This window comes from Rutilus rutilus, assembly GCF_951802725.1.
Source record: "Rutilus rutilus genome assembly, chromosome: 17".
Lineage (NCBI taxonomy): Eukaryota > Metazoa > Chordata > Actinopteri > Cypriniformes > Leuciscidae > Rutilus > Rutilus rutilus.
In genome coordinates, this window is record NC_140230.1 from 5,587,458 (window position 1) to 5,659,546 (window position 72,089).

At 38.2% G+C, this 72,089-nt stretch overlaps 2 protein-coding genes across 4 annotated transcripts; both read left to right on the plus strand.

Annotated features, from left to right (window-relative positions):
• Positions 1 to 22,911: 22,911 nt before the first annotated feature.
• On the plus strand, positions 22,912 to 33,395 carry ttc29 (tetratricopeptide repeat domain 29; the record flags this gene model as incomplete). Of its 2 annotated transcripts, none has more annotated exons than XM_084386224.1 (10): positions 22,912 to 23,005; positions 23,102 to 23,185; positions 24,730 to 24,905; positions 28,162 to 28,347; positions 28,819 to 29,031; positions 29,281 to 29,366; positions 29,450 to 29,541; positions 32,586 to 32,709; positions 32,928 to 33,156; positions 33,271 to 33,395. In XM_084386224.1, coding segments are annotated over 10 exons (1,281 nt in total). In that variant the 3' UTR covers positions 33,273 to 33,395. The 2 variants fall into 2 exon arrangements, with proteins under 2 accessions (XP_084242350.1, XP_084242351.1); XM_084386225.1 differs by having other exon boundaries at positions 22,917 to 23,005; positions 24,736 to 24,905.
• Positions 33,396 to 40,532: 7,137 nt separating this feature from the next.
• cyp4t8 (cytochrome P450, family 4, subfamily T, polypeptide 8) lies at positions 40,533 to 56,870 on the plus strand. 2 transcript variants are annotated; one of them, XM_084385843.1, is made up of 12 exons: positions 40,536 to 40,782; positions 42,908 to 43,052; positions 43,151 to 43,195; positions 44,967 to 45,094; positions 45,961 to 46,085; positions 46,164 to 46,318; positions 47,372 to 47,478; positions 47,614 to 47,804; positions 50,161 to 50,294; positions 51,091 to 51,155; positions 52,382 to 52,464; positions 56,557 to 56,870. In XM_084385843.1, the coding sequence occupies exons 1-12, from the start codon at positions 40,597 to 40,599 to the stop codon at positions 56,732 to 56,734; spliced, it is 1,542 nt and encodes a 513-aa protein (XP_084241969.1). In that variant the 5' UTR covers positions 40,536 to 40,596; the 3' UTR covers positions 56,735 to 56,870. The 2 variants fall into 2 exon arrangements, with proteins under 2 accessions (XP_084241970.1, XP_084241969.1); XM_084385844.1 differs by lacking the exons at positions 51,091 to 51,155; positions 52,382 to 52,464; positions 56,557 to 56,870 and adding an exon at positions 50,450 to 50,596 and having other exon boundaries at positions 40,533 to 40,782; positions 50,161 to 50,342.
• Positions 56,871 to 72,089: the final 15,219 nt, after the last annotated feature.

The following is a 72,089-nucleotide window of genomic DNA, read 5'->3' on the forward strand; positions in this document are numbered from 1 at the left end:
TAATTTACCAATAATTTACCAGTATAAGACTGTATGTGTTAAACATGTTGTCTTAGATAACATTATAATAATTAAATAAAGAACTCAACGCGTATATCATTCTTAAGTATGACATTTTTACTCACCCTCTCCACATAGCCACCAACGGTGACATATCCATTTGTGAATATGTCACTGTCATCCCCACTTTTAAATGTTGATGATGGGCAAAGAGCCTCCTCTGCTCTTGCCCTTGCGTCTTCTGGCAGATTAATTGGTGCCGTTTTGAATTTGCTTGACGCCGAACCCAAGAAAATGCACTCATGGCCGAACTTGAGTGAGAGCGAGTAATTTTTTATTACAAATGTCCCACCCTGCTCAAATTCGGCCTCTTCTCCACTTTTGGGTGCTAAATACACTTTAGCACCTCCAGTGCTGAGTGCACTTGTAGTCGTTGTCTTTGTGGCTGTGATCATTACTTTGCCACCTTCCTGCTGGGCAAAGGCTGTACCCCTGTGGACAGTCCTGTTTGCCACACAGATGCACCTCATTGGTGCGGGCCGGCTGTAAGGGCTATTAGTTTGAGTCATCTGTGGGTAAAATAATAATACTTATGAATGTTGTTCATTTTATTTTCACAAAACATGCAAAACTAAATATCACATCAATAGCACACTGAATATTTATAACAATCACAACAGGTTTTATTTTCGCTAACAAATATTAGGCTCTTTTCCTCCATCAGACTCAAATGATTAGTGTTGCTAAACCTGTAGCTGATTACTAGTCCAGATTTAGATTTTTAACAAATGAATTCAGCATCTCGCTCATTAAAATAGTGTAAAAGAGGCTCTTGTCAAATGAACTATCAATTAGCTTGTCATGACTTTATTAAACTCAGATTTAAGTTTGTAAAATAAATAGCCTTGCTACCTGTTATAGTGTTACACTTCCTATACTGTTGAAAAATGAACTTTTCTAACAGGAAGGTAAAATCCTGTCAGAAGTGGCCCTCTCGTTACTTTGAGTGATAACATGATACTTATTGATGTCAGCTACCGGTATATAGATATAAATTACACATTTCACTAGTGAATATATTATCATGTTGTAAGGATTAACTTTTTTTTTTTTTTACTTTTATTGACAACAGTCAACGTAAATACAAACAATAACAACAGTCCTGAGATTGGGCCCGAGCTCTCAAATAAAGATATATATGGTTACAATAAAGATCTGAGGAAAAGTGTAAGGATTAACTTTAAAGTAAAAGTCTGCACTTATGGCATATGAGTGTCAGGTATCATGAAAATCATTTTATTTTAGCTTGGCATCAGGGAATATTTAGATATGCACTTATTTGAATTTTTCCTCCTTTTGTCACAGGTGTGTCATTGGTAGTTGGCAGCAGTATGTGCTGACACTCCAGAGAGTAAGAAAGGATAAGGTAAAGAAATTACTTCTGACAGGAAAGTGTATTTTCTAAAACACTCCTTAGACCAGTGTTCTTCAACCCTGCTCCTGAAGGACCCCCAACACTGCATGTTTTCTTTGTCTCCCTAATCAAACACACCTGATTCAATTCATCAGCTCATTATCACATGGGTTAATGAGCTGATGAGTTGAGTCAGGTGTGTTTGATTAGGGAGACAAAGAAAACATGCAGTGTTGGGGGTCCTTCAGGAGCAGGGTTGAAGAACACTGCCTTAGACTAAATGCAAATCGAGGCACCAATCAAAAACGCTGAGGTGATTTACAAAGGGAATGGGCTGTGAATAAACCTCCCCCACTCTGTTACAACTGAGAAGGGTCTGGTGTCAACCAGGCTATTATATTACTGTCATTTCTTAATAAATTATTTCACATTACACTTGTAATGTAAAAAAAGTTAAATTACTTCAGAAAATACACTTTCTTGTCAGGAACACAGACTAAATCCTGTCAAAATGTTTTTTATTACTGTCATTTCTATATAACCAACTGATGCTGCTCAAATGCAATTGGATAGACCTAAAACCAATCAGAGCGATCGTCATCGTGTTGTCACGATGACTATCGCTCTGATTGGTTTTAGGTCTATCCAATTGCATTTGAGCGGCATCCGTTGGTGACGCCCCTTTGGAAATGGGCTGTGAATAAACCTTCCCCCACTCTGTTACAACTGAGAAGGGTTTGGTGTCAACCAGGCTATTATATTACTGTCATTTCTTCATAACTTATTTCAAATTACACTCGTAATGTAAAAAAAGTTAAAAAATTACTTCAGAAAATACACTTTCCTGTCAGAAACACAGACTAAATCCTGTCAAAATGTTTTTTATTACTGTCATTTCTTCATAACTTATTTCAAATTCCACTTGTAATGTAAAAAAAGTTAAAAAAATACTTCAGAAAATACACTTTCCTGTCAGGAACACAGACTAAATCCTGTCAAAATGTTTTTTATTACTGTCATTTCTATATAACCAACTGATGCTGCTCAAATGCAATTGGATAGACCTAAAACCAATCAGAGCGATCGTCATCGTGTTGTCACGATGACTATCGCTCTGATTGGTTTTAGGTCTATCCAATTGCATTTGAGCGGCATCCGTTGGTGACGCCCCTTTGGAAATGGGCTGTGAATAAACCTTCCCCCACTCTGTTACAACTGAGAAGGGTTTGGTGTCAACCAGGCTATTATATTACTGTCATTTCTTCATAACTTATTTCAAATTACACTCGTAATGTAAAAAAAGTTAAAAAATTACTTCAGAAAATACACTTTCCTGTCAGAAACACAGACTAAATCCTGTCAAAATGTTTTTTATTACTGTCATTTCTTCATAACTTATTTCAAATTCCACTTGTAATGTAAAAAAAGTTAAAAAAATACTTCAGAAAATACACTTTCCTGTCAGGAACACAGACTAAATCCTGTCAAAATGTTTTTTATTACTGTCATTTCTATATAACCAACTGATGCTGCTCAAATGCAATTGGATAGACCTAAAACCAATCAGAGCGATCGTCATCGTGTTGTCACGATGACTATCGCTCTGATTGGTTTTAGGTCTATCCAATTGCATTTGAGCGGCATCCGTTGGTGACGCCCCTTTGGAAATGGGCTGTGAATAAACCTTCCCCCACTCTGTTACAACTGAGAAGGGTTTGGTGTCAACCAGGCTATTATATTACTGTCATTTCTTCATAACTTATTTCAAATTACACTCGTAATGTAAAAAAAAGTTAAAAAATTACTTCAGAAAATACACTTTCCTGTCAGAAACACAGACTAAATCCTGTCAAAATGTATTTTTATTACTGTCATTTCTATATAACCTATTTCAAATTCCACTTGTAATGTAAAAAAAGTTAAAAAAATACTTCAGAAAATACACTTTCCTGTCAGGAACACAGACTAAATCCTGTCAAAATGTGTATTACTGTAATTTCTATATAACCTATTTCAAATTACACTCGTAATGTAAAAAAAGTAAAAAAAAAAAAAAAAATACTTAAGAAAATACACTTTCCTGTCAGGAACACAGACTAAATCCTGTCAAAATGTTTTTTATTACTGTCATTTCTATATAACCTATTTCAAATTACACTCGTAATGTAAAAAAAGTTTAAAAAATACTTCAGAAAATACACTTTCCTGTCAGGAACACAGACTAAATCCTGTCAAAATGTTTTTTATTACTGTCATTTCTATATAACCTATGTCAAATTACACTCTTAATGTAAAAAAAAGTTTAAAAAATACTTCAGAAAATACACTTTCCTGTCAGGAACACAGACTAAATCCTGTCAAAATGTGTATTACTGTCATTTCTATATAACCTATGTCAAATTACACTCGTAATGTAAAAAAAGTTAACAAAATACTTCAGAAAATACACTTTCCTGTCAGGAACACAGTAATAAAAAACATTTTGACAGGATTTTGTTTGTCATTTCTATATAACCTATTTCAAATTACACTCGTAATGTAAAAAAAGTAAAAACAAAAATACTTAAGAAAATACAATTTCCTGTCAGGAACACCTAAGACTAAATCCTCATTAATGGTAAAAAAAAATACACAACCTCTGTTCTCTGTTCTGCCTGTCTTGACAGTTTAAATAGAAGTAAAAAGCGACTCACCTTAGAAACTTGTTGCCGAGTTGTGAAGTATAGAGGGGGTCCGGGGGTCTTATACTTGGCAGCAGTCCAATCAAAATGTATCGCCATGCCACATGATGACAAAGCAGATTTTTTTGTGTGTGTAGACATGCATTTGTGCAACACATGAGATTGTGTGTGTGAGAACACCATTAGAGGATCGGGACACCCTTCGGTCTTGCACCCCTTAGCGGAAACGTGCATTGAGGGGGACGGGCAGAAGTGCGGATATTGGGACAGGGACAGAGAGAGAGGGACAGTGAGTGTGTAATTGGCTAGTTGCACATGGCTGCCATGTTGGAGTTCCAAAATCTCCAAAATGGCCAAATGCTCTCCCTAATATAGTGAAATATGACAAACAACTATTGAGGACATTGTAGTGGTCCTCATAAGTTGAAAATTCTTATAAATGGGTGTTTATTGCTTATGTTTGGTAGGTTAAGTAATAAGAGTTTCATTTGACTGTTATATCACGTTAATTATATTTTCTATGAATATAGTGAAAAAAGCTGTCGGGACACCCTTCGGTCTTGCACCCCTTAGCGGAAACGTGCATTGAGGGGGACGGGCAGAAGTGCGGATATTGGGACAGGGACAGAGAGAGAGGGACAGTGAGTGTGTAATTGGCTAGTTGCACATGGCTGCCATGTTGGAGTTCCAAAATCTCCAAAATGGCCAAATGCTCTCCCTAATATAGTGAAATATGACAAACAACTATTGAGGACATTGTAGTGGTCCTCATAAGTTGAAAATTCTTATAAATGGGTGTTTATTGCTTATGTTTGGTAGGTTAAGTAATAAGAGTTTCATTTGACTGTTATATCACGTTAATTATATTTTCTATGAATATAGTGAAAAAAGCTGTCGGGACACCCTTCGGTCTTGCACCCCTTAGCAGAAACGTGAATTGAGGGGGACGAGCAGAAGTGCGGATATTGGGACAGGGACAGAGAGAGAGGGACAGTGAGTGTGTAATTGGCTAGTTGCACATGGCTGCCATGTTGGAGTTCCAAAATCTCCAAAATGGCCAAATGCTCTCCCTAATATAGTGAAATATGACAAACAACTAGTGAGGACATTGTAGTGGTCCTCATTAGTTGAAAATTCTTATAGATGGGTGTTTATTGCTTATGTTTGGTAGGTTAAGTAATAAGAGTTTCATTTGACTGTTATATCACGTTAATTATATTTTCTATGAATATAGTGAAAAAGCTGACTGTGGACACATTGTATTGCCATCTTACCAAACAGACAAAGCATGTGAAAAAAAGGTAGAAGTATTAGAATTCATTGTACATTGCTATCTTGATTAACAAGATCATGCAGCTAACAAAGCGAATTTGTCTTGGTGTTTTTCTACAGTACATGGGATTGCCTAATGGAATGATTTTTATTTGTATTAATTTGTTGCACTTTTTTTAATGAATTGTACTTATAATGTATTTAATAAAATAATTGTATTTATTATGTTTTGAACTTGTTTTTAATCAACCAGTTATGTTAATGCATATGATTTCATTAACATTCATTCATCATATGCTAGTATGAAGTGTATTTATTTTAATGGATGTGTAAGGCTCACACTAGTTCAGCCCAAGGTGGGCATCCGACTAGCGAGGAAGGTCATCACGTGTTCAGTGTTTTCTCATGGCAAAGTATTTTGGGTTAAATGCAATACATTTTCTCATATATATATATATTTATATTTATATATATCTCTTTATTTCATCTGACTCCATAAATGTAAAGGTTTTGAGGATATCTGTGCATCACTAAATGTGAGCGAATGTTGGACTATTTTAACTCTTAAATGAACATAATGTCAAAGTCAGTTAGAATAATCAAGGTCATTAGGTGAGACTTTCATCTCAGTGCAAGAAATTAATTTCTTAGCAAGGTTGTTTTATCGAGCAGTGGTCACTCTTCAACCAGTTTTTTATATCTTACAGATGAATTGAAGTTAACTTTGTTTTTCAGTAAAATAATTATTGTTTTAAATAATTGAATGATTAATATACTCACTTGATTATAATTGTTTAGTTATGTTATATCTATTTAAATGTTTATAAAAAGAGGGGGTAAGTTAATGGACAAACAAATGCTCAGTAATGTAATTTTAAAACTTAAATTAAATGACCGTTATCAGCTCTTCAGCACGTGATTAATTATAACCAATGAGACTGCTGGAACTTCGCAGCTAACAACCTGTCACTCATTCAACTGAAATCATCTGTTTCTGTCAACAGTCAATCAACAGCTGTCATCTTCCGTCAGGTAAGCGTTTGGAATTTGATAAATATCTCACAATTGTCTTTTAAAATGCGTAATAAAAATAGTGGTGAATTAATTTATTTTATTGTTTTAAAAATACACCCATTTTAGCCTGATTATGAGCATTACTCGTTGCTGTTAAAAGCAACCGGCCAAAAAGCCCCTTATCCTCTGAGGAAATTTATCTTTTTAAATTTTAAATCTAATACCTAACCAACCTACAAACATTCATATCTCATTACGTATGAATAATGAATGGTGGAGGGCCGTCCATATTGATAGTTAAAAGTTAGGCCCCGATCACACAGAACGTGCTGTGAGCTTCGTTTATGTTGCTAGGCAACCACCGAAACAGCTGTCATGTCAGTCAAGTCAACATCAAATCAGCCTTTTATTAACTTTATTTACTCTGTTAACATTGTGGTAGTTGCGGTTCGTGAAGTCGTTAAGCCTGCCATTGTTGTTATAGAGCTAAACAGTGACCCACAAATTGATTTTATAGAGAGTTTTAAGTCTGGGACCAAGCCAACAAAACGTTTTTAAAACGGCCAAGGCGGCAAAACATTCTCTGAAAGTATCAAAATATCAAGCTCGCTCTAGCCGTTCGCCAGTAAGGTAAACGTTTCTATGGTAACAGCGAGTTGGACTAATCAGAGACGTTGCTGCTCCGCTTAGGATTGTGGGTAGTGTAGTTTCCCCCCATAAGATCGCGGATAAAACATGTTTTTCTTAAAACAAGGTTGATTTCATTCGAACTAATAGCTTCTACAGGAGCAAAAACATTAGTTTCACAACCTCATAGCTCGTGGTCAGTCTACCTCGAATGGTTTAGACATTATGACTGATAATCTAAATCCTTAGATAATCCTAAATACCCTAGAAAATATTTTTCTTTATAATATATATAATTCATCTGCACATTGATGTTTTCTTCTTCCTTTTACACTTCTGAAAACAGGTCATTTTCAACCTTTTTATTTGCCCTTACATTGCATTCCTTAGCTATGTAAGTATTATTTTTGATAAACACTTTACAAATTCTCACACACCAATGTAATATTATATATTTTAGATGATTTTTCGTGATTATTTCATCTTTATGGTAATACTTTCTTTTTCTTCCTTTTTTTTTTTTTCTCTGAACAGCAGCCGACATCCAGGCTGTGCTGCTGCAGAGAAAAAGAAAAAAACATAAGCCATATAAGTGCAACTAAAGGCTCTTTTAAGAGCCATCATCATTGTATGACAGGTGTGTGTGTGTACATACATTTTTTGTTTCATGTTACATTTTATTTGGAGTCATTCAAATGTTTTGATTGTATGATGTTTGGTACCATGTACTACTACTGTTTGGTGGCCAAAGCCAATAATCTGAGTTAAAAGGTAAAGGAATAGTTTAGGGCTATAACTATAATTTATCTATTAGTATTAATTATTTTTCCTTGATTGATGTATAGAGTAATTCTGGGAAACATGCTTAGTTTCATTAATTTCTGATGCAGAGTTGAAGGCTGTAATAGTAGTGTCCACCAGAGGGGCCACAGGATCATATATTGTTTAAGCCTAATCTTTTCTTCTGTCATTTTACATCAGTTTAACGGACAAATAAATGCATATAATCAGTTCATTTTTAAAATTTTTTCTATTTTAGTGCATAGCTGATAATCCAGGCTGTGTTCCTGTCCAACTCGCTCTCTCTGGTGAAGCTCACCTTGTAAGTGCTAGAATAATGTTACGGCAATTTGTTTGCCCATTTCCACTGCATGTATTTGATTTTACTTAATTAGGTTGAAAACTTGATTGGTAGAAAGAAAATAACTGCATTGCACTGTTAATGCATTATTATTGGATGGACATAATATATCTTGAAGGACAATATATAACAATGTCAACTTTTTTGTTAAATGTGATCTTGCAGGCTTTGTTCGAGCTGTGAACAAATCTACTTTGTCTTTTCTGTTGTTGTCTAAAGTAGATTGGACATCTTGTCCATCTAGGTAAGTTACATTGTTTAACATTTCAGATTTAATACATGGTGTTTTTTGCAATATCTTTATAGTGAAAGTAAGGAAAAGTTAGGAATGATGATTAAGATAAAAAAAAAGAAAATATTTTTTTTTCAAGAATTAACCCTTAAGGCTGGATTAAGCAAAGAGAATAGAAATACTAGGTAGCACTTAAACACAATTCATGATTAATATGATGGCAATGTAGTACAGTTCTTATTTAGCCTACATTTAATGATTCAATTATTCTTGTACTAGGCATGTTTGTGTTCAGAATGTAACTAACTTGTTTTTTTCTTCTTGTGTTTGTGTGTGTTGTCTATCCTGTCCTATCCTATCAATACCTTTATATCTATTTTCACTCAAACCTTTATCATGCTTATTTGCTTAAACCTTTGCCATTCTCCACTTTTTCTTCACAAACTGATAAAATAAATGGCCTTTCATTACAAACGCCGCTGCTCTGCTTGCTTGCTTGCTTGCACCCAAACGCAACCTCTCTGCAATCTGCCCATGCAAAACAAAACAAACGCACATAAGCAGCTTGCTAACGCACCTAAAAAAAAAAGAGCCAGAAACCCAAACTTGGAACCAAAAAACCCAAACTTTTGAACCAAAAAACCCAGACTTTTGAACCAAAAAACCCAAACTTGGAACCAAATAACCAACCCCAAACTTGGAACCAAATAACCAAACCCAAACTTGGAACCAAATAACCAAACCCAAACTTTGAACCCAATAACCAAACCCAAAAACCAGACCAAATTTATTTGCAGTGACAGAAAGCCTGAAAGAAGGACCAGCTACAGCTCCAGTCTGCTCTGCTGCCTTCTTGATCGCCATCACTGATCCGAGGACTACATTGGAAAATAAACATCATAAAAACACAGTCATTTGTTTGATTTTAAAGATTACATAGTGTTAAGTTTCTATAGTGTTATTTATAAGGTATTTAACTTTTGCAAAAATTAACTTATTAATTGGCTCTTATCATTAAGTCCTGTTTCTGTTCAGTAAGTTCGGTCTTGTAGCATTTATCTATATTGTATGATTGATTTCACAAGCGACACATTTTGTGTGACCTTATGCAACAGTCTAATATTTTTAGATACAGAGAGAGAAAATTGTCGGAATTGATGTCGGAATATCAACTAATTGTTTAATCACCTTCACATTATTTAATTAATTGTTGTCTTTTTGTATAACCTTTTTGTGTATCAAGTTACATAAAAGGCATTATCTTTGTGTTCTACTTCAAGTATCAGTAAATATAAACATTTTTATCCACTCCTAAAACATATTTGCTTGATTGCCAGTGCTCAAACATCACCATGCCAAGAAAAGGAAAGAGGAGTCAATCTCAGAAACAGCGCAAAAACCTAGGCACCAGTAGCGCTACCAACTCTGTATCAGAAATGAATGATGAAAACGCATATTATGTTCTGTCTGTTACAGCATCCCACTGTCAAAGCGATTCTAGGTACAAGCTTTACTCCAGAGGCCGTCAGTGTACTTGCAATGCCTTAATGTTCCTAGCTGTCCATAATGAATGTAATGAGTTGCGCAGTTTCGATTTAGACCGTATTTTACAGAGAGGTAATGCAGTTTACACTAGTGTCAAACGAACACTGCAGAGCAAATGGCAATTTGTGGCAAATTTTTTAAACTTTGATGAGCTGCCAAACACAGTTAAGACCAACTCAAACTGCTACAACATCCTGAAACATCCTCAGAGAGTTGGATTTCTGAAAGATTCACCTGCCCTTGGCGAGTATGAAAACCTAGAGAATACTCTGCAATGTCTCCGAGCTGATGTGAGTGACGCGTTGCTGCTGTGTGGAACCACATGTATCGCCGTATTCAGAGATCGCTCAGGGAGGTTTGGTTATTTTGATTCTCACTGCAGATCAGCATATGGAATGCCTGAGGAAGATGAAAGCACAGGTACAGCCGTGATGTTGACCTTCTTCCGTTTAGAAGACATGATCGAGAGGCTGATGCTATTGTTTCAATGGTGTTTCGATATGAGAGACCAGCAACAATTTGATCTGCTACCTGTATCGTTCATTAACCGGATAACTGAAAGCAGTGTACGTACTGAAGTCTCCCTGAACTGCTGTGAGCTTGAACGTGATGTGCAACCATCCACCTCTTTTGAGAACGAAGCTCTGTCAAACAATGAGCAATGCAGGTCTGCTGATATCTCACAACAGTGTGTCCAAGAGCCGGTTCAACAACCATCTGAGACTACTGTAAATGGAGCCACATCAATTAATGATCAAGCCCACTTGCTTTGTCAAGATAAAATGGACGTTATAACTTCTGTCACTCAGAATCAAGACAGTAATAAAAATGTGTCATTCAGTGAACTTTCTCATGGCATGCTGCCACAGGATCAATTATCGTTGTCGTCTCCTAATCAACAATATTCACAATCAACAATTAAGCAGACAGAAAAACTGAACAAGACTCGGGAACGAAAGGCTTATTATCATAAAAGGAACAAAGAAATGGTTCAGAGGCAAGGTGTTTATGACAAAAAACAGGCTGTACGTAAAGTCTATGATTATAAAAAAAGTAGTGAATACAGGCAAAGACATAACCAAGCCATGAAGAACAAGTATTGGAATAGTATGATTTACAGAGAAGAACACAAACAAGCAATGAAAAACAATTATAAGAATATTAATGAATACAGAGAGCAAAAAAAGGCTTATGTAATAAACAAGTACAGAAATATTGAACAATTCAGGGAGAAACAAAAGAATTATATAATTAAAAATTACAGGAATGATGCACAATTCAGGGAGAAACAAAAGAATTATATAATTAAAAATTACAGGAATGATGCACAATTCAGGGAGAAACAAAAGAATTATATAATTAAAAATTACAGGAATGATGCACAATTCAGGGAGAAACAGAAGAATTATATAATTAAAAATTACAGGAATGATGCACAATTCAGGGAGAAACAGAAGAATTATATATTGAGAAATTATAGGAACAATGTTAAATATAAGGAGCAGCATAGGCAATACCTTGTTGATAGATATGTAAAGGATCCAATTTTTAGGCAAAGGCAAATAGACCATTACACAAACCGATGCAAAAATGATCCTAACTTCTATGAAAAAAGGAAGAACAACTTTAAACAACGGTATCACAGTGATGCACATTTTAGGGCTCGTCAGAAAGAATATAATTTATTCAAATCTAAAAACAAAATATCTGCACTCAAGGCACTTCACACAGTACAGTGTGCACAAAACATACAGCACAAATACAAAAACATGAATCTGATGCGCCAGCAGAGAGACATGCTACAAAATAACCAGCCTGACGTAGTACAAGATCCGACTGTGTTAAGAGCCTTAAATGTTTTCAGAGACGTTATAAAACAGGGGCCAACTTATGTCTGCACATGCTGTGCCAGGGCGCTCTTCTCAAATCAAGTAAAATCATGTGATCGTGAGCGCTATCAGAAGAATCCAACAGTTGCTTCAGTTTGCCTGACTGGAAACTATGTTCACGTCTGCTCCGACTGCCCTGATCAATGTGCCTTGGAGAACAGGAAAACAGAGTGGATCTGTCACTGCTGCCATAACACACTATTGAGAGGTCTGATGCCAGACATTGCTTTAGCCAATAAACTTCAGTTTGCTCCCATTCCTCCAGAACTCTGCGATTTGAATGTTCTTGAAAGACACGTTATTGCAAAGTACATTCCTTTTGCTAAGATTGTTACACTACCGAAAGGCCAGCAAAGAGCTATTAAAGGTGCCGTGATTTCTGTTGCATCAGAAGTAGAAACAACAGTGAATTCTTTACCCAGACCAAGAAGTGAATCACAACTGCTTACAGTTAAACTCAAAAGACGTCTGTGTTACCAAGGTCACTATCAGTTTCAGACTTTGAACATGCAAAAGGTTTTGTCTGCTTTAAGAAAGCTAAAAAACATACATTCAGAATATAAAGATATCTTCATTAATGCAGAACTCTCTGAAGAAGAAATGTTTAATGAGCATGAAGAGTGTGCAAATGACATCAATGCTTCTGAAGAAGAAATGTTTAATGAGCATGAAGAGTGTGCAAATGACATCAATGCTCCTGATGAGGAAATGGATATTGAGAACAGTAGACAAAGTGAGAACACTGAAGAACAGAGCAATGATAATGAACACAATGATGCAAATTATGACAGCGCAGAAGAGCAATCGAGAGGCCTTGCCTTGGACACATGTCTTCAGCCCCCAGATCTCGGCCAGCAGCTGTTGTCTTATGATGATGGGATATTTTGCATTGCCCCAGCAGAGAGAAACACTCCTGTAAACACTTTCAAAATTCCTAAACTTGAGTCTATGGCGTTTCCAGTGCAGTTTCCAGATGGCACGAACACATTTGATGAGCCTGGTAGAGCAAAACATGTTTCCCCCAGCAGATACTTTAACTCTAGACTATTCTCTATTGACAATCGTTGTGCGAAGGATACCAACTATATCTTCTTTGCGCAGTTTGTAACTGAAATAAACATGGCTACATCAAGTATGTCTATCCAACTACGAAAAGGAAAACCCATGACCCGTGATGGACGCAGAATAAACTGTTCAATGCTGCAGGACAAACAGGAGTTAGAAAAGCTTATAATAAATAAGGAAGCCACACGATTCATGCAACCATTAAGAGGGACTCCAGCATACTGGGAGAAATCTCTCCGTGATTTGTTTGCTATGCTAAGACAGCTGGGCACTCCTACATTTTTCTGTACGTTTAGTGCTGCTGAGATGAGATGGCCTGATGTGATTAATGCTATTAAAGCACAACAAGGTGAAACTGTGAACTTTGCTGAATTAGACTGGTCCGAAAAATGTGAAATCCTCAGAAGTAACCCTGTGACAGCTATGAGAATTTTTGAAAAGCGAGTTGAAGCCTTGATGAGAGATTTGATCAATTCACCTGCTCGACCTATCGGTGAGGTAATTGACTTTTTTTACAGAGTAGAGTTCCAGCTACGTGGCTCTCCGCACATTCACTGCTTATTTTGGGTTAAAGATGCTCCAGAGTTTGAAAAAGATCAAGATCAGGATGTGTGTGATTTCATTGATAAATACATTTCATGCAAATTACCAAACCCAGACAAAGACCCAGAACTACATAAAATTGTAAGTGAAGTACAGATGCACAGTCGTAACCACTCAAAATCCTGTAGAAAAAACAAGAAGCACTGCCGGTTTGGATTTCCTAAACCACCCATTAAAAGAACCATGATATCACGCCCCAGGCCTCCTCCTGCAGATCAGTCTGATGAAGGTAATGAAGCAGAGGAAAGAAATTATGCCAGTTTCGCAAAAGAACAGCTACAGAAGGTGTGGGATCTACTGAATGACTCAACTCAGAGTTTTGATACCATTACACAGCTTCTTCATAAAGCAAACATGACTTATGAAGAGTACGAGAAACATATTGATACTATTTCTACATCAAGTTCAATATTCATGGAGAGACGACCACAGGACTGCTGGGTTAATGGCTATAATCCAATGTTGTTAAGAGCCTGGGATGCAAACATGGACATACAGTTCATTCTGAACCCCTACAGCTGCATCATGTATATTGTCTCGTACATTTCAAAAGCTGAGCATGAGATGAGTGATTACCTTAAGAAAGTGATAAAAGACTCGAGCCATGATAACCTGTCTGAGCGTGAGTGCATGAAGCAGGTCATGAATGCCTATTCAAAGAACAGAGAAGTCAGTGCTCAGGAGGCAGTCGCTCGCACATGCAGTCTGAAATTAAAATCATCATCACGTGCTGTCATATTCATACCTACTGATGACAACGCTGTAAAGATGAGTTTACCGATGAGCTGCTTGCAGACCATGGATGATGACATAGAGAATGTGTGGATGACAGGATTGCCAGAAAAGTACAAAGCCAGACCTAACAGACCTGAATTTGAGAACATGTGCATGGCTGAATTTGCAAGTGAATATCGCATTGTTTATGCAGGACAGAAAAAAGGTAAAAATGTTTTGCCACTTCAAAAAAACTTGGGACACATACAGAAAAGAACGAGGGGAAAACCTGCTGTCATCAGATTTGCCCGTTTCTCACAGCAGAAAAACCCAGAAAAATTCTATGGAACTTTTCTAAAACTTTACTTGCCATATCGCTCAGATGAGCAGCTGAAGTCGGCCAGATTCCAGACATACGAATCATTTTTTGCATTTGCTTCTGTAAAACTACCAGGAACTGATGAGCTGCAGCGTGTGTGCAATATTGTAAACGAAAACCGTGAGAAATATGAAAAACATAACGAGGCTATTGAAAAGGCAATTGAGGATTTTGAACAGAATGGTCCAGTTGAAGATGCATGGACTACATTGGCTCCAGCAAATGAACTGATCCGTTTGGAGAGCATATCGGAACGTGAACCCACTGATCCTAATGATGTGAACGAGCAGGAAGATATTCCTGAATACACAGCATCTACCTCTGTCAGTAACACAGCTATGCCACTTGTGGAAGCTACCCAACAAAATCATGCACAGATTCGCAAAATGTACCAAAGCTTGAATCAAACACAAGCTTCCATATTTTATGCAGTCCGAGACTGGTGCAAAAGATGTGTCTCTGGTGAAAACCCACAACAATTTCTGTATTTTTTGAATGGAGGAGCAGGAGTTGGTAAATCACACGTTATCAAATCTATTTATGCAGAAGCAACCAAGATTTTGCGCAGGCTTCCATGCATACGAGAGCATACTGACATTTCCAAGCCAACCGTTCTTTTAACAGCATTCACAGGAACCGCAGCCTTTAACATCTCAGGAAAAACACTGCACTGTCTTCTGAAACTCCCGAGAAGCTTGAAGCCTCCATACCAAGGCCTGGGAAACAGCTTGGATGAAATCAGGGCAGACCTTTCTAATGCACACATTTTAATTATTGACGAAATATCAATGGTGTCAAAACAGTTGTTTGCCTATGTAAACTGGAGACTGCAACAGATTAAAGGAAACCAGAAACCTTTTGGTGGCTTATCTGTATTAGCTGTGGGAGATTATTATCAATTACCACCTGTGGGAAGAGCAAAACCACTCTGTGTGTATGAGGACCATGTGCTGGACTTCTGGGCAGATCATTTTCAAATGATAACTATGACACAGATCATGAGACAGAGAGATGATCTTGCATATGCTGAGCTGCTCAACAGACTGAGAGTAAAAAAGAAGCACGAGAAGCTAACTGATGCAGACAGGTGCATGTTAGAAACCGTCATAAGATCCTCCCCTGAAGATTGTCCAGCTGATGCATTGCACATCTATGCAACCAATAAAGAAGTAGACAATCACAACAGTGAAGCCATATCCTCCCGCTTTTCAAATGTCATTACCATAAATGCACATGATTACAAAAAAGATCCCAGAACAGGAGAAATGAAAAGACAAGCGGCACCATTTAAAGGAGACAATCGTGACCTTATTGACACACTACAGATTGCTATTGGTGCACGAGTGATGCTAACCAGAAATATTGATGTGGAAGATGGACTGGTTAATGGCACTTTTGGCAAGGTTGCAAAAATAACAACTCAGACCCGAGATGGATTGGTTCAATTAATTGGTCTTCATTTAGATAATGTGACTGCTGGACAAAAACATCGCAACAAAGCACCTGATGGAGATGACAACATTGTCTATATTGAGAGGTCAGAGGAACCACTGAAAAGAAAAGGAACAATTCGAAGACAATTTCCCATGAAGCTTGCTTTCGCATGTACCATCCATAAAGTGCAAGGAATGACGACTGATCGCGCTGTTGTATCTCTGAAGCACATATTCGAATCAGGCATGGCATACGTTGCACTCAGCAGAACAACATCACTCAGTGGACTGCACATTAATGACTTTGATGAAAAGAAAGTCTTCTGTAATCCAGAAATAAGTGACTCCTTGGAGAACATGCCAAAAGCCGATTTTGACAGTATTCAGCCCATCCTACATATTGTACAGAATTCCAACCTGAATTCATCTCTAAAAATCATTCATCATAACACAGAGGGACTGGAGTGTCATATGGAGGATTTAAAATGCCACCATGAGCTTCTCTTGGCTGATGTTCTGTGCCTCACTGAAACACACCTGTCAGGCTCAGCTGTTCCTGCACATCTACATCTGGATGGATACTCCATGTACAAACGCAACAGGCATGCATCCTACACAAACTATGCACATTTGGCAAACAAGAATGGTGGTGGAGTAGCCATTTATGTTAAAAACAACTTTCAAGTTTCTCCTCTGATGTATATACAGAATGTTACTGACTTGGAATATTTGGTTTTGAAGATAGAAGCCCCCAAACAAGCACTTCTCGCTGTAATCTACAGACCACCAAGTTATAATTTGGCAGAGTTTTTGGCACACCTGAACGCCCTCTTGACATCTCTGGAGATAATCGATTTGAGGCCTCTAATCGTCTGTGGCGACTTCAATGAAGATCAGCTTTCTCGTTGCAACAAACCTATTCTGAATTTGTTTGAAGATAAAGGATACACACAGCTAATCAGCACCGGGACAACAGAAAAAAACACTCTTCTAGATCCTGTGTTCATAAGCGGCGCACACTCAAGCGTCAGAGCAGGAGTTCTACAGACATATTACAGCTATCATGATCCTGTGTATTGTGTTTTAGAGTAGAAACATCAAATATATTATCACTAATCTGCATCACACATTCAACCCTGCTGTAAGATAACATCTTTATTTCAAGAAAAAAATACTAATACAAATAAATGTATACTACAAAACTGTTCACATTGTCTACTTCTTGTGTGCATGTGTGTGTGAATGTGTTACATATAGACTGTGTTTGTTTGTTTGTTAGATAAGGAATGGATGGAGAGTGAATGTCCTTTTCCATGGATCGCCACCTTGACGTGGTGGAAAGGCTTGTGTGTTCCAGTGATCCTAAGAGTGAGTAATTCTGGAGCTTTTTACTCCAGTTTGACTTACTTACGGGTGAGGTTCCAGACTAAGTGCGATCCAAATGGGCATTAACTAAATAAAATAATTTTTTAAGCATAATTACTTGATTTTGTCTTTCTTGATCCACACACACATTCAGACACACTCACTCACTTGCACACACACACACACAGACACACTCACTAACACACACACAAATTTAAATTAAGTAGTAATTAGTATTAGTGTTGCTAAGCAGTTGCTAAGGTATTTTGGGTGGTTGCTAGGGTGTTGCTAGGTGGTTGCTAGAGTATTCTGGTTGGATGCTAGGGTGTTCTGGATGGTTGCTAGGCGGTTGCTAGGGAGTTCTGGGTGGTGATTAAGAAAGAAAGTAAGAAAAAGAAATAAAGAGAAAGATTACCGGTAGTTAGAAAGAATGAAGGAAAGATTAGTAAGAAAGAAAGAAAGATAGGTTAGAAAGATAAAAAGGTTAGAAAGAAAGAAAGAAAGAAAGAAAGAAAGAAAGAAAGAAAGAAAGAACAAAAGAAAGAAAGATGGATTAGTTAGAAAGAAAGATAGATTAATTAGAAAGAAAGAAAGATGGATAAGTTAGAAAGAAAGAAAGAAAGAAAGAAAGAAAGAAAGAAAGAACAAAAGAAAGAAAGATGGATTAGTTAGAAAGAAAGATAGATTAATTAGAAAGAAAGAAAGATGGATAAGTTAGAAAGAAAGAAAGAAAGAAAGAAAGAAAGAAAGAAAGAAAGAGAAAGAAAAAGAGTAGTAAGAAAGAAAGAAAGAAAGAAAGAAAGATCAGTTAGAAAAGAATGAAGGAAAGATTAGTTAGAAAGAAAGAAAGAAAGATAGGTTAGAAAGATAAAAAGGTTAGAAAGAAAGATTAGTTAGAAAGAAAGAAAGAAAGAAAGAGAGTAGTTAGAAAGAAAGAAAGAAAGAAAGAAAGAAAGAAAGAAAGAAAGAAAGAAAGATAGATTAGTTAGAAAGAATGAAGGAAATATTAGTTAGTTAGTTAGAAAGAAAGAAAGAAAGAAAGAAAGAAAGAAAGAAAGAAAGAAAGAAAGAAAGAAAGATGGATTAGTTAGAGAGAAAGATAGATTAATTAGAGAGAAAGAAAGATGAATAAGTTAGAAAGAAAGATAGATAGATTAGAAAGAAAGAAAGAAAGAAAGAAAGAAAGAAAGATGGATTAGTTAGAAAGAAAGATAGATTAATTAGAAAGAAAGATGGATAAGTTAGAAAGAAAGATGGATTAGTTAAAAAGAGATAGATAGATAGTTTAAAGTTTAAAGTAGTTTGAAGTAGATAGATGGATGAGTTTATTTGTTTAAATGAGTCTCAATGGCTCATATAGTATATAGAACGGCAGTTTGGTTTAGTCTTCAAGGTGTTTAGATTTAAATTTTTGTCGGTTTGAATTTTTTAGAACTCCCCAATGTAAGTCAATGGGAGTTTTTGAATGAGTTTTTTCGAGTTTTGATCGTCATTTTTAGGAAAACCGTAAGTCCGATCAGTCTGAAAATAGATAGCACACTTAGTCAGAAAAGTTTGAGTGTCTGAGCCGAGTTTGGAGTATGTAGAGTTAAAGCTCTAGGAGGAGTTACATATAGACATTTTTAGTCTCAGAAGAATAATAATAATAATAATAACTAGATTAAAAAGTTCGTCGAGACAAACTTTAAGTTGGCTTGAGAAAGTTTGGACCGGAAAGTTTGAAGTTTAAAGTAGTTTGAAGATTAAAGTAGTTTGAAGTTTAATTTAGTTTAAAGTTTAAAGAAGTTTGAAATTTAATTTAGTTTAAAGTTTAAAGTAGTTTAAAGTTTAAAGTAGTTTTAAGTTTAAAGTAGTTTTAAGTTTAAAGTAGTTTTAAGTTTAAAGTAGTTGTAAGTAGTTTGAAGTTTAAAGTACTTCGACGTTTAAAGTAGTTTGAAGTTCAAAGTAGTTTAAAATTTAAATTAGTTTGAAGTTTAAAGCAGTTTAAAGTTTCAAGTAGTTTAAAGTTAAAAAGTTGCTAGGCTGTTGCTAGGGTGTTCTGGGTCGTTGCTATGTTGTTGCTAGGCAGTTGCTAGGGTATTATGGGTGGTTGCTATTGTGTTGCTAGGTGGTTGCTAGGGTATTCTGGTTGGTTGCTAGGCGGTTGCTATGGTGTTGCTAGGGTATTCTGGGTGGTTGCTAGGCGGTTGCTAGGGTGTTCTGGGTGGTTGCTATTGTGTTGCTAGGTGGTTTCTAGGGTGTTCTGGGTGGTTGCTAGGCGGTTGCTAGGGTATTTTGGGTGGTTGCTAGGCTGTTTTGGGTGGTTGCTAGGCTGTTTTGGGTGGTTGCTAGGCGGTTGCCAGGGTCTTTTGTGTGGTTGCTAGGCGGTTGCTAGGGTCTTTTGTGTGGTTGCTAGGCGGTTGCTAGGTGGTTGCTAGGGTGTTCTGGGTGGTTGCTAGGATATTTTTGGTGGTTGCTAGGGTCTTTTGGGTGGTTGCTAGGCGGTTGCTAGGGTCTTTTGGGTGGTTGCTAGGCGGTTGCTAGGGTGTTTTGGGTGGTTGCTAGGGTCTTTTGGGTGGTTGCTAGGGTATTTTGGGTGGTTACTAGGGTGTTCTGGGTGGTTGCTAGGCAGTTGCTAGGGTGTTATGGGTGGTTGCTAGGGTGTTTTGGGTGGTTGCTAAGATATTTTGGGTGGTTGCTAGGGTCTTTTGGGTGGTTGCTAGGCGGTTGCTAGGGTGTTTTGGGTGGTTGCTAGGGTGTTCTGGGTGGTTGCTAGGCTGTTTTGGGTGGTTGCTAGGGTGGTCTGGGTGGTTGCTAGGCAGTTGCTAGGGTATTTTGGGTGGTTGCTAGAGTGTTCTGGGTGGTTGTTAGGCAGTTGCTACGGTGTTCTGAGTGGTTGCTATGGTGTTGCTAGGGTGTCCTAAGGTATTTTGGGTGGTTGCTAGGGTGTTCTGGGTGGTTGCTATGGTGTTGCTAGGGTGTTCTAAGGTATTTTGGGTGGTTGCTAGGGTGTTCTGGGTGGTTGCTATGGTGTAGCTAGGGTGTTCTAAGGTATTTTGGGTGGTTGCTAGGGTGTTCTGAGTGGTTGCTATGGTGTTGCTAGGGTGTTCTAAGGTATTTTGGGTGGTTGCTAGTGTGTTCTGGGTGGTTGTTAGGCAGTTGCTACGGTTTTCTGAGTGGTTGCTATGGTGTTGCTAGGGTGTTCTAAGGTATTTTGGGTGGTTGCTAGGGTGTTCTGGGTGGTTGTTAGGCAGTTGCTAGGGTGTTCTGAGTGGTTGCTATGGTGTTGCTAGGGTGTCCTAAGGTATTTTGGGTGGTTGCTAGGGTGTTCTGAGTGGTTGCTATGGTGTTGCTATGGTGTTCTAAGGTATTTTGGGTGGTTGCTAGGGTGTTCTGGGTGGTTGCTATGGTGTTGCTAGGGTGTTCTAAGGTATTTTGGGTGGTTGCTAGGGTGTTCTGGGTGGTTGTTAGGCAGTTGCTAGGGTGTTCTGAGTGGTTGCTATGGTGTTGCTAGGGTGTTCTAAGGTATTTTGGGTGGTTGCTAGGGTGTTCTGAGTGGTTGCTATGGTGTTGCTAGGGTGTTCTAAGGTATTTTGGGTGGTTGCTAGGGTGTTCTGGGTGGTTGCTAGGCGGTTGCTAGGGTGTTCTGGGTGGTTGCTATGGTATTCAGGGCGTTTGATATGGTGTTACTAGGTGGTTGGTAGTTGTCACAGATGGTTACTATGGAGTTTTTATTTATTATTTTTTTTAGAGTTTATAAGTGTACAAGTTTTTGAGTTTAGAGTTTATAAGTTTAAATGAGTTTAGAGTTCAGAATTTATTAATTTATGAGTTTAAGAGTTCATAAGTCTATGAATTCATGAGTTTATTAGTTAATTAGTTATTAAATTTAAGTTAATTAGTTTATAAGTGTATGAGATTAGAGTTTATTAGTTTAAATGAGTTTCATTGGCTAATATATATAGAATGGCAGTTTGAATTAGTTTTCAAGGGATTTAGATTTAAATTTTTGTCGGTTGGTGAGTTTGAATTTTTTTAGAATGCCCAATGTTAAGTCAATGGGAGTTTTTCCGAGTTTTGATCGTCATTTTTAGGAAAACCGTAAGTCCGATCAGTCTGAAAATAGATAGCACACTTAGTCAGAAAAGTTTGAGTGTCTGAGCCGAGTTTGGAGTACGTAGAGTTAAAGCTCTAGGACGAGTTTCATATAGAAATTTTAGTCTCAGAATAATAATAATAATAATAATAATAATAAGTTTAAATAGGATTTCAATATGTTGGCTCTCTCAAGCCAACTTAATAAGTTTAAGTACAATATCAGTAAGTTGGCTTTCTCAAGCCAACTTAATAACACCACGTTTTAGGTGGCACCACCTTAAGAGCAAGAATTGTTAGTCTTGTTGACTCAAAAATTAGCAAGCCAATTAGCCTGTTAATGGCACCATTATAATACTAATTAAAAAAAAAACATATATGTATGTAGGCTAGTAATTTAAACATATATGATGACACTATTAACTATTAATCATTCATATATGTGTGTTTGTGTACTCCCTCTACCTGAATAAGCAGAAATAAACATGAGGTCAATTCTGAGGTAAATATTCCAGTCGGTCTCCTGCGCGCCACAAGAGTAAATACATCCGGTGCCAGCGAGGATGTAGTAATATATAATTACTATGGCATGTTAATTAATATAATTATACATTATCACTATTAATGATATATTACTGAGACATACAGTAACAACGACGAAAAATGTATATATATTTTTTTATTATTAAAAGTTGAATAAACATACACGCATTACTGAGTATACAGCGACCCCGTGTGGTAACGTTAGCCAGGGCAAGTTCCAAAATTGTTAATGTGGCTCATGAAATCTATAAATGTGCACTTCTAATCTATAAAAACAGAAGTCTCAATATTTATGGATACAAAGTTGAGCCCGGTTATGGTTATGAAATAATATACTGAAGCCTATACATTATGTGTTTACTCTTACATTTAAAAGACCACAAATCATTCCATCTTTTGTAAACATTTATTTAGTGTTTTTCTGGAATTTTTTAGAACTATAGGCTATATTATTTCACATTTAGTTATTATTTAAGTGTATTATGTAATTTTAATAAGAAGAATAAATAATTATTTTCAGGATTCTTATGCTCATGATGAACCTGGAAATCAATGTCAGGGAATAATAAAGTACATTGTGGTTTCTAGACCTACAACGTACAAAATCGGCGCAAGTCAATAGATTGTTCTAATTATGCTTAGTCCTAAATTTTTCCTCACAAAATAAAAATGATAGACAGACAGTTGAGCGGAAGTAGTCAGTTTGGTCGCCATGGCAACGGAACTCCTTTATCTTAACGTTAACAAGTTAGCTACAGAAGTCACAAATCTGACAAAGAGGTAAATCGGAGCTAACTTTTCGTAGTGAACTTACTCGTGTCTATTTAAATAATTTGTTGTCACAGAATTGTTGTTAACTGCCATTAGCGGAATGTAAGTAACTTAATTATAACGTGTTTTCACATGTGTAATAGTAACCCGCAGCATGTCTTCAGCAGTGGCTCGCGGCTCGAGGACTCCTCTCCTCCCAGACATTCATAATCCACATAAACACAGGAAAACACCAACATCCAAGTAACGTTAAGCTCTGATTATAAACTCAGAAACTTCACTGACTTGACACGTTTTGACTTCCAACGAGATGCAGACTTTTTATTTTATTAAGTTTAGGTCCTTCCGGGAATGGATGAAGGAGAATCCCATCGATCCTGCTGAAGAGAAAACACAGATCCTCACCGAGCACGAGATTGCGCAGTAAGAAGTCATGCTTTTTTCTTCTTCATCTTTTAATTTTTTTTATTCAAACAACATAGGCCTACATTTTGTACAAATACAAGTATTAAACCTTATGCATACAATACAAAATATAAAAAAGAAAAGAAAAAGAAAAGGGTGCCATGGGATAATAATATAAACATCAGAATAAAGCTGCATTCGGGTAAGTTATACAAATATCAAATAAATATTTTGTAAAGCTCACAGATTTTTAAAGTCTTCACAGCTTTCTTATTCAGATACTCTCTAATACTGTTTACATACAGCCTTACTTCAGTCAACAAACTCATAAAATTGGGTTTCTGATTGGTAAACTTGCATTTATCAATATATGTATAATTTGGTCAAAAGTATAAGTTAATTAATAAAATTAAATAATTTTTCATCTTCTTCAGGCTAATCCGTGAAACCAAAGAGTGCATTTTCCCATAAGAGAGAGACTGGGTTTGAACACTGAATATATTAATTAATAAAGTTCTGTTCCTTACACCACAGTATAACAGAAAAAGTACAATGCCAAAATAAATGCAAGGTGATTCTGTGATAATTATTTCAGAAAGTACAGTTTAAATTGATATCTTTTTTAAATTTTTTGTAAATAATGATTAGCTGGATAAAATCGGTGAATGCGTTTAAAAGATATTTCTTTACCTTATTTCTGATATGAAGTAAGAAGTCATGTGTGTTATAGAAGCCCATTTCCGCCACATACATTTTTTTTATAATAATTTATTAAATCGAAATTATGACATACTAAGTTATATTTATGAGACGAAAAGTCGAAATTATGACAATTCACAATTTCACAATTAAGACGTATTCACAATTAAGACATAAAAAAGTACTGAAAATGTAATAATTATAACATTAAATTGTCTAAATGATTACATAAAATGTCGGAACCTAACAAAGTCTTATGACATAAAAAGTCATATGACATAGAAAGTCATAATTTCGACTTAGTATGTCATTATTAGGCTATGACTTTTTGTCATAATTTTGACTTTTATTTCATAGTCATAATTATGGCTATTTATCACGTCATAACTGTATGTTCTCTCTCTCTCTCTCTCTCTCTCTCTCTCTCTCTCTCTCTCTCTCTCTCTCTCTCTCTCTCTCTCTCTCTAATTTTATAAATATCGTAATTTTTAACACCAACCAAACTTTTACATTTAGCACCAAACAACCCTTCACCCTATATTCATATATCCCAATGCAATCAGTATTATTATAACCCACACTCACAATCCTTTTAATAAAGTGTTTTTATATAACTTTTTAAACTGTTTAATGTTTGTACGTTTTAACACCTGCTCCAAACCATTCCACAACCTCACCCCACAAAACATGATGCACATACTTTTTAGAGTTGTTCTTATTTTAAGCTTTTTAAAGTTTAATTCTTCTCTCAAGCTATACCCACCCTGCAACCTTTCAAGTTTCAATAAAACATTTTTTGTAAATTTCCCTCATTTTTTGTAAACATTCATTCATGATTTCACGTTTGCTGCCTATCTCTTGAGATTCAGGAAGCCTTTGCGTCAGAATGTGTGTGTGGTGGTGCTGCGCGAGGGCTTTCACCGCTCGTTTGCGGAGCTGTTTGCGCTTCTGCAGCGCTGGAAGGAAGCGGAGGAACATCCACACAAACTACAGACAATACAACACCACCTCATCCGGGCTGAGACCGCAGAAAGAGCCGGTAATTACGGATCATTAGGTTGAGTTGTTGCTGTTTTGTAATATAGATTTCTAAATTTAATAATAAAAAATGGAAACATCTTTGCAAACATAACATATATTTGAGTGGTCATTCTGAATTTATATTTATTGTCAATATTTTGAAATGGAGCCTGTTTCTTTGATTATGTGATTTGATTGTTCAAGTTTCAAGTTTACTTTATTTATAAAGCACATTTAAATAAAACCTTGGTTGACCAAAGTGCTGTACAAGATATATCTAGATCCATTCCAAAAAATTTTAATCACAAGACATCACTAAAATCACTTTCACAAGACATTAAACGCACAAGAGTACAAATAGGTTTTTAAAAGACTTCTAAACTCAGACACTGTGGACGCTGTTTTGATGTGTAATGGCAATTTGTTCCATAGCCTGGGGCCAGCTATCGCAATGGCTCTGTCACCCCTGCATTTCAATCTGGATCTGGGTACTCGTAACAGATAATTGGTCTGTGATCTGAGCAATATGACTGGTTTGTGTTCCATAACCAACTCAGTAAGGTATTGAGGAGCGAGATTGTTTAATGCTTTATACACAAACAACAAGACTTTAAATTCAATACGATACTGAACAGGTAGCCAGTGCAGTGAAGTAGGCGTGATGTGATCCCGTTTGTGAATGCCTGTAAGCAGACGGGCAGCTGCATTTTGGACCAGTTGAAGCCGATGGATAGATGAAGCAGGTAGCCCTTGATATAGCGAATTACAGTAATCAAGCCGTGATGAAATAAAAGCATGAATTACAATCTCAAAACTATTCCTGCTTAGGAATGGTCTAACTTTCGCTAGTCTCCGGAGGTGGTAAAAACTGGAACTGACAACTGTATTAAGGCAAATAGGGCGAACAGGTGAATAGGGTAAAAATTTTAACTAGCAGATCTCACCATGAAACTTTCCCAGTTGATTACCTACATTAAGATGAGAAAATTAGGCAATATCTAATTAAATATGCGCTAATTTGCATATATATATATATATAAAAAAAACAACGAAATTTGAGTATTGGATAAAGCCAGGTTACAAATAACTTTTTATTGTGTTTACATATTAGATGGGGAAAAAATTACAAAGGGATTTATGGATATCTACTTTTGTTATCCTATGATTTTCGCCATGTTTTTTGGAATAAAATGTTACATAAATCAGGCTAGGAATAATATATCTACAAATCCCTCTGTAAATGTCTTCAGAATATAACTGGAAAGTTTGGTGTATAGGTGCTACTGAAGTGGAGATTTTGGACTTGGAGTTTGAGAGAAAAGTCATTTTGAGAAAACGGGCTTTAAAGTTTTATCATCAGCCAATGAGATTGCGTATTCAGGCCTTTTACTTTCACGATTGGTTGCTGATAAAAAGGAAATGACCATATTTGGATCTGACAGCATTGTACAGGAGAGAGAGAGCTTTCCAGTGGTGCATGTGATGTCAGGGAGCAGACAGTGATCGCAGAGCAGCATGTTGATTAAGAACGCCAACTTTTGTTGAATTTATGAGAAATCTACAGACGCAAACAGACAAAGTGTGGTAAAATAAAGACCTAAATGTGTATTTCGGACTTTTTTTCAACACAAGTCTGAAAGAAGACATGTTACTGAAGACAAATATCCAAAAATCTCAAAATTGACCAGTAAAAAACAAACAATGTTTTTGCCTGCCGTGTCTCGCCTTAATTTGTTTGTTAAATTTTAGTCCACTATCCAATATAAAACCCAGATTCTTTGCAGCAAACAAACGATATGAAGTGAGAGAACCCAAGTCAACATTGCTCAAATCACTGTTTTCGGTTGGCCCAAACAGGACTAAATGACAAGGGAGACAATAAAAACATGACATGTAACACAGAGAGTAGACGACCTGCCACACACACCGGAGCCATCTTTCTCCTGTCAAGAAGTGAAGTAACAAAACATCAAAATATCAGTTCAGTTCAGTCACTGAAATTCATTTAAAGGGGTCATATAATGCCATTTTTGTACAAGCTAATATGATTCTTTAGGGTCTAAATTAAAAGTTTGTAATATACTTTAATAAAAAATTCTCATTAGTATTGTAAGAAAACACTCATTTTACCTGGTCAAAAACAGCTCTGTTTTCAGCACGCCATTTAAGAGCATGTGTCTTTAAATGATAATGAGCTTTGCTCACCCCGCCCCTCTGTTCTGTGCGTACACCGTTTGTAACACAATAACACAATAACCATAACGCGTTGTTCATTATAAATGTGGGATTATGAATTATATTGAGAACGTCGTACATAGAAAACATGCCGTAATGTACCCTGAGTGTAAACAGCCGCATTCATCGTGAAGCGTGCAGCAAGCGATTTGCAAAGATTAATATAAAGATTAATATAAAGGTTAATAAAACGTTACACTCACTTCTTCTTCTGGAGGTGCAGCAGGAACACGAATAGTTGGTACCGATCCTTTTTTCAGGAGCAGCTTCTTAGCAAAACCAGCTTTATACTGACCTCGTTTGTAAAGCAGTCTGGTGAGAAATGATTCGCGCAAACATGAAAGCATTGACGTTGATTGTGGGGAATATTCCCTTCGAAAACAAAACTCAGCCACTGCGTCTTCAGCGGTTCGGATTTAGGAACATCAAAATGATGCTGTGTTCCTTATTACACCCAAGAACAGAACACCACAATCACTTAGACACCATTCTGCTCATAGACAGTGCTCCAGCGTATCAACAATGACGCGCGGACTATGATTGACAGCTCGCTCACGAGCGAGGGCGGGTCTGTGTTGAAACGCTGCTGTCAATCAACAATCGTGGGAGGAGCGTCTGACCGTGTGACGTCACACGGTCGAACGGCTTGATTTGAGACGGGAAAACATATAAGAAGATTTAAAAAAAAACACTGGATGGATTTTTATCATTTTATGATGGTTGTGTACAGGCACTGCCAACACACATTTCAGTACAATCAACTTGTAAAAGTGCATGTACCATTATATGACCCCTTTAATGTACAAATTAATGTGATGCATAATTTTTAAGAGGCATTTGATTTAGGGGTAATAAATTACATTAAAGGCTTATTCAATCAGATGTAGGCCTACTTTATATAGGCCTATTCTATTCTAGATATCATCTTGAGCATGCTTATATCTAAATATATATAATCAGTAAATGTACATTGGCTCTCTTCCCCTATAAAAGATGGATATTTTATGAAATCATCTGCATCTCTGTCTTTCCTGCTCTAGGACAGTATGCAGAGGAGTATGAGGACCACTTGTTTTTGGCCAGGTTTTTCACTGAGCCGGAGGACGAATGGCTGAAGCATCATTTCTTTCAGCTGGCCCTCCATTCAGCTCGCAAATTCAAAATGGACTCTGGCAAAAGAGAGGCTGAGGCCAACTTACACATGGGCCAAGTGTATTTAGAGAAGGGTAACACACAACAGTCCTTCAATATATGGCAGTCAAGTCACCTTTATTTATATAGCGCTTTTTGCAATGCAGCTTGTTTCAAAGCAGCTTTACAGTGATAACAGGAAATTAATGCAACAAAGATTGTTTTGGCTGTACAGCAGCTCTAGAAGAAAGTGATTGTCCAAAAATCATTACTTGTTAATTTAGGGGCCGTTTTTTAACTGAAAACAGAAAACTTTTAATGCTTTCTGGCTGTTCATTTACACGACAAAGGCGTTTTTAAGGCCTTAGAATGCAAACTTAAAAAAAATATTCAAAGTGCAAGTTCTATCTATTTATCTAGTTTCTTATGTCTTACTTTTGATTGTGGAGAGAAAAATTCACCCAAACAGAAGAAAAAGAGAGGAAATGCTAGGCATAAAAAAATTACTGACGATTCTCAAATGCTTTACTGATGAACTGTAGCAATGCTGTGCATGTGTATTGCAGGTCAGCTTGAGCCGGCACGAGAGCATTATGAGGCCTTTTACCACCTGACCATGGGCCGGGCATGGCAGGACACCAGCGGGCGCAAGCATCACTCACGCGCATGTGAGGAGCTCCAGAGGGTGTATACACTGCTGGCACAGACACTGCTTCAGGACCAACACTATGCAGACACCATTAAAATGTTCAACAAGGCCTATGAGATGGCTAAAGAGTGTATGCACACCCACTTCACTCCTCCTTCTGAATGTTCATAATTAGTGATTCCTTATAAAATTAGAATGACGTGTTTTATATCAAAAGTTTGGCCAGTTGTGCAGTCCAGAATAACGTTGGGGCAGCAGCAATAATTTCCACTTCAACCAACAATACAGTCACTTCAGAACTCCAGCAATAAAAGCACATGTCCCTTAAAGCACAGTTGACTCACTCACACCCTTTGTTTCGATTCCTGCTGACTTCTAGCGGGAGACCGAGGATCAGAAGGAGAGGCAGCCTATCGACTGGGCCTGGCCTATCAGAGCGCAGGAGACCAGAAGACTGCTAAACAGGTCTGTATAGACTACAGCACTCACAAACTCTGTTTGTTCATTCTGAATTATTTGATCTTTGAGGTTTTTGTTGCTTGTGTCAGATTTTTAGCGTGTGTATTGAGATCTCCACAGCACTTGAAAATACAGACAGCCTGGGAAGAGCATATGAAGCCATTGCCAAATCTCTGGAGAGGTAGATGCACACACTTTCATATATAGTCGTATATACACAGTCGCACAATGCAAGTACTGTATACATAGAATGGGATTAAATTTGCAGTGGATAAAAGTCGAATGCAGAAATGTAAATGGTATAATGTGAAACTTCCTAAATGAGGAATGTGATAGAGCAGACAATTAGATATGTGGACTTTTGTGATTATATTTCATGACCGGGCCTCATTTACACTGCAGGTCTTGATGCCCAATTCCGATTAGTTGACTAACCAGCTTACATCTTCTTTTAAAAGTAACTCAACTCTGATATCTGCATTTACACTATACAACAACCCAAGGTAGATGCACCGACCCGGAAAAGCTTAGGCTGAAAAGGAAGTAAAAATGGCATGATTTGCAATGGATGTAGATAAAATGATAATACAAGCTTTTGCTTTCCGCACCATCTTTAAAGGTCAGCAAAACATTGGGTTGAGACTTTGTCCTCCAGTGTGTTTTTCGCCACCGTTGCTTTTTCAATGATGTACGACTCGCATTGACAGAGGAATATCCGAGCTTATGCTGAGTACACACCAAAAGATTTTTTACATCTTATAAGATTTTCAAAATGTGATAGACCACAAACATGAGGACAAAAATCCTATAAAAGTTTTGCTCCTATAGTGTGTGGTGTGCCATGATGTGACAAAGACAGCACACCACATACAAACAGATTTTCAACCAGAGTCTCGACTGTGAACACAGGAAATCTTGCGAGACTCCAGATTAAGCATTTGTCCTCGGAGTTCCCCCCACACATCAGGATTTCTGATCGTAAATATTAAACATGTTGATTATTTACAATTCGCGATCGGGGCGGCTCCGACGTTCTTCCGAGCAGGTTCGGACACTCTTAACACACCTCACACCAAGGGAAAATCTGATAAGATAATCTGTTGAACCATCAAGATAATCGGGACATAGCTAGGATTGTCGGAAGGGGGGAAATCGGCCCAAAATCAGCCCGTTATCTTTTGGTTTGTACCCATCATTACATGCCAGACGCATGTGTCCGATTCATATCAGATTTAGTTCCACATATGAATGAAAATCTGAATTGTGTCACTTGAACCATGTAATGAAAAACCGGCCTTCCAACGTGTCCTAAATACACGCAACACCGCGACGCGCGATAAAATGTATCTTTTCCATGTTAATCAGAATTTTTGTCGTAACCAGCCGCGACGGCAACACGCGACGATTCTATTTTAGAAATGATTTCTATTTCTGCGACATCGCGGAGAACAGAAAGTATGATAATCTCAGGTAGGCTACTGTTTATATGCTTTATTTAATGTTAAAAGCGTCTGTGTGAGTTTTAATATAATTTTTTGTGTCTTTTATAGCCGTACTGAAAGCAACAATTCACCTCTGATCTTCAAAATAAATAAAAGTTAACAAGAACGTTCAAACTGTCAACTCATTGTTAACAGACAAGTGTATTCTGACAACGATTGTTTCAGTAACTCAGTATTTATTTTTAATAGTGTTAAAATGATGTAATATTCATGAATTTGATTATGTACTTCTCCATTTTGTTGAGAGTGCCTCGTCCAGACACGCATGTAGTTAGGTGTTATATCCAGATTCACTGGTGCATGCCCCAGTCAACATCTTATCCAAAATAATGTCCATCATATTATATTTAATTAAATAAATATTATTAACTACTAATTTTTGCCTTTGCAACTAATAGTTTTTTTGCCTGATTTAACTGGCCAGTGAATTGTTCTGGTAGTGCTGTTTTTATTTTATTTTTTTATTCATAACAGTCTTAACATTCTCTAAACTATAAGTGCAATTGTCACAACTATTTGCTTGAACATCGCAATGTCTATTTGCACGCTGTTGTTGTTTCGTTCAAACTTTATGGACCATGGCAAGCAGACTTTGGATAAAAAAAGGAGAACTAAAACGAGAATCAATATCAGCGCGGTGTTTTCGAGATGCCTAGAGCTCCCATAGACAGTAACGTTATATAAACGAGAGCTCCACGTCCGAGACTTCGACCGCTTCTACATGTACTTTATTAAACAGGTGAGCACATTTACATAAAACTAATCAATGTTATATAGTTCAACAATGATAAAATGTTAGAATATGATCTGTATGTTATTCTAATGTTGATCTAGCTTACTGCTAGTCTCATACAGACAAACTAACACATAAATTTCAACACATTCAAATTCAGTTTAGTGTGCTAGTGTAATGTTAGACTAAGTGAAACAGCGCTGCGTTACCTCACAAGTTTAATTTGTCTAATAAACTGACCTGTGAGTTGTAATTCTGCACTCGCGTGTAGTTCGGTAGAATGAAATGTCCTTATTCCTTTTATATCCGAGGGACTTGCGTCGCGTGTGGAGCTAATAGCTGTCTCTTAGCAATCCCGAACTGCTTCATATCACAGTCATGATAAAAGCATCGATGTATTCAGTCATCCATAAATATTATTAGATCGGTCGGCTTGACGTTGACGACAAGATCCATAATTCTTAGCAAATGTTGCGTCATCAAACTACGCCTTTGTTATTGCAAAGAGGCTAGCGACGAAAAATTCCATACTGTACGTTTAAGAAGAGAGGAGAAGGTTTTGAAAAGCATGTGAGAATCAGAGGAATTGTTCATTTTGTTGTGGTAGTAAGTCATTTTAGCAGTAGAGACATTAGCAGAGAAGGAACAGAGGAGGGATTGAAAGCAGAATTTAGAATGAGAAAGTGCCTATGCTTTTGACTGCTAGTATATATAAGGAATGGACTTTAGCCAGAAGGTGGCAGTATAACAGTGATAAACAGTGATAAACCTGTATGTAACTGCATGGTGAATGTAAATACGTGGGTTTAATTGATTGACTTGTTAGTCACTGGTATTTAGTCAATTAAAAACGGTTAATGGTACTTGGACCCTAATAATTGCTGCTTGCAGCTATATGTTCTTGCTTGCTGAATGTATATATCTACAAATCTACAATGACTAATCGGCCCCCTTTTCTTTCTATGACTTAAGTGTGTTTGTATGTTCCAGTGAAGGCAAACTAACAGAAGCAACAGAATATTTGGAGAAGTTTGCTGAGATTTCTCTAAACAGCAAACAGGACAGAAACCTTGAGAAAGCCTGCATGTGTCTAGGAACCATCCTCAACTCTAGAGTAAGACAGAAACTTGTCCTGATAACTTCAACTAAGAATTTTGCAATTGCTTAAATCTACATATGAGTTAAGAAGTCATAAACACTGCTCTAAAACCTAGTTAGCTGCCTATCTAGACAGATGTACAGGGCCTTTGTGCACATTAGAAGTGTTTGTAGTGTGTCGAGATCTTAGTATTCTTATAACAAGTGTGTGTCTGTGCTTATTTGTTTACATAGAAGCAATATGATGGAGCTTGTGTACATTTTGAACGTGCATATAAGATTGCATGTAATCTGGCATCAGTGCCCAGGCTGCAGAAGGCTCAGGTGTGTGCGGGCAGTGCCCGTGCACTCGGCATGATGCAGATGTATCACATGATCATGGAGAATCCTGGACGCCAGAACATCCGGAAAATCATCAGCTGGAAGGAGAGAAGAGAGGATAACTTCAGTGCTGCTTCATCATGTGAGTGGACGGTCAACTGAACGGTTCAGCTGAATTCTTTGCCATATTGGAGGTTTCTGAATTGCTTTCGTGTGTCAGATAATGCACAAACTCACACTCTTCTTTTCTTAACAGAGAGCAAGAATTGACGACGGTGAGCAGTGGACAGACAAGATGGAGGGGAAATGTTTATTTGAAGGCTGAATAAAGAATTGTTATCTGTTTTCAATCTGTCTTTTAAAGAAGTACACTTCAAGAGACTTTTAAAAATAGTATTTATTACTGAAAAAATATAATTATAATCATAATTACTTCTATTGTTTGTGGGTAAAGTGTACTGACGAATGTACTGACGACAATCATTTATGGTAAACTAAAATATACTTTAAAGTCATTTCTGTTGAAACGTGTATGTGTCACACTGTAAAGAAATGACGGAGATGATTCAGTAGCAAGTACAAAGATTAAAGAGAGCAGGTGGGAGACGATGAGAGTGGTGAAGGATAATGTCCAGGGATGAAAAGCACTTGTCAGCACAGGGACGCTGAGGACAGCCCAGACCTCCAATGAAGAATGAAGGTGATGGTGGTGATGAAACTGTAACCGGGAACCAGGAAGTAGGTAGCGCGGGTGACTGAAGTGCTGGACGGCGACGAACACACAGGCACTGGCGACAGGCGGGAACACACGGGAAACAGGCAGGAACACACGGGAACATCCAACAACGCTCTGACAAAGACAAGGTGACAACAGAGAGACTAAATAGGGTGCGCTGATCAGCTGGTGAGCTGATCAGCAGCCGTGATCAGCGGCTCCGCCCACACGCACATACACTCAACAACAAGACGAGAGAGGAGACAGCGAATATATAAACCGTGGCAGTACCCCTCCCCCTAGGAGGACTTACCCATTGATTGTAATCATCAATAAGGGAGTGATCCAGAATGTCCCTAGCAGGAACCCAACTTCTCTCCTCCAGACCATAACCCTCCCAGTCCACCAGGTACTGGAAACCGCGTCCCCTCCGTCTCGAGTCCAGAATACGATTGACCGAATACGTAGGTTCCCCGTCTACGAGTCGCGGCGGTGGGAGAACCAGGGCCGGCGGATTAAGGTGAGAACGAAAAACAGGCTTCAATTTGGAGACATGAAAGGCTGGGTGAATTCTCCTGTACGCCGGAGGAAGTTTGAGGCGGACTGTCACCGGACTAATGATCTTGGTGACAGTGAACGGGCTGATGAATTTGGGAGCTGGCTTATTAGACACGGAGCGGAGCAGAATGTTCTTGGTAGAAAGCCACACTTTTTGACCCACGACGTATACGGGAGGCCTTGACCGGTGGCGATCGGCCTTAGCCTTAGTGCGCTCCCCCACCTGGAGCAGAGTCTCATGGGCTCTGGTCCATGTGCGGTGGCACCTCTGGACGAAGGCGTGAGCGGAGGGGACCGCGACTTCGGAATCCAGACTCGGAAAAATACACTCAAACGGAGAGAGGCCCGTGGATGACACTGGTAACGAGTTATGTGCATACTCAACTATAGAAAGTTGTTGGCTCCAGGATGAAGGATTCTTGGACACCAAACATTGCAACACTCTCTCCAAATATTGGTTGGCTCGCTCAGCCTGACCATTGCTCTGAGGATGGTAACTCGAAGACAGACTGACTTTAGCCCCTAGTAATCTACAGAACTCTTTCCAGAATTTGAACACAAATTGGGACCCCCTGTCGGAGACCACGTCCATCGGGAGGCCATGTGAACGAAAGACGTGGTCTACAACAGTCACCGCTGTCTCCCTGGCTGAAGGTAATTTGGGCAAGGGGATGAAATGTGCCGCCCTCGAGAACCGGTCCACTACGGTTAAAACAACCGTCATGCCACTAGAGGGCGGGAGGGCGGTGACAAAATCTAGCGCTATGTGGGACCAGGGTCTCGAATGGACAGACAGCGGATGGAGTAACCCATCAGGAAGTCGGTTAGACGTCTTACCAATGGCACAAACTGAGCAAGCCAAAACAAAACTGCGAATGTCGCGAGCCATTAATGGCCACCAGAATCGTTGCCTTACTAAACAGCTAGTCCGGTTTACTCCTGGATGACAAGCAATGTTGGAGCAATGACCCCATCGAATGACTTCGGACCGTAACTCCTCCGGTACAAACAATCAACTCGGTGGGCAACCGGGTGGAGGCGTTACCCCTTCTAAGGCCGACCTGACCTTCGATTCGACCTCCCATGTGAGTGTGGAGATAACTATCTTCTCGGGCAAAATGCACTCGGGAGTAACCGGGCGTTCGGATGGATCAAAAATGCGAGATAAGGAATCGGGTTTGATGTTCTTGGACCCGGGGCGGTACGAGAGAGAAAAGTCAAAACGTCCGAAAAAAAGTGCCCATCGAGCCTGCCTGGAGTTGAGTCTTTTAGCAGATCTAATATATTCAAGGTTCTTATGATCGGTCCAAACGATAAAAGGTACCCCCGACCCTTCTAACCAATGACGCCACTCCTCCAATGCTAACTTGATGGCCAACAACTCTCTGTCACCAATGTCATAATTACGTTCGGCAGGTGATAAACGGTGGGACAAAAACGCGCAAGGGTGCATCTTGTCGTCTGAGGAAGAACGTTGGGATAGAACTGCACCTACCCCCACCTCTGATGCGTCTCCACCACGAACTGACATGAGGAATCAGGGGCGACTAAGATGGGAGCCGAAACAATGCGACTTTTGAGGTTGGAGAATACAGCCTCGGCTGTATCGGACCACCTGAACGTCGTTCTGGGGGAGGTCAAGGCAGTCAGAGGTGTGGCTAGTTGGCTGAAGTTGCGATTGAACCGCCGATAAAAGTTGGCGAACCCCAGAAACCTCTGTAGGGCCTTACGGGAATCTGGACTTGGCCAATCTACCACAGCCTTAACCTTGTCAGGATCCATATGCACTCCCTCAGAAGAGACGATGTAACCTAGGAAAGGAACAGACTGTGCATGAAAAGCGCATTTCTCCGCCTTGACAAAAAGCCCATTCTCTAGCAACCTCTGAAGCACTCATCTGACGTGTTGAACGTGTTCCTGGAGAGACGAAGAAAAAATCAATATGTCATCCAGGTAGACATATATGAACTGATCTACCATGCCTCTCAACACATCATTGACGAGTGCTTGGAAAACCGCTGGGGAGTTGGATAGCCCGAACGGCATAACCAAGTATTCAAAATGGCCCCTTGGGGTGTTGAACGCAGTTTTCCACTCATCCCCCTTCCTGATGCGAACCAAATGTTAGGCGTTACGTAAATCCAATTTTGTGAAGACGGATGCTCCCTGCAACCTCTCGAAAGCTGAAGACATCAGCGGCAAAGGATAAGTATTCTTTACCGTGATGTTGTTCAGCTCTCAGTAATCAATACAAGGTCGCAGAGAACCATCCTTCTTCCCCTCAAAAAAGAACCCCGCCCCCGCTGGAGAAGAGGAAGGGCGGATGAATCCGGAGGCTAGAGAATCAGAAATATATTTCTCCATGGCCTCCCTTTCCGGAACAGAAAGTGAGTAAAGTTTGCCCCTAGGCGGAGACTTACCTGGGCGTAAATCTATAGCACAGTCATAGGGATGATGCGGAGGGAGAGAAGCAGCACGGGACTTACTGAACACTTCCTTCAGGTCGAGGTACTCTGAGGGCACGTTAGATAAATTCACCGCCTCCTTCTGAAAAACAGAACAAGACACAGACGAACAGGCAGACACAAGACATGACATTGAGTGCTCCAAGACGAAACAGAATTGTGTCCCCAGTCAACCCTTGGGCTATGCTGGGCCAGCCAGGGGTGACCGAGGACGATGGGAGCCAGGGGTGAGTCCAGGAGCAGAAATTAAATTTGTTCTGTGTGATTGCCAGATGTGATGAGTGTCAGAGGATTGGTGGTAGGAGTGATGGCTGAGTGTTCCTGACCGTTGAGTGCACTGACAGAAATGCTGTCCTTAAGTGGAGTGATGGGTATTCTGAGTGTCTGAGCCAGTGACAAGTCCATAAAGTTACCTTCTGCCCCTGAATCCAGAAGTGCTTGACAGATGTGGGATCGGGCTGCCCACAGCAGTCTTACCGGGAGGGGAGTAGAGGATGAGGTCTTATCCACGAAGATCCCTCCCGACAGTAGCCTCCTGTTTACTGCCGGGCCCGGTCTTTTACTGGACAGTTGTTCAGGAAGTGTCCAGCTCCGCCACAGTAGAGGCAAAGACCCCGGGATCTTTGTCTCTCTCTCTCCTCCCGGGAAAGCCGAGCTCGACCCACCTGCATGGGCTCGGGATCGAAGACAGGGCTGACCGCATCACTGCCGCTGTCCTGAGAGCATTCGACGCTCCCGGGATGAGGAACCATCCTGGATCGTTGTTCCAGACGGCTAAGGCGAGTGTCCACCCTCAAAGCCAGCTCAATCAGTCCGTTGAGTTTACCGGGCAGGTCCAGGGTAAAAATCTCCTTCTGGATGCGGTCAGCCAGCCCATGCAGGAACATGTCCCACTGCGCTTCCTCGTTCCAGTGGCCCTCGGCGGCCAAGGTTCGGAAGTCGATAGAGTAAAGTAATCAGAGACAGAGCGATTACCTTGACGGAGATCGGCGAGTTGGCGAGCTGCCTCCCTTCCTGCCACCGCCCGGTCGAAAATGCGTCTCATTTCCTCCGAGAGTGCCTGGAACGAGGAACAGCAGAGATGTTGGTTTTCCCACACCGCCAATCAATCTGTCTTCAATCTTTCTCATAATAACAATGACTGCAATGAAATTAAGACCATTTTACCAATCGCACTGAGACATTTAAAATGATACCAAACATAGAAGGAAAAACAATAGATTCACAAGATACATCATATATGTGATATATAGACAATCTCAGTGAACTTTTAGTGACTTGAGGAGGGAGAGGGGGATGCAGAGATAAGGAAGGAGAAAAGTTTGGACAAGAAAATGTCCTGTGCTCTTTCTTTGCGATCTTCTGTCCAGGGTGCGTTTTATTGCTTTATTGTAGGGTGAGTTTTATCTCAGTTTTTGTCTTAGAAGGAAAATCAATTCTTACAATATCAATATTATTAAAATTATAGTCAAGTACTTTAAATATTTTTAGTATGTTAGTCAACACATCAAAATAAGTGTCATTTGTAAAACATGACAAAAGAAACATAATGGGTCTCATTCATGAAACATTCGTAAATATACGAGTAAATGTGTGAGTGATTAGCGCGTAAAGAGACCTTCCCGAAAACTCTTCTCCTGATTCACAAATACTTTGTAAACGTCAGATGTGATAGTGAAATGTGTGTGTGTGTTAATGAATTCCAATCAGTTGTAAATGGGACGCACGAGCATGCTCATTCTCAATTACCATAAATCCCGCCCATTAAATCCGACTGACAACTATATATGGGCATCATATTATGACACCAAACGAAGGATTTCAACATGTCTTCTCAAAAGCGAATGAAAAAGAAATTTCTCAGATGCAGAAATTGAAGTTTTATTATCAGAAGTTCATTCAAAACGCCACATTTTATTTTCAAGCGTACATAGTGGCGTATCAGGTCCTAAAAAAAAGGAAGCTTGGCAGCATATTACAGATGCAGTTAATGGAGTTTCATCTGTTAATTCGAACAGTCCCAGAAGTAAAAAGAAAACCCGTATGTAATTACTATATATAATATTTTTTCAAAATGCTGTGTAAATATGTACCCGATTAAGGTGAATTAAAATGCAGCCTTATTAATGAGCAAAACGTTCGGATGTTAAACGCACTATTTACGCGTGGCTGGGAGCAGGTGTAGATTTCTTTCGTACCAGCTAACATTTGGAAAATACGAACATTTTAAAGAATCCGAAAATTTACGCCAGAACCACTTTACACACGATTTACACAAAAATTAGTTCTGCTCGTGTTTAATGAATGAGACCCAATGACTTGAAATTTACTTTAAAGTTTAGCATGTGTTCGATGATGATGCATCAGCCAATGTGTTATTTTAGGAAATAAATGGACTAATTTAGTTGTTATAGCACAAAATGCTAAATATTAAAATATATTAAAAAAATATTTTTTAAATATACTTTTAACATTTTAATTACAAATGCACATTCAAGTGTCGTTTAAAACATGACTTTCTCTTATAGACCACAAAATGAGATGTTCAGGTATGTACACTCATATTTGTGTATAAAACCTGTGCACAAAAGTTTTCATGCATAAATGATGATTTATCAGGTATTTAAAATATTACACATTTACAGAAAATGTTTGAACCTGCTGAAACACACCACTGACTCCTAGTGGCCTTTTTATAAGCCGAAATGTTTAATATCATATTACTCTTTGCACCGCTGTTAAACTTTTTATCTTTATCTTCTGTCCACTGCATGAACTAACTAAACAACCTGCCAATTCATTCTGATAACACTTTGCCTTTTTAATCAGTAGTATTAACAAACGTTATAAAATTGTATAATGTGTAACACCCAGATAAAATATCTTTAAATTTGATTATATAAGAAGGTCTGATCTGAGAAGCTGTAATGATTTATGTCTGTGTTCCTCTGTCCTGTCCCGTGTTCAGCAGTTCCCCGTTATGTTGATTAGTCTCCCCAGGTGTTTCTGATTAGCCACGCCCCCTTGTTATCTTGTTTAGCTTGTATGTCTATTATTAATTTAGCTGAACTAAATTACATTTATGGACTAGTTATGATCTGTTAATTATTATTAATCACTTTTTGAGCATATATAGACCTGAAAATGAAATTTTCAACTTAAACTGTCATAAATCTTGAATGCTTTGGAGCACAGATTTAAGTTTGGTCTCTTTTAAAAACAACACTTGCCAGATTGCTATAAAGTAAAAAAATAAATAAAATAAATATAGAAGTTGAATTTTATTATTGTGAAAAATGCACAAAAATACTATTTGTATATTAAATATATATTTTCTTAAATGTTATTCTAAAACTGTGACAAAATCAAAGCCATAAATCTAAACAAGCTGTGTTCCAAATTTGAGCATGCTATCTCAAAAAATGAGCTTTCTGTGAGATTTTGTTTGGGCGCAGTACCAAAAGTTTCCACTAGATAAAATTCGCTTCCCATTCGTTTCCAATGCACACATTCTATCTTGACCGCAAACAGTGAAAGTGTGTTTTTCGGGACCATTTAACCTTTTCTGATCATGAACCGTTTAACTGTTACAACACTAACACACTTTTTTGTTTGTATGTTTGGGTGTGTTATTTATTTATTTTTTACCTGATTTTTTTTTCCACAGTGTAACAACACCTAGCTATCAGAAAACCTGATGAAATTGTTGATTTGTGTATAAAAGGTTGTTTGTTATGTCCTGTAGCAGAAAGTCCGTCCCTCTCTCCTCATCACTTCCTCTTTCCCACATCAAGTTCAATGACCACAGAAGAGCCAGAGCGAGACTGACAGCTCAGCTCATGTCATGCAGCTCTACTGGATTTTCCCGTTGAATTTGGAAGTTCTCTCAATGAATCATGTCTTTGCACTCGCATTGCTTGTGTGTCTGGTGATAGTGGTTAGATTATTGTTAATGAAGAGGAGGGGGATGCGAACTATGGAGCATTTTCCAGGACCACCTGCACACTGGCTCTTCGGACACGTCAAGGAGGTAAACAACTAATATATCTCATCAACTACCCAGCTAACAAAAATATGTTCTAAGGTTTTTCTAAGATATGAAATCTTGGGAACTCTTTAGAATACTGTTCCGTCATTAATGAATACACATGAACAAATGAGTAACGCAATATTAACACTCTAGTAACTACTATTAACTCTGATTAACGAATTAGTAATAGTGCTTAGTCGAATGAGGTAGTTCACTATTAGCTAATCAATAACAAAAATTATTATTTTTTTTTTATTATTTTTTTTTCATACCTGCCAGAGGACTACTAAGCACTACAGGTTAATTATTATTAATGTGAATAAAGCACAATGTGTACAGTAATTCATTCTAATGTGAAGATCATAGTAGCCTAGCCTATAGACTCAAGTTAGTGTTACCAAATTCTTCAGAAGGAATAACTAATGATTTGGAACGGTATTCTAAAGTGATTGTAAGCTTTTGAGTAAATTGAGTAAAATAAACTTAAATAATCTTTAAAATATATTTAAAATGAAATGACCTACATACGTGTTTCACATTCTTTTTGTGACAAGAAAACATCCCTACAACTTCTGAAAGTGAACATCAGTGTTTTAGTGTAGTAAATAAGTGTTATTTTAACATCAGTGTAAACCACGGGGTTTAGGGTTTCAGGTTATCCTACATTAGGTTTATTTAACAACAGAAACTGAATAATCAAATGTAAAAATAAAACACTGCTTAGTTTTCACTGTATGAATTAAATAAATACTGATTCTTAGTAAAGCTACAAAAGTTATTCAGCCAAGAGCAGTGAGTGATTTTCTCTTTGTCTTTTGTTCATGACCCCAGTTATTGCAAGCTCTTGCGATATGCATATCGCGATATATACATTTGCGATATTTCGATATATTGTGCAGCCCTACTTTTGAGGTTTTTGTAATGTTTTGGATAGTTATTCCTTCTGATGGATTTGGTAAGGCTTGAGTCATTAGTAGTGGGTTACCATGATCTTCACTTTAGAATACTGATCTAAATCATTAGTAATTCCTTTATAAGGATGTAGGAACACTTGAGTCATTACTATCCCAAACCTTACAAAAAGCTTACAATGACTTCAGTCAATATTAGGGATTTATCATGCTGTTCACTTTAGAATACTGTTCCAAATCATTAGTAATTCCTTCTTGAGTCATTACTAGTGGGTTACCATGATCTTTAATTTAGAATTAATTATGCATTATTCACATTAATTATGAACCTGTATAGTTCATAGTAGTCGTCTGGCAGGTATGAAAAAATAGTAGTTATTGATTAGCTAATAGTAAACTACTTCATTCAACTGAGTGCTATTACTTACTAATTCGTTAATCAGAGTGTCTTGTAAGTTAATACTAGAATATTAATAGTGTGTTGCTGATTTGTTCCTGTGAAGTTATTCATTAAAGACGGACTAGTGTTACTGAAAACTTTATTTCTGAGCGTTCTCTGAGTTTTTTTCTTGGTTATACGAACGTTAAGGGATTTTTATAATTTTGCAAACTTTACGAGAACGTTACTATTGAATGAAAAAGTTAAACGATTGTCCAATTCAAACATTTGCTGACGTGTTGAGAAAATTAATAAAAACCAGATAACTTTGAGAGAATCTTGCTAGAACGTTAGCCAAAGTTCAGAGAACGTTCCCTGTTAGGGGTATAAGCTAAGCTTCAAGTCCAGTCATGCTTTTTTACGAGAAGTGATTTTTATGTTGGTTTCAAATACCTGTTGAATAACTTTTGTTAGTTTTATCCTCCTAAAAATTCAAATATCATCATAGTATTTTAAATATAATTATATTTTAATATCCATTGGATATCTCACTGATGTAGGCTACATGACATAAATGTGAAGCTGGTGCAAGTTTTCACGTTTTTTTGTGAAGTCCTCTGTATTTGACCTCCTTATCTTCCGAGGACGGGAACCTCATGCCTGAGCCGTTGTCTATTCACTGCAACTAAACAATTACATTGTTATATTGTAAGGCAAAAAACAGAAGAGCCTTGTATTCCACTCACATTCTTCAGCAGGAATTGGAAGAATTCACGTGAAATTATTAACTTTAGAGGGTAATGTTGATAACAGTTGTATGATTTTTTTTTTATAGTTTCACCAGGATGGACATGATTTGGAAAAGATTTTAAAGTGGAGTAAACAGTATCCATTTGCTTTTCCACTGTGGTTTGGCCCGTCACTGTCCATTTTGAATATCCACCACCCATCATATGTGAAGACCATTCTCACCACAACAGGTGCTGATCTTTGATTGATTGTTTGAATGATACATTTCAGATTTAATTAATAACCAAAACAAGCATTTTTATATGACTTAATTTTGCTTTTTTGACAGAACCCAAAGATGACTATGCATATAAGTTTTTCATCCCTTGGTTGGGTAAGATTACACAAAAGATCATTTACATAAAAGACCATTGTTCAATAGTTTATTATTGGGTGTTTCTTGAATTATGGGTCCCTTGGATTTTACTAGTTTACTTTATTGACTAACAATGTCCAACAGTCTATATACAGACACCATGTTAGAATTCTGTTTTTGTCAGTTTTTCTGTCATAAACGAATGTAATTTTCACCATCTCAAGTCACCATTCATTCTTTCTTTTTTGCACTAAGTGTAAATACTTGTGAGATGCTATTTATACTTAGTGCATATAGTGTCAGATAGGCCTACTATTTGCTCGTTAGTGTATTGTAGCATATTATAAAACAGTATGCAGTAATAACATATTCAGTGTACATGATTATATTTATTAAAATCATAAACAGACTTATTGGGACATTACTGTCCCAAGCTACCCCTAACCCTTCCTGTTAAACACTTTAATCCCGCTATTAAATACCCATTTGGCTCTTTATGTCCACTTTTTGATTAGTTTTAGTTTTTTATTTCAAATAAACGCCTCTCGGAGCTGATATGCGATGGGAAAATCCAAGAGAGAAGAAAGAGTTTGGAAAAAGGCAGATTCAAACTCGGGTCGATCGAGTCAAAAGCCAACGCCACCCAATCCTGCTATCAACGGGATGTCTTTTGTAATTTTGTCTGGCTTAATCAGACAATGGTGGATGGAGTTACAGTAGTGTAAATAGCCTCTGCCAACAAGGCTGACTATTTGCATTTGATGTGAATACTAGACACTCTGTTTTAGTTTTAGAATAAAATGGCAGTCTCATTAAATACATTTTTTGTATTTTAACCATTTTATGGATCGTAAATTTACACAATTAAATAATATGTTTGTGCTTATTGTCAAATGTGAAAACATTTTATTTAAAAACTACATTTCCCATATCAAGCACTTGACTGACAATGTTGTCCCCTTGGCAAACAAATAAACAAACTTTATTAGGAAAAAATATTACTTGTGGCAAAAATTCAACTAAAAAACGGATTATTTTTCACATTTTGTCTCTGGGTTTTATGGAAGCTTGTTTCCGCCACAAAATAAAACATTTTAAAAGATAATTGCAACTTTTCATCTCACAATTGCGAGTTTACATCTCTCAATTGTGACTTTATTTCTCAGAATTGCGAGATATAAAGTCAGAATTGCATGAAATAAAGTCGCAATTGTGTGTTATAAAGTCAGAATTGCGAGATATAAAGTCAGAATTGCGTGAAATAAAGTCGCAATTGCGTCTTATAAAGTCAGAATTAGGACTTTTTTTCTCGCAATTGTGACTATATCTCACAATTCTGACTTTATAACACACAATTGCAACTTTATATCATGCAATTCTGACTTTATATCTCCCAGTTGCGACTTTATTTCTCAGAATTGCAACTTTATATCTCGCAATTGCGACTTTATTTCTCAGAATTGCGACTTTATATCTCGCAATTGCGACTTTATTTCTCACAATTGCGACTTTATTTCTCACAATTCTGACTTCATATCTCGCAATTGTGAGAAAAAAAGTCAGAATTGTGAGATAAAAAGTCGCAATTATTATTATTTATGTATTATTCAGTGGCGGAAACAAGCTTCCATAGGGTTTGGAACAAAGATAAAACAATGAAATTTATACATAAAAAGCTTTTGAAAAGTAGTGTAAAAACAGTTTTAATAAGAATCTACCCATGGGACATAAAAGTGTCTGTAGTTAAAGAAACACCCTGTTATCACTTAACTCTTCACTGTCTCCTCAGGCGATGGCTTGCTTGTGTCTGCTGGACAGAAATGGTTTCGGCATAGACGACTCCTCACTCCTGGTTTCCATTATGATGTTTTGAAGCCTTATGTGAAACTTATTTCTGATTCAACCGAAGTCATGCTTGTACGTTTAAGGAACTTGTTGAGTGTGTATTTTTCTATGTTAAAAGTAAAACACTTTGGGCCAGATTTACTAACAGCTCCTGCACAAACCCTCTTTTGCTGTTAAAAAAAACTACTTTTAGGAATTACTAAAGACACGCAGTGAAAAATGAGCACTGAAAAGGCGTGGACAGGGTTATTTTTACGGCTGACCTTATTACACGTGCATTTGTTGGAGTTTTCCTTTCAGATGCAAGATTTATAGGAAGAGAGTATTTAAATGAATCACGTAAGGTGATTTACTAAGGTTTTTTCCCAGAACTTTGGCTAACGTTCTTCGAGTAATGTAACTTGAATGTGTGTTAAAAGTTCACAAGTTGATCTTTTTACTTCATGAGCCCATGGTTTCTGCCTTAAATTAATATATTGTTGAATAACTGCGTGATTTGTATATGTACATTTCTGAAATACATAACTTGGACAGTCACCTTTTTCTTTTTTTTTTCTTTCTTTATTTCACACGTCATAATTTTAAAGACAAATACAAAGTACAATAGTTATAGTTATAGAATGGTTATTGTGTGAAAAGGGGGAAACCCCGAAGAAGCTATTAAAGCTTTTAACCTCTGATAACAGATCACTCTAAATTGTAATGTGGACACATTACATGCATTTTCTGAAACGATACGTATTGTGAAAAGCACAATAAAAAAAGTGAATTGAATTGAATTAATAATGTTCTCAGAACAAGAGAACATTCAGAAATAACATTTTCATAACTTGATGGTTCTTGGAACATAACAGTCATTAGTTTTGTAATTCCTTATTGTTTGGTGATACTAGTGACATAGAATGATACACTTTAAATGATTTTTTTCTGTTTTTTAGGATAAGTTTGAGAGTTATGCCAAATCAGAAGAGTCATTTGAACTGTTTAAGCATGTAAGTCTCATGACCCTGGACAGCATCATGAAATGTGCGTTCAGCTGTAACAGCAACTGTCAGACCGACAGGTGAGTAAATACTCTTTTACCTCGTCCGTTTGTACGTATCCAATTCCTTTGAGTAAAATCTCCCTGATCTCATTGCAGTGGAACCAACCCGTACACCCAGGCAGTGTTTGACCTCTGCCACCTGGTGAACCTCAGGTTCAGAGTTTTTCCATACCACAGCAAGGCCATATTTCATCTCAGTCCACATGGATACAAATTCAGGAAGGCAGCTCGCATAGCACACAATCATACAGGTGTTGTTTCTTTGACAAGCCACAGTCATGTCCATCATGAGCAGGCCCGCAGGAACCCCACAGCAGATGTAATGTAATATTTACATTTTAATCTGAAACCATTAGATTAACTGTTTCTCTGAATTTTATGAGGCTCTGGAAATTTTATAATATGGATTTGCATTACTGTCAAAAAAAAAAGACAAGAAAAAACATTATGCATTTCCTCTCTGACCCAAATGGACTATAGGGGGCTCAACATTTAGTGCTACACCCTTCCTTCAAAACTTGCTTGTTGATTTGAGCAGTCTTGCCAGTCCATCTGTTTGGCTAACTAATGAAAGACTGGGAAAACAGTTCAGGAAACCTGTTTGAAACAGATACATTTCTCAGAATTGTGCAGATTTTGTGAAAGATTACATCTGGGCCTGCTCATGGGCTATTATTTTATCCATACCTGCTATATATCTTAGATAAACCTAAATATACACTACAGGCCCTGATATACTCACAACGAAGTTCTTTTTCGTTCTTCGCTTTGGGGTAAAAAGAAGTTCGAACTTCACCTCTTTGATTTCGTATACTAAGTATATCGGGGCCCTACCGTTCAAACAAAAGTTGTTGTTTTGTTTTATTAAAGAAATTAATACTTTTATGCTTCAAGGATGCATTAAATTGATCAAAAGTGACAGAAAAGACATTTATAATGTTACAAAAGATTCTATTTCAAATAAATGCTGTTCTTTCAAACTTTCTGTTGTCAAAGAATTCTGAAAAAAGTACCACAGTTTCCACATTTATAAGGCAGCACAACTGTTTTTAACATTGATAATAATCAGAAATGTTTCTTAAGCAGCAAATCATCATATTATAATGATTTCTGAAAGATTATGTGACACTAAAAGCTGGAGTAACGATGCTAAATAAAAAACAGTTATTTTAAATTGTAAACATGTTTCACAATATTACTGTATTTTTGATCAAATAAATGCAGCCTTAAACTCTTGAAAGGAAGTGTAGGACTTAAACAAGCAAAACTCTAATGTCTTTTCAATTTCTTACCATTTTTTTTAGCGGAAGTTATCAGAAAGAGGAAAGAAGTCTTGAAGATTGAGAAGGAACAGGGCATTGTTAAAAATAAACGATATTTGGACTTTTTGGATATTCTTCTGTCTGCCCGAGTATGATATTCCCAAGCACTTACACAATTCTTATATTCTGACATAATGAAAATCCTTCATGGCTGATTGTTACCTATTGCATAGTCCCGTTGTATTATTATTGTCACAGATTGTGATTTTGTTTGTCGGTCTCAGGACGAGTATCAGCAGGGTTTGTCAGATGAGGATATTAGGGCTGAAGTGGACACATTCATGTTTGAAGGCCATGACACTACAGCCAGTGGAATATCTTGGATCTTCTACAATCTGGCATGTAACCCTGAGCACCAGGAGAAATGCCGGGAGGAGATCTTACAAGCTCTGGATGGAAAAGACACGCTGGATTGGTACTGTCATTCTGTCATCACTCGACTCATGTTGAGTCAAGTGTAGGAAGAGTTGGATCCTGGTTTGTTAATAGTGGTATGATTGGAAATGTAGGTCTGTCACAGTAACAAAAAGGGCTGCTCCATTTTGGCAAAAATCTGGGCCCGTATTCATAAAGAATCTTAATGCAAAGAGTAGCTCCTAGTGACAAAATTCTAAGAAAAGTCTTAGAAATGTGGGCGTTTACTCTTAAAATTAAAGAAAAACTCCTAGTAAAGAAAAAAGTAATTCAGAAAGCATCTTAACCCTTAAAAGAGGTCTTAAGGTCAAAATTGTTAGGAGCACGGACGAGGACTTTTAAGAGGCTTAAGAGTTTCTTTAGCAGAGGAGAAAATGGCAGAAAGACGAAGAGGGAGAAGAAATGTGTTGCAGACAATGGATGACAGTGAGTTAATAAGACGCTATAGATTAGATCGTGCAGGGATCATGTTTGTGACTGATCTTTTTAGAGACACGCTAATATCTCCGACACGCAGAAATGCCATAGCGCCTGGAATGAAAGTAATCACTACATTACGATATTTGGCAACTGGGAAAATTCCATGTTTGATACATTAAAACCAACATTCAAACCACCGCTTAAATAGACATGCCAGCAATCAGTGTAACTGGAAAGAGTGGAACAATTTTTATCATTCTAAGCAATCAAATACCTTATAGGAAATCAACAGCATGGTAAATAAAAAAAGGATTTATATACACATATATAATGTGTGTGTGTGTGTGTGTGTGTGTGTGTGTGTGTGTGTGTGTGTGTGTGAGAGAACGATCAAATAGGAAAAATTACGCATGCAAGTTCAGAGTGGAGGCTTAGAATAGACCCTATACTTAAAATCACTTCTTTTTTTTCGTCTTGGACAACCAACCAATCACAGTCTTCAAAAGATTGTGTCATACATAGCAACGGGGTCAACCCCGCCTCCTCACTAAGATAAAAGTTTTTGTATTTTCCTTACTCAGAGTTGCTCTCAGATCGGTCCCGAATCGCTCTTAAGCTAAGACTCCTACGTAAAAGTTTTTAAGCTAAATTAAGAGTTTTCTGAGAGGATTCTTAGAATCTTTATGAATACGGGCCCTGGACTTTTGCGAGAAAACTGATTTGTTGTCTACAACATCGAGTAACATCTGTGAATGTTATCTCATAAACGTTAGTTATTAGGCAACCAGTAGCAGGACGCTCACAAGCAACCTAAACAAAAAATTATATATCACAGCAGAAACTAATACTAGGCCAACCAATGTAGGTAAAAAAAAGTCCTCCGTTATTGAAGACAAATGAAAAGTCAGTCATAACAATAAAAAACAAAGAAGAAAATTACACACAATATGACAAACACAATAGAAAAAAGATACAAATGAAATAAGCAACGCTTTAAGTTTTTCATGTTAAGTCTATCTAATGGTATAGTGTTCAACTGCAACAGAAATGACAAAGTAATTTAATGTTAAAATGTTTTCATAATTATTGGAAGTTAAAATAAAAAAATCACTCAATTAAACAGTCATGGGGCCCTATTTTAACGATCTAAGCGCACAGCGCAAGTGCACTGAGGGCGCATCCGAATCCTAGTTTAACGACGGGAAAAATGGTCGGCGCACCCGGCGCATGGTCTTGAAGGGTTGTCCCTATTCCCTTAATGAGTAATGGATGTGTTTTGGGCGTAACGTGAAATAAACCAATCAAAGTCTCATCTCTCATTCCCTTTAAAAGCTAGTTGCGCTCGCGCCATGGCGGATTCGCTATTTACATGGCGGAATTTGCAAGCGGAATGGCTGAACGCTTAAGCGGATCTGCTCGTGCGCAAGGTTAAAGCGCAAGCAGACCATCTACGGGACAAGCCGGATCCCACCATATCTTTATGTACACAATATTAATCTTTTACATTGTAATCCTTTTATTTTTAATTTTTAAAAATGTTTATGTGTTGTTGCGCATATTTAAACAACGTGGCGCAGGACGTGAAAATGATATATGCGTCGGGCTGAAACAAGTTATGTATTTCAAACACACTTGCGTCGTGCTTGGCGCTGCATTGCGCCGGGTGTATGATATGGCCCCTAGTAACAAATATGTCAAGGACCCAGTCAGCAACATAGTGTCGGCCCAGAGTGTACACCCATCCAAGTGTAGCGGATCTGGGCCGACACTATGTTGCTGTCTGGGGAATTTTGCTAGTATTTTTACAGTACAAATACGATATTAGCAGCTTTAGCTGAATCATCTCAATGCATTTCATTATTATGACTTAATTTCTTTGGAAATGCATTATACACCATCTGTTTCTCTGAGACTGCGTCTCTCTCCTTCTGTTTCAGGGAAGACCTCAATAAAATTCCTTATACCACAATGTGTATTAAAGAATCTCTGCGACTTTGCCCTCCTGTGCCGGGAATATCACGAAAGTTGACTAAACCCATGACTTTCTTTGATGGACGGACTGTACCTGAAGGTAATTCTGTGATCACCCAGTGACTGTCAAACTCCAAATACCATAAAGGTATCTTCATAGTAGTCCATATGACTTGTGTGCCTGATTCCAAGTTTTTTAAAGCCATAACAGCTCTCCTAGTGTGTTCATAATACAAATCTCATTCACCTCCACAGATCTAAACCTGGTACGTTCACAATGCACACGAAAGCCAATGTCTTTAGCACCTCTCATTAATTTGGGCAGTGTGCAAGTACTGTGATTTTTAATGAATAATGGCCAATGTTTCAGTCTGTTCCTCACACAATGGCTATCAGAGGACTTTTATAGTACTTTTATGGCATTTTATGGTACTTTGTTTTTGTCCTTTTAAAGCATGCCAGTCACTTGGTCACCACCCAGTTTTATTGCAAGAAGATATTTGGTTTTTATTTATTTTTTACAAAAGATATTTACATTTTTGGTTGAACAATTTTGTTAATGGTCCAAAAAGAGGCCAAATAGTTATGCCAAAGCAACAGACACAAAACTGCAGCACTGTATGTGAAGAAAGAACAGCCAACATTGACATGGCTTGTTTTGGCCACCAGTAGGTATGAAGGTTGAAAAATTGCCTACTGCTTTAAACCTAGTTTACTTGTAAACAGACACAATGACCTCTAACTCAGAGAACATCCGTTCAAACATTAATCTAGTTGCTTGTTGTTCAGTTACTTGGGATATGCAGCATGACACTGAACATTATCAGCTCATCACAAAACTGGCTAAATACATACAGTAACTGCATGCCTTAAAACACTTTTTTACTCTTCCATAGGTTGTACCATTGGAGTTAGCATTTATGGGATCCATTTGAATGCCACAGTTTGGGAGAATCCATATGTATGAGTGCTTTCTTTACATCTGAAATATGCAATGCATCGCTCACTACAAAACATAACATATTGAGTGAAAAATTCAATGGGGTCCAAATGCTTGAGATAAATCGTGAAGTGCTCTATTTGCATTTATATTTTTAAATACATTTTTCAATGCAAATGATTTTACCAGCATAATCTGATTTGTTGAAAAAGGACAAGAATTTAATTGAGAATGTCTCTAGTGTGCCTGTCTTTTGCTTTAAAGTCCCCCTGTGGTGAAAATGTTTAATGTTGTCTAGACATATGTGATGTTTTTAATATGCTTTACGACAAACCATGTTTAAATTCATAAGTCGACACCATTGCTGAGTATTTTCTCCTTAAAACTGCAGTGAACCAAAGACAGTCTCAAAAACACGGTTTGAAATCGCTGGTGTTTCTGACATCACAAACTACCTTGTAACCAATCAGATCAATGTGTGATCATCAGCGAGTGGATCTCTGAGCTGAGTGAGTGAGTGGGGGCGGGGTATTCTGGAGTGGAGGCCCGTGCTGCCAGGCCATTAGATGGCTATGAAACACTATAGACTAAACATGTAATATGCATGTGCATGATGTCGTCTTCAGAGATTTGCATTTTTGTTGTTTACACAGAGACTGTTTTCAAAAACTTGCACTTTGAAACCCGTTTTCAAAACTTTGCGTTTTCAGGCACCCAAAACGCCAGTGTCGTGTAAACGAACGCCCAAAACGCATAAAAACTTTTACGTTTTTAGTTGAAAACAGTGTCGTGTTAACAACTCCTAAGGCATGAAGACATTTTTACTTTTTTATTTTGGTGATCAAAGATGAGTTTTAAGGGATACAATTATTGACTACAGGGGGACTTTAATGAAAACAGCACTGGAGCTACATGAACAAAACCTGATGATCATGTTCTCCAGCATCATTTAAGATGCATCTTGTGTACAAACAGTCACATGATCAATGACAGGCTTTTTAGATTTACATCACAGATTTTGGTCTCATACTTTCGGACCCCACTTTAATATATAATCAAAACACTCACAATCAGAACACAACCATATTTTAACCCTAATCATTTTATGTTTGTGATATTTACTTCATCAAAAGAAAACATAAATATAAGAAAACAAAACAAGTACATTTCATGTGTTTTTAAAGTCTGTATATATAACTATACTTTAGAATTCTGTACATGTATTTAAAATGTTATGTTGTCCACAGGTATTTGATCCATTGAGATTTCTGCCGGAGAACTCTGCTAAGAGATCACCTCATGCGTTTGTGCCCTTCTCTGCTGGACCCAGGTTTGTAAGCCAGCGAGTGTTGACGAGACATGAGCAGTTTAGCAAGTGGGTCATTCGCTCACATTTCACTCGCACAGAATAGAGCTGGAGTTTGCTTCTCTGACCCCATTTCAACCCGCATGAGAACAAATAGCAATGAGATTCTTAGTAAAGCTGATTTTTTAATTTTTTTATTTAAGTTCAAAACCTGTTAGCTGTTTTTCCTGTCCAACAGAAAAGGAAGATTCTTCAAGGAGCTCTTTCCTATTCAATGACAGTTCATAGTAACAAACAAAAACATAAAATTACCATACAAGTAGCCTATATTTGCTATGTCACAATACTATTTTTCAAGATTTCTGAACTCATATAGTAGAGCTGCACAATTCTGGATAAACTGATTTATTTGTTTAAAATAGAGATCAAGATTCTCAATAGAAAACTAAACAAAATAACATGGAATTTACTAGAGGATCAGACAAAATGTGAAATGCTGTAGTCTATTAAAAAATATATTTCATTAATTTGAATTATTATTCTTTTTTTATTGGTTTGACTGAATGCTTCAATGATTTGCGCATAAAGACTTCACTTGTTTCATTACTGGATGAATCTGCACTTTTGAACAAATCACGAATGAATAATCCAATGACAAATACATTGTAAATTTATTTAGAGAACCTTCAGAGAACCATTTGTCGCCACCTTCTGGTGTAATGATGTAATCAATACAATCTTTATTTGAAGCATAAATCAAGTTTGCTACAGACCATAGACATCAATGTATATATCCAAACTTTAAACTTTAATCCCAGTACTTCTGTGATCATATGAATTATTGTAACGGAAGTATTAATAATGTGTGGTTGAAAATACTGCTGGTGAAGCTGTTTCATACCGATACATGGCAACTGCTCAGAATCATTGTCATTTAGAAATAAGATCACGTGGGTGTTTGAATCGAGATCACGATCTTTTAACAAGTAATTGTGCAGCTCTATCATATAGTAGACAAACAAACTGAAATTTAAGTCATTATTCACTAAAAATCTTTCCCTCTGCTGCAGCCTTTAAATGTCACTCTCCATTCTGCATATTTAAACAACTGCAAAAAGCAATAGCGTTTGGAAGTTGGCAAGATTATCAGTGAATAAAAGTTTTGCTATGTTCCCTACTGAAAGCTTATCATATTGGAATTGTAATGTAGCGCACAGCTCATGTGGAGTACATGTGTGAGTTTGTGTCCTAACAGCTTGACACTATGAACTGCTGTTGTTTGGAAAAGAATTACATAAAGAACTGAACTTTCCTTCAACTGACCTCAGTTCAACCCTGATGAGAGCAGAGCAAACAACAATAAAGCAACTGATAATGCAGGTCGTTTGACATTGCTTTTGTTTGAAAAGATTTACTAAGTTGGCTTAGCTACTTTTGAATAATAATTGTACTGAATGTGCACTTGTACTTCAAATCTCAAAAGTATACATTTAAAAAAAAAAAGCACTTGGAGATAATATAATATTAATGAAATAAAAGGCCACTTAAGTGTACTTAAAGAGAGTAAACTATCATGACTATGTTAAAAACATGACATACACGTTTTACAAATGACATGATGTATGTCTTTAAGAAATGATATTTTTATGAAAAGTATATTTTTAGTTTACAATAATTTCTTGTCAGTGCATTTATTTCAAATACAAAAGTAGTAATTATGAAATTACATAGGACCTTTAGTATTAAAGTGGGTCAAAAAGCACTATAATATAATATAGAGTTATAATAAATTTTAATTGAATTGCAAGTAACATGCAATTAAGGGCCAGATTTACTAAACAGGGCAAATTACAGAGACCGCAATCCCATAAAAGTGCAGATGGGAGAGGATCTAATGACAGCGCACACATGAACATAGACACAGCAGCTCATTTCCATTATGACCAACACAATCTAGCAAGACAAGCACAAATGAGCGTAGGGTTGCAAACAAGCAGAAGTTTAAAATCATTGGTTACCCGTAAGCCAATCACATAACGTTTGGTTATGGCGTGTGTTATGCGCATGCTCAGCCGCATCTAACTTCCACTCTAAACACATGTATGATGCGAAAACAAAACCATCAAGCAAAATACCGGAGTGAGCATGGCTGTGAACGACTTTTGCAGATTATGTGAAGTAAATCTACGCATCCACGGTACAATCAGCGTCTACGTCACGGCTCTCAGCCCGCCCTCTGTTCGTTGATTGGCCGGCTGTTTTGAGGCCGGAGGAAAACGAGGGAAACGGTCGCTATCTCAGACTGAGTACAGAAGCGAACTGAAATTGAGCGGAAGTACGAAGTCTGACGTAGTCAGGCTAAATATAAAGGCCCTTTCACACCAAATTTGAAATTAATAAAGCCTCAGGGTGAAGGACATGCAAATTCACATCTGTACAGTAGAGTGCGCTGCTCAAACAAACCTTTAAACAAATGCAGCTGAAGAAAGTTGAACACTTCAGCAATTAACCTGTTAACTGCCATGCCCATTTTTGAGTGTAGACCTGCAAAGGAAATTCAAATGAATGTAATTCTGGAACGAGTTAGAATATAAACATTCATTCTGGTCTTGTTTTAAAGACACTTTGAAGTTTCTTGCATAGGTGTCTTCAAAAAAAAAAAAAAAAAATTTAACTGTTTAATAAAAAAGTGCTGCAATAAAAAAAAAAAAGTTTATTAAAATAATATATTTTAAAAAAAATTGTTTCACCCTAAAATTAGCTTTTTGTGAGTTGCTATACCAACAAAGGCAACTAGGTGACATTCATGCTCAATTGATGATTCCTAAAGGACACTTGTTTACTACTTGACCAAGTTGACCTCACACCACAACACAGATTGATATCCTTTTTTTAAATTCAAAACATTGTGTACAGGATGTAAATTATTAATTTTAAAACAGTATGAACAGTGCATAAACATAAAAACTGAAGTTTACATGATTGTGTGTTTATTGGCTTTTCATTATAAAGGCCAAAAAAAAGAAACACAAATGTTACATGTAACATCATTTTTGCTTATTATTATGCTTGAATTGGATCATCAAAGGTCAGCATCAAAGACATTGATTAATAAAGTGACATAAATTATATAGTTTATATTAACATGTTAAATTATTATAGGTTTGCATAATATTTGGAGTTTGCATTTCACTGTTTTTATTCACATTGAGGAATACTGAATCTGGTTTTGTGCAAGTGAGATAAGTAAATGCTCAGTCTAGAACTACAATAAGCATCATGTTCACACAGGTCACACGACTCCTCTGCACTTACTCACGATTCCTCTCTACATGGGGACAGGAGAGCTGTCAATCAATACATGGGAAAACAAAGCAACCTGCGTTACTTATTGAAAAATGTATCTAAATTTAAAAGTAATGCGTTACTTTACTAGTTACTTGAAAAAAAAAAAAGTATGTTACATAACTCACATTGCTTATAATGCGTTACTGGTAAAGTCAGCCACAAAAATAACTGTGTTCACGTCTTTTCATCGCCAACTCTTCACTGCTTGTCTTTATTGTTTTTGTTAACTTCAAAAGAGGGTTTGCGCTGGCACAAGCTGTTAGTAAATCTGGCCCAACGTGTCTGAAAAACATTACATTTTAAAATATTTGATATTTCCCTAATAAGTTCTCATTTTAAAAGTATTCTAAAGTGTATACTTTTTTTTTTTACAATGATATCCCTACATTGGCATTCTTGGCACTGGCACAAAATGTTTGTTCAATGGTGGAATTTTATTTCTTCAGTAAGCATGTTAGATACCTAATTTTTAGATAACTAATCTCTAAACTAAACTAATCTCTAGTTTCTCTGGGATGACTGTCCCTGCTGTTTCATATTATGGGAATTACAATGATTTCTAAACTCCTATGACTGTGATTGAAAAAACTATTGTAAAACCGCCCAGTAGATTGTGCTACTATATCCAAAATAGTGTTGTCTGATTTGTAAACAAATTGTTGTGAATTTATACATTTCAGTACTAATGCAATTGCTTCAGATAGAAAAAGATATGGTGTGGTTATAAATAAACAGCTAATAAAGCTTCTGATGTATATCTGATTACAGAAACTGCATTGGACAGAACTTTGCCATGAATGAGATGAAAGTAGCAGTGGCGCTGACACTGAGGAAATATCGCCTCATTAAAGACCCCAAACACACCCCGAAGATGGTCCCTCTAGTAGTGCTCAGATCACTCAATGGAATTCACATCAAGATCAAATTAGTGGAAAATGATTCATGAAAAGATAGTGTGTACATTGAGCCTGCTTGACGTGCTGGAGGCCTAATTGCTCTGAGAAGAATGACAATGACTTAATTTAAATATTCACTGCACTCTGTGCACTGCCTTATTCAGCACATTTGGTGCCTGGAAACTGGATGGTTATTGAATAAGATGATTTTTGCAATGAATTTCCACACAATGAAGTGGTAAAACTGCTTAGCGAATTCACTCCAACATAAGTGTTTTTTTTTTTTTTTTTTTTTTTTTTTTTTTTTACAGATGAAAACGTTATCAAAATCTGTGTTATGCATGTCAGACAAGTAATTGGCAATGTCAGTTTGTAAAGACAGACTACGTGCCCTCGCACATACGCATTCAACCGCACATGCCTATAGACTAAACACATAATACGAATGTGCATGCCGTCACCGTTTTCAAAGATTCACGTTTTTGAAGTTTACATGGAGATGATAACGGTATCGCTTTCAAAATCCGTTTTCAAAAACTTGCACTTTGAAACTTATTTCAAAGTTTGCATTCTCAGGCCACCAAACACTGTTGCCGTGTAAATGAACGGCCAGAATGCATTAAAGGTTTTCTGTTTTTAGTTAAAACAGTGTCGTGTAAGCGCCCCCTAAGTTAATAACTAATGATTTTTACAACTGAAATGAATCAATTAAAAACTTAAGCCAGACAATGACTTTCTTCTAGAGCTGCTGTACAGCCAAAACAATCTTTGTTGCATTATTTTCCTATTATCTCTTTAAAGCTGCTTTGAAACAATCTGTATTGTAAAAAGCGCTATATAAATAAAGTTTTGTCTCTAAACGTCGTCAGTTGCTGTGTACAGGTACGGGTCACCCGAAGTCCCCAGCTCTCGTTGAATATTCACTTGGGGTCTGTTATATTTACAAGGCATTTAAAAGAAATCTAGGAAATATTTTCAAGTAATATTAATTAATTTGATACTGAATGAATATTTTGCCTCAGCTACGTTACTACACTCATTCTGAAATTAGAAATCTCTAGTATGGAATAAATACCAATAAACTCTTGTGATTTTTAACTAGTGAAAAGATGAAAATGTTTATTAATTAGCTTGCTTTAGAATTTTTTCACTTTTTGATGCATGTAAACTATTTTAGTGGTTATTGTGAATAGTTTCCTCTCATTAGCACTACACGGTTTAAATAAAAAATCAGTTTTACATCAATTGAAATTGTGGTGATTCTTAGAAGTATAAAACCCAAAAATTACCCAAAATTGTATTTACTCTCCAAAGCTGTAAAGAAGATATTTTACAACATTTGCAATTTTGTAATGGTCAATAAACACCCTTTGATTGACACTTTAACAGCCTAAAGGTCCTTCAAAAAGAACTGTTATTGAAGGATATAAGCACTTACACTTACTGTGTGTTTGAAATGAAAAATGTATGAAATATAAGTGTGGCATAAGTTTATGGCACAATAAAATCTCTAGGCTAGACGAATGTATAAAGTACAAGCAAACTTTATGTATAATATTTCAGCTAGTGAAAGGATGAAGTTAACTATTAAATGGACTGTTAAGGCCCCGATATACTTCTAGCGAAATTAAAGAACAAATTAATGTTACATCATTTAGAACAAAATCAGGCCAAAATAAACTTTGTTTGGAGTTAGAAACAGCTTGTCCGGGGGGGTCCGAAAACCAGTCAGTATCTGGTGTGACCACCATTTGCCTCACGTAGTGCAACACATCTCCTTTGCATGGAGTTCATCAGGTTGTTGATTTTGGCCTGTGGAATGTTGGTTCACTCCTCTTCAATGGCTGTGTGAAGTTGCTGGATATTGGCAGGACCTGGAACACGCTGTCGTATACGCCGATCCAGAGCATCCCAAACATGCTTAATGGGTGACATGTCCGGTGAGTATACTTGCCATGCAAGAACTGGGCTGTTTTCAGCTTCCAGGAATTGTGTACAGATCCTTGCAACATGGGGCCGTGCATTATCATGCTGCAACATGAGGTGATGGTCGTGGATGAATGGCACAACAATGGGCCTCAGGATCTCGTCACGGTATCTCTGTGCATTCAAAATGCCATCAATAAAATGCACCTGTGTTCGTTGTCCATAACATACACCTGCCCATACCATAACCCCACCGCCACCATGGGCCACTCGATCCACAACGTTGACATCAGCAAACCGCTCACCCACACAACGCCATACTCAATGTGAGCATTTGCCCACTCAAGTCGGTTACGATGACGAACTGCAGTCAGGTCGAGAGCCAGATGAGGACGACGGGCATGCAGATGAGCTTCCCTGAGATGGTTTCTGAAAGTTTGTGCAGAAATTCTTTGGTAATGCAAACCGATTGTTGCAGCAGCTGTCCGGGTGGCTGGTCTCAGACGATCTTGGAGGTGAAGATGCTGGATGTGGAGGTCCTGGGTTGGCGTGGTTACATGTGGTCTTATGGTAGAGAAATGAACATTATATTCGCGGGCAACAGCTCTGGTGGACATTCCTGCAGTCAGCATGCCAATTGCACGCTCCCTCAAAACTTGCGATATCTGTGGCATTGTGCTGTGTGATAAAACTGCACATTTTAGAGTGGCCTTTTATTGTGGCCAGCCTAAGGCACACCTGTGCAATAATCATACTGTCTAATCAGCATCTTGATATGCCACACCTGTGAGGTGGATGGATTATCTCGGCAAAGGAGAAGTGCTCACTAACACAGATTTAGACAGATTTGTGAACAATATTTGAGAGAAATGCACAAGTTTTTAAGCCGTTTCCGCTCTACATCCTAAACTCCTCCCGTCGATGCAATCCACTTCCGTTCTGGCAGGCTGGGTTTGTTTTGCTAGCTAGCTCCGTTGTGCCGACAAAGCACTGATATCGCAGTGACAAAGAGGATATAACAATTACAACATGAAGAAAAGTGGTTCGGGAACGACGTGTGCGGTAGTTGGTTGCAAACACTCGAGAAAGCAGCTGAACGAGTGGTTAGATAGAGAGTGCTACGACCACAAACCAGCTATGAAGAGGCAATGTCCATGCGCTCCATTGTTAAAATTTTTTCGCAAGCCTGATACCGACTCAGAATCAAGGACCTGGCTGAAGGGATTGAATCTAAAGAAACCACCCCGCAACGTTTTTGTTTGTTCCTATCACTTTGTTGACCAAAAACCAACCAAGGATAATCCTTTCCCAGAGTTGTGGTTGGGATACAATCGCCCTCCCCAGCCAAAGAGGCGTCAACTCACCCAGCGGACCACTGCCTCCCCCCAGATAAAGAAACGCAGACTTGAATCTGAGGGTAAGTTCAGCAACTTTAGCTATGAAGCTGACAATACTGTTAATTATGAAGAAGTTGTCATACACTAATATTGCTACCGGAATTTTGCTAAGGCAGTTGATTGTTTTGGAGATGGGACAAACAATACCCACGATAGCTACATCATTAATTGTGTGTGTGTGTGTGTGTGTGTGTGTGTGTGTGTGTGTGTGTGTGTGTGTGTGTGTGTGTGTGCCTGCGTGTGCCTTAGTCTACATCATAAATACAATGCAAGGTGGCAGGCTGTTGTGATGATGATTGTGTGTGTGTGTGAGTGCAATGTTGTAGTACAGATTTTGCCATTGTGATGTTTGTAGTGAGAGGACTCTATGCCTGCATTAATTTTGCTCCATCCATGTTTTCTCTTCCCCTTTTTAGATGCTCCTGAAACCTGTCAGCCTGCCTGTGAGGCCGAGCCTGCTACACCAAAATTTCGAGATGCCCAGACCCAATGGGAGGATCCTTCACATATTGACCACATGTACTGTTCAACAACACAGTCTGTTAAAGTAGACAAGGCCACACAGTGCGAGGCAGAAATGGGTCCTACTGTGACTAGCACCATGGTCATTGATGATGCTAGGTCCCGGCTGTATACAGGAGTGCGTATGGTTCAATTTTTCACCCTGGTGACGGTGTTGTTGCCTTTCAGTAAGCCATCAATTACCCTTCCTGTTGTTGACCAAATCCTGATGACCTTGATGAAGCTAAAACTAAACCTAATATTAGGAGATATTGCTCACCGCTTCAATGTGTCTACATCCATGGCAAGCATTGTGATTAGTCACTGGATTGACGTGATGGGTGAACAGCTCAAAGTCCTGATCCCCTGGCTTCCAAGAGAGACCATTCGTGCCACCATGCCCTTGTCGTTTCAGAGGAACTACCCTCGAACCACCTGCATCATTGACTGTGCCGAAAGTGCCATGCAGAGAGCCACAAACCACGACTCAAGGAGTGACACTTTCAGCCAGTACAAATCACGGAACACTGTGAAATATCTCGTCGCTGTGGCCCCTAATGGGCTAATCATGTTTATATCTGATGCCTATGCTGGCAGAAGCAGCGATAAGTTTATCACCATGGACAGTGGGTTCCTAGACTATCTGAGGGCTGGTGATGAGGTCATGGTGGACCGTGGGTTTATCACTCGAGACTTGCTTGATGAGAGAAGGGTCAGTTTGAACATCCCTGCATTCACCTACAGGCGCAATCAGTTGACCAATGAGGAGACGACACGCACCAGGCGAGTAGCCAATGTCCGCATACACGTGGAAAGAGCAATCCAGAGACTGAAGGTCTTTAAGATTTTATCCCAGACCGTTCCCATCAGCATGGCACCGAAACTGGACAACATCTTAACCATCTGTGCTGGCCTAGGTAACCTGAAGAGTCCACTGATCAGAGTGCCTCGTCAGGTTTAGAATCTTGCTTTGTGTCCCTGTCTACCAACACCCAGCCATGTTGTTCATTAAATACAGATAAACACAACAAATACTGCATGCATTGTATTTTTTTATATTATATATGAATATTTTCAAAGTGATGTAATTGTGTGGGCTGCTTTTGTATTTTACTTTTTAATACCTGTTAGGATTAAACACGCAATCTTTCTTGTTGAAGCCATTTGTTTAGTTTCCTCAAAACAATTAATTCATTCAGTGTTATTTATGTACAGTATGAGCTTATTATGAATGATGAACTGTGTTAAAAGAAATTGTAGCACTCTAAGGAACATAAGGCCTATCATTCATGATCGTAGTTCAGTGCAATAATTAAATTAAATGAAATTACATCAAACTTTATTTTCACTCAAACAGTACAGGCACACTGATATATTGCACAGCATAAAGAGATAATGTAAATTGTGCATTATGTAAACAACGGACATCTGTTGGCTCCTGTGGGCATGACCTAAATAAGGCAGTTTATTTTGGTTTTAAAATGCTGAGATATTTACTGCAGAACTGTAACCTTCCCTCAACAAAATCATCAACAATTTTCGGGAGCATGTGGGCAAAGTAGAATGTGCGCAGCCTTATGATATGCCCCTGGACAAAGCCTTGGTCGTAGGGTACTTCGATTTCTAGGTGCTCAGTTTTGTTCCAGATCACCAACTTGGAGTGCTGAAGCCCTGTGCAGTGCATCCAAATTTGTACCTGCATGTAGTAGCCTTTTGGACCATTGCAGGCAATTTGGTAATCTACCCTATCTCCGTTTGCCACAGTTGTGATTTCGCAGTTCTTTGTTGCCAAAAATTCTGCAAGTAACTTGTTTCCCATCACAGGTGATTTGATCTCCAACAGAATGTCTTTGTTTATCACTCCATCGGGAGATGCTGCAAGCCACGGTTCCTTTTCGCACACCACTAAGCCTTTGGTTTCAATGCTGTTGCCCAGAGTTTCCAAATAGTACTTTGCAAGTTCCTCCCCCTCCGCTCCTTGACGGGTTGTGGCATTGCCACGGAAGGATGGGTGTAAGTGTTCTGACAAAAACTTGTCAGGCGCCGTGGTTGAGCGAATGGGCACCTTTCTAGTCGTGCTCGCTGTGACGCGCACTCTCCGCGCATCATGCTCTGTGCTTTTGTAACCTTCTCAATCTCCTCAAGCTGGGCTGTGGACATGTTAATGTATTCATCATAGAAGGTTCTGCATTTTACACAAGCCAGTGGTGTGTGGTGCTCATCATGGGTTAGGAGATGGAGGTGTGGACATGGTGTTGGCTCGGTGACGGAGGAGGTATTAGCATTAAAGCAGAGCTGCAGGAGGCTATTCTCAGGGCAATTGAAAAGTTCTGCCATTGGTGAGGCAAGTGCGTTCTTCCTCCACTCTTCATGAGTCCTAAAGAGTGTCACCTCCTGTGCCGGTTCTGGAGTGGTAGAGGATGGCTGTGAAGTTGGTGGCGGCTGGTAGAGATCCTTCCTGTTGTGTCGTTTGAAGCGCACATACTTCATCTTCCTCTGACCAGCATTTCTTTTAGACCCAGCATTCCACTGGTTCTGTCCGTCTGTGCAGGCACGCCCGGTTTTCCCCTGTCTCACAGCATTTTCTACCTAGAGAGATATAGTAAAAACAGTGCATAGATATTATAATGGGTTCACTGCACACGTCATATGATGTAATACACTGCACACATAGCCTACAATGAATATACAGAACATTGGGCTTGCAGAAATGCACTTTACGAAGAAAATGCGTTATTATTATTATCATCATGGCACACACACACTTTGCACTCTAGCCAAGTAGCCTATGATGTAGTTCAGATAAAAAACAATAAAAAAGACATAGACCTAGGCTACAATTGTCAAATAATCTAGTTACCTTCCACAGGATCGCAGGTGAGTGGGAACAAGATCTCCCTGGTCCAGCAACACACGTACATCCCGCAGTTTTGACTTCTCCAGCTTCAGTTACCAGAACCCAAGCATTATGCCACGCATTGTTCAAACACTGGCTAGGCTCTACATTTGCTTTCAGATAAACAAAGCGATCATGTTTGTATGACATGACACAACCGACTTTGTTGCTGTGCAGATATTGATATGCTTCGGAGGCTTTCAGATTGTCCATTGCTTTTCCATCTATTGCAATGGATTGTACGAAGTAGGAGCAAATCTTGCTGTACGTTATGCTGGGCCACGTCGTCATGTTATCCTCCCAGTTCTGCACTGAATTCGGGTGGGGGAGAGTAACGCCATCTCCAGTCAAAGTAGTAGAACCGTGTTCCCAAGCTAGCATCGAAATCGCTGTGTTTACACCGGCAGACGCTGCGCAAACCACTTCCGGCGGAAATGAAGTGCATTTGTGTAGAGTTATGGCGCCACCCGGGATTTGGCGCGTTAACTTGTGTATAGGCCTTTTGTGTACATAGTTTTAGATCTTTGAGTTCAGCTCATGAAAAATGGGGGCAAAAACCAAAGTGTTGCGTTTATAATTTTGTTCAGTGTAATTTGATGCAAACTCCGCCAAGGACGGTCCTAAGCCCGGCTGAAAAAGGAGGAAGGTGGTCGCCCTGCCGAGGTGGCCAGAACTGGGAAACCAGGGAAACTAGGCACGAAACCGATGGAAAATCACGAATCAAATTTCACGTTGAATGCTACCGCATCCGGGGCAGCCGATGCGCCAGCATTGGGGAACCTGGATGCTGGTGAGAAATATGCTACTGGCCGAAGAAATCAAAGAAAGATCATCACGCCGAAAATGGAAATTCGAATTGCTGCATGGAATGTACGAACTGGTCACCATGTTGGCCAAAAAGAAATCATTGCTAAGGAGCTGCTGAGTTGCAAATTCGACATCGCAGCGCTATCGGAAGTACGGCTCACTGGATCAGGGCAGATGGTCGTTGAACCGCCATCTATCGACGACCAGATGACACTATACTACTCAGGTGGCGACAAACGAGAGGCGGGAGTTGGATTCATGGTTGCCCGCAGCACAGTCGGTAGTGTCGTCTCGTTCCAGCCGATCTCTGATCGACTTGCGGTCCTTACCATCAATGGCACCACCAAAACCCACCTTGTCGCCGTCTATGCACCGACCGAGACAAACCCGGAACCGACAAAAAATTATTTCTACAACCAACTGCAACTCACGTTGGACTCCATTCCGCAGACCGAACTGATCATATTGGCTGGAGATTTCAATGCCCATATTGGCACTGATCGATCTGGCTGGGAGAATACAATGGGTTGTTTTGGACACGGTGTGATCAACGACAATGGTCTGCGCCTCCTGTCCTTCGCCAGTGCCAACAGCTACATCATTGGAAATAGCCACTTTCAACATCCAAAGAAACACCAACTTACATGGCGTAATCCAGCTGGCAACGACTCCGCGATGTTGGATTACATCCTGATCAACTCTCGTTTCCGATCGTCACTCAAGGACGTCCGTTCGATGCGCGGCCCAGACTGTGGATCGGATCATTACCTCGTGCGCGCTGTGATCAAGCTTCGACTACATAGAACCAAAAGCAAATCGCGTCCATCAGCCAAGCTAGATTGGAAATGCTTGTTGGATCCCGTTCGCAAGACTGAATTCCAAATAGCACTATCCAAACGTTTCGCAGCATTGGTTCCATCCGAAGACGTCAACGTCGAAGAACAACAGCTTTCAAACACCATCATGAAATGCGCAAAGGAATTGTGCCCTCCCGCTCGTCGCCGAACACAGCCGTGGATATCGGATGAGTGTCTCAGTATGGTAGACGAACGGAAGCGAGTGAAGCTGGTCGACTTCGAGCGATACCGCCAGCTCAATAAGGACATCCGATGCCAAATGAAAGAAGAACGAGAGGCTTACTGGAACCAAATAGCAGCTGACTTGGAGGTTGCGGCCTCAAAGCACGAGTACCACACGCTTTATCGAACCCTTCGACGACTGAGCGGAAAGGCTAAATCAACGAACGACAACATCCGGAAAGCCGAGGGCACCTTCGTACGATCATCGACGGAGCGTCTACAACGTTGGAGGGAGTTCTTCGAAACGTTGTACAATCACGACCCACCACAAGGAACTACGGCGGAGCCGCCACAAATCGAGCCACCAGAGGCCGTGATGTCCGATGCCGAACCGACGCTCGTAGAGGTAAAGGCGGCCATCCGGACTTTGAAAAATGGCAAAGCGCCTGGTGTGGACGCGATTACCACAGAAGCGATCAAGGCTGGTGGAGACGTTCTTCTCCAGCGAGTACACCTTCTCCTGCAAAACATCTGGCGTACGGAGAAAATACCAACGACATGGAAAAAGGCCATCATCATCCCGATCTTTAAGAAAGGCGACAATCGGGAATGCCAAAACTACCGTGGCATTAGTCTACTCTCAATCGTCGGCAAGGTCTTCATGAAAGTTATCCAAGCACGCCTGCAGAAACACCGTGAGCAAACGAGTAGAGAGGAGCAATCCGGCTTCAGACCACAACGGGGGTGCTGTGACCAAATATTCAGTCTCCGCCAGGTGATGGAGGAGCGAATTCGATGTGGAAAGCGGACGGTCATCGTCTTTATCGACTTTAGATCCGCCTTCGACTGCGTCGATTGGCAAGCACTTTGGACGACGCTGGAGACCGAGCACATCCCATCGAAAGTCATCAAGCTCCTGCAGGAAAACTACAATGGATCGTCAAGCCAAATACGCATCCGAAACGAACTATCTGCTGAACTTACCATCCGCACTGGAGTACGCCAGGGAGACGTCGCCTCACCATTGCTCTTCAACATCGTTGTCGACGCAATCATGAGGAAAGTCTTCGAGGGTAGGCGAGGAGTCCAGTTCGACGAAAATGGCTCATCAGTAACGGATCTTATGTTCGCCGACGACAGTGGCGTGCTGGCCGAGGATGATGCCGAAGCCACGGACATTCTCTACGAGATCGCCGGCGTTGCCAAATCATATGGTTTAAAAATTAATGTTGACAAAACGAAGGTACTGACAACAGATGGATCGCCGGCCGACGTCAACCTCGACGGCATCCAGATTGAGCAAGTTCAGAAGTTCAAATACCTGGGCTCACTGGTTGAAGAGAGGAGAGTTGCGTCTACGGCGGAGACCTACAGTCGAATTGGCCAAGCAACCGCAGCATTCGCCTCGCTAAAGTGGTGTCTGTGGAAGCGAACCAATGTTTCTATCCCGACCAAGGTTCGCCTGTTCCGAACGCTGATTCTGCCGATTCTACTCTACGGATCCGAAACGTGGACGGTACTGAAGGCGGACCTCAACAAACTCGAAGTTTTCCAAATGCGATGCCTGCGCCAGATCTTGCGAGTATCACTTCGAGATTGCCTTCGAAATGAGGACATCCGGCGCAGATGCCAACAACAACCTCTGATCGAGGAACAAATCCAAAAACGACGACTGCGATGGTTTGGTCATGTCTGCAGAATGAGTGGAAGCCGACTACCACACCAACTCCTCTGGCATGACCGACCCTCCCAGTGGAGAATCCGGCGAACGGCACCAAAGGAAACGTGGCTCAAACAGGTTGAGGAGGACATCAGGAATCGTAGACTAAATATCCATGACGCCAGAACAACCGCCTTGGATCGTCCCGCATGGAAACGCCTCGTAAATGAGATTCGACAACCATTGGCACCCACAGCAGCGTACGGACTTAGGAGCCAATCCAGACCAAGCGCCAGCTAGGGATCAAAGAAAGATGCAAAGGCAATATAATACAAAGTATAGTATTATAAATGTACATACATTTAAAATACATATATCTGTCTATCTATCTATCTATCTATCTATCTCTATATATATATATATATTTGCTATATATATTTGCTATATCTGATATTATAACTTGCTGATGACCATTAAAACGCATCATCACAGTCTGTGAAAAGGGTCTGGACCTTATTAAGGAAACAGCCAAGCGACCAGACCGACATAAAAGTTATAATAGATAAATGAAATGTACTGTTTGTTACATGATTCCCAATTATTTCCATTATTTCATGATTTCTATATAGTATTTGTACAGACTTTACATTTTTATTTCAATGTTGTAATTAGCAATTTGTTTAATTTTACATGACACAATAAATGTTTGTTTCTCAGGGCCAAGAACATTTTTCTAATGGCACAGCAGATAGCATTTAAATAAATAAAAAAATAAATAAAAAGTTATCTCCATCTCCTGCGCTGCTTCAACCCGTAATAGCTGCAAATAAATGAACAGTTTAAACTAACTTAGGCTTAGACTGTGACTGTGTGTAAGACTCCAATAAAATGATTAGGTAATTATTCCATTGAGAATAAATCTCTCAATGACTAAAACTGACAGTGCCTATATTATGATAGACTATACAAAATTATAATTTTATTTTCAACTTTATTTTTAAATCATTATTATTATATTATTAACTGTCCCTGGTTCATTAGCTACTCTTGTAGGAAAGTAGCGGTGGCTGGAACAGACTTTAAGTATCATCTCCACTTAAAAAGATGCTCTCTAATCCTATTTACATTAAATAAACCTGCTCCCGATCAGATCTGAGCTTATGGGCCTGTTGCTATGACAGCAACTCCAGGATGAGTTTCAAAGAACCTAACAATCCTGGATCCCAAGGTGTAAATGCCCTCCGAAACGGGGTCTGATTGGTTGAATGGAATGTTGTTCCAGGATCAACAAAGATGTTGATCCAGGAACATGCTGAAATCATGTTCAGTAGATGAGTATCTCTTCAAGTCCGTGTAATGCAATATTAGGTGTACGTTATTTTAAAACGTGATGGAGCATTGGAGCGAAATGTGCACGACGCATCGTATTTTGCGTTTTGCAAAAATGTTGCCACAGGTACGTTTTTCGAATGAGCCTGGGCTGGAAAAATGTGTTATTAACCACCCAGCCAACTGCCAAGTAAATAAAATAAGTCACTGTTAAGCTAAATTTGAAATTGAAAAAATAAAAAAGATATATATTCATCATTGTTAAATGGAAGGAACAAGGACGCTGATTGGCCATTGAAACTGCACATGCCACATAGAACCAGGTGTGTGAGATTACCAGCATGCAGAGAGATCTTTGTTAGCAGTGGGTGTGCTTCTCCTACCCAAGTTGGTGTTTTTGATGGTTATAAAACCAAAGGAGAAAGATTGTTAACCTGCACCGTTGTGACGATGGAGTAAACTACGTGCTGAGTTTGTTCAAAGACTTCAGGGAAAAGCCACAATGTGTTCATCAAATTTGAGATGCTACTGGTAGGACAAAGACACATTTTCTTTAGTGACTACAGACTACAGATGTTTTGCATGTTTGGAAGTTGTTTGTTGATGCTAGCAGTTTTAGCATCTAACATGCTAACTGGCCATGTGCACTAAGAGCGTTTGATTTTACATTGTTGTTAAGTTGCTATGTAAACTGTGAGTATTTTAACAATGTTGTTTGTACTTTAAATATCCTTGAATGTACATTGATCTCAATGCTGTGTGTAGTGACTCATATATATGTATATTTTTCCTGTAGAGGTTATTAAGCTAACCATCTGAAATAATCATTGAAAACAAGTACAAGAAGATCAAGTCATTGCTTAAAGTTTTTCAATAAATTGCTATGATGATGAAGAATCAGATGTTTTGAGTTATTCCATGCACCCTCTAAAGTTGATTGAAGCCTTTTTTCAAGTTTGGGTTCAAGTTAAAATCTAAAAAAAAAAAAAAAAAAGCAGTATTCTCTGATCTAAAACGCTGGGGGCATGTCCGCTATCGCACGAAAGCTGCCACCTCTCTCAATCGTCAAATACCGCTACAACCTGATGCATATAAACAAAAGAATCACGTTAGAGGGTTGCAAATTTTGGTAGAGTTACTGTGAACTACCTACTATAATTATAACATAAGCACTCAAGGCAACTTATACTATAATTGGTGAGCATGTACTGCCGATGATGGCACCAGATGTTGGCGGGACGGGAGGATGAAGGCCGGGGGAGGAGATAATCGGTTCGGCCCCATTCACCAGTAACAGCGGATTATCAGTGAATCCCACTTGTCTCCAATAAAGGTTTATAAAACTATCTGGTGTAAAATGTTTAAGCTCTGAATTTGGCCCGAACCCAGAGTACTCCCCTATCCCTGATTGGGAAAGGGAATATTTAAGAGTGAGGAGTTGGGTGGTGGAGGGATGCTGGAAAACTGTTGTGGGATAGAGGTAGTTTGGCTATATACCTTCTCTCGTGCTAATTAGGTTGATTATCTAAACGTGCTCCTCCTGAACTTTGGAAATCTTTTAACCAATATTTTGTATATTTACAATAAAGAATTTGAATAAAGAGTTTGTATAAGGGTCAATGACGTATAAGGATTTTCGACAGGTCAATTTTAAAATACAAAAAAAAATAATATCTGTTGCAATTGTTCAAACATTAAGGATGTTGTGTACACCTAAATTCATTAAAAAAATTTCAATTTAAGTGATTTTAGTGTTTTTTCATCTAGATGAATTGTCCGTAGCCTTAAAAAATGTCATGTGGTGCGACTGTGATTTATCTTAAAATTAATTAATTTCCTTAACATGCTTAAACATTTTTTTTTTACAAGTTCTTAGTAATTAAAGTGTTTAGAAACCAAGTTTTGCATTTCTTTTGAGTTTTTGTAAATAATGATCTCGTTTTTTTGTTCTATAATTTCTGAGTTGCCTTCTTAAATCTAGTTAACAGACTTACTTTTCCTGTAAATCACATAAAACTGATATAAATGTTTTAAAAATATCATTTACTAAAGCATACTGTATCAGTGATTCATATTTCAGCCACAGAAATAAGATATTTTATTTTACATTTAATACAGTGATTGCTTTTATTGGTCGCACCAAATGATAAGTGGTCGCTCCAAATGACACGAAGACCTTATATAGTTAAAAATCTATTTAAAGAGATCAATGAACAATACATTTTCTACAAAAAAATTGATTTAAACCAGATTTCATACAAATTTCACAGAATTTTCCTGAACATAAACTTTTTTTTTTAAATAAAAATCACATCAAAAACACAAGTGCACCATTTCTTTTAACTTGACTTAGAATTTCTTTCTAACAAATAATAATGTTATAGATATAAATTATTTCATAAAATTATTGTATACAGGTAACATTTGGGGTCAATAGTTTAAGTAATTAATACTTTTATTAATCAAGGACACATTCAGTTGATAAAAAGTGACAGTAAAGATATAGGCTATAATGTTACGAAAGATTCTATTTCAAATAAATGCTGTTCTTTTGAACGTTCTATTAATCAAATAATCCTGACATTTAAAATGTATCACAGTTTCCATAAAAATATGATAATAATCAGAAGTGTTTCTTGAGCAGCAAATCATTAGTGACCCTGGATCACAAAAACAGTCACAAGTGGCACAGGAAAAATTTGTGGCAATAGCCAACAATACATTGTATGGGTCAAAATTATCGATTTTTCATTTATTCCAAAAATCATTAGGATATTAAATAAAGATCAAGTGTCATATTTTGTAAATGTCCTACCATAAATATATAAAATATTTATTTTTGATGAGTGAACATAAATGGACAACTTTAAAGGTGATTTTCTCAATGTTTCACATTTTTTGCACACTCAGAATCCAGATTTTCAGTTGTATCGGCCAAATATTGTTCTATTTTAACAAACCATACATCAATGGAAAGCTTATTTTTTCAGCTTTCATATGATGTATAAATCTCAATTTTAAAAAATTGACCCATGTGACTGGTTTTGTGGTCCAGGGTTACATATTAGAATGATTTCTGAAGGATCATGTGACACTGAAGACTGGATTAAAGATGCTGAAGATTAAATTTAGCTTTGATCACAGGAATAAATTACAGTTTACTATATATTCACATAGAAAACAGATATTTTATACTGTAATAATATTTCACTCTTCTCCTATTAAGGTACTCCGCTATTGCTGCAGGGTCAGAATTTTTTCGCTTGGCAGTGGCATCTGGTAAAATAGATTCAAATAGTTTTAAACAAATAAATAGGCAATAATAAATACACTACTAATAAATACCAGGTTAATTGCTAAACTGAAATTACATGCTCTAATTTTTTGTTGTTGCATTTTTCTCATATTGTACAAAGAGTAAACAAACTTGAAATATATGAAGAAAATATCCCAAATAGCATAAAAATCTATTCCAAATGATACTAAATTAAAGTATTTTTTGTATATAAACTGTCAATTGAATATTAAAGTATAAAACTGCCAATCTAGGACATATATCTATCATGGAAAACAGTCTGCAGTGGTCGCACCACATGATTTTGGTCGCACCACATGATGTTTTCAAATTCATTCAAAATTTACAGGCACATAATTGGCCACCTAAACAAAACAAGCTAGCTTCCCAAAAAAAGGTCACTATGAAATGTATAATACAAATATATATTTGTAGAAATAACTTTAATATAAATTTTTTTTTTAGGTCATACCACATGACATCCAAATTTGGCAACTACATACCAACCATTACAGAGGTTTATTTTTTTTTTCCAATTTGAGAGAATTACAAACCTGCTTGCTGCTTCCATGGGT

What these genes read in the sequence shown, in the direction of transcription:
- cyp4t8 (XM_084385843.1), top strand. Translation starts at nt 40,597, where the DNA reads ATGCAGCTCTACTGGATTTTCCCGTTGAATTTGGAAGTTCTCTCAATG. An exon ending in GACCATTCTCACCACAACAG is followed by an intron (nt 43,053 to 43,150) that starts GTGCTGATCTTT and finishes CTTTTTTGACAG; the next exon opens with AACCCAAAGATGACTATGCA. An exon ending in CCCTTCTCTGCTGGACCCAG is followed by an intron (nt 52,465 to 56,556) that starts GTTTGTAAGCCA and finishes ATCTGATTACAG; the next exon opens with AAACTGCATTGGACAGAACT.